The 72089-nt window shown below is 39.3% G+C and overlaps 3 protein-coding genes and 1 long non-coding RNA gene across 5 annotated transcripts; all 4 read right to left on the reverse strand.

The window, feature by feature from the left end:
- Positions 1 to 10806: 10806 nt before the first annotated feature.
- On the reverse strand, positions 10807 to 12968 carry LOC127131257 (uncharacterized). 2 transcript variants are annotated; one of them, XR_007806507.1, is made up of 2 exons: positions 12401 to 12968; positions 10807 to 11914 (listed from the first exon to the last, which is right to left on the reverse strand). It is a non-coding gene; the product is annotated as an uncharacterized LOC127131257 (long non-coding RNA). The 2 variants fall into 2 exon arrangements; XR_007806508.1 differs by having other exon boundaries at positions 10807 to 11975.
- Positions 12969 to 27090: 14122 nt separating this feature from the next.
- LOC127103896 (uncharacterized) lies at positions 27091 to 28953 on the reverse strand. Its single transcript, XM_051041136.1, has 3 exons — positions 28438 to 28953; positions 27686 to 28390; positions 27091 to 27653 (listed from the first exon to the last, which is right to left on the reverse strand). Exons 1-3 carry the CDS (start codon positions 28951 to 28953, stop codon positions 27135 to 27137), a joined length of 1740 nt encoding a protein of 579 aa, XP_050897093.1. The 3' UTR covers positions 27091 to 27134.
- On the reverse strand, positions 28461 to 30041 carry LOC127131271 (uncharacterized). Its single transcript, XM_051060201.1, has one exon. The coding sequence runs from the start codon at positions 29646 to 29648 to the stop codon at positions 29019 to 29021; it is 630 nt and encodes a 209-aa protein (XP_050916158.1). The 5' UTR covers positions 29649 to 30041; the 3' UTR covers positions 28461 to 29018.
- Positions 30042 to 30200: 159 nt separating this feature from the next.
- Positions 30201 to 59929, reverse strand: LOC127131266 (uncharacterized). Its single transcript, XM_051060195.1, has 2 exons — positions 59135 to 59929; positions 30201 to 30464 (listed from the first exon to the last, which is right to left on the reverse strand). Exons 1-2 carry the CDS (start codon positions 59888 to 59890, stop codon positions 30201 to 30203), a joined length of 1020 nt encoding a protein of 339 aa, XP_050916152.1. The 5' UTR covers positions 59891 to 59929.
- Positions 59930 to 72089: the final 12160 nt, after the last annotated feature.

Genomic DNA, 72089 nt, shown 5'->3' on the forward strand with positions numbered 1-72089 from the left:
ATATGACGCCCTTGTACAATAGAGTTATCAACTTGGATTTGTACATGCTGAGGTTAGGTAGGACCATTTACTGGAGCTAGCACAACATTCTCAACCACTGCAGTCTACTGAATGTTGTCCTCCCTCTTTGCAAAATCTATCATAGCCTTCATAAGTTGGTCTATCTGGTTTTTCATCGAGTCAACATCTCCTCTTAATGCAATGTGGCTTTGCTCCAACGGATCCATGATCTTTCAAGAGCTACTTCAAGTCTGATACGAGTGTCGAGAATTCAATTGTGGGTTATGGACAAATGATGGGATGAGTTTTTTGTGTTTATGAAAATGATATGCAATTCATGCTGATGAAATGCGAATGCATGAAATTTTATATTTGGGTATGCAAAGAAAATGTAATGCAGGTACAATTAGGATCCTGGATAACATGAGTATCATATGGTACACCCTATACGGAGGTTCTATTTTCTCTACCCCATACACAAAGGATGACTCCTAAGGTTGTCCCTTTTCAAGACAAGAACTTAGAGTCATGGATTATGTTCAGCATCCCATCGTAATAATGGGCTAGCCACATCATGATGAAAGTTCTGAATCAATCTACTCTAAGTGGGATCTTCGTATTGTTCGAACAGGGTGTAGACCCCTTGGTTCAATACTACACAATCGCCAATCACGAAGATGGACTTCAGTTTAACGTGAGGTTCCTAGAGTCACGGGTCGTGTTCAAAGTTTCCTCGCAATAATGGGCTAGCCATATTGTGATGGAAATTCCGAACAGATCTACTCTAGGTAGAGCCTTTGTATTGTTCCAACTGTTGGTGTAAGCCCTAGAGGCCAATACTTTTGGTACTTATATCGAATTGTTTATTAATGATAAAAGGCTTTTTCTCTATTATGTTTGTTTAATAAAGTCCCTAGAATAGATAGTCCGTTTAATGTATCAAGTTTGACTTAATCATGAGATCACATTAAACATAAGGACATTATTCTTAAAGTATCTGTAGTCGAGCTTTATTGTGAAGTGGGATAACATTAAAGCCGAAGACTATTATGTTTATAGATTGATGATCACATCTCATGGATCATGGATAAGGAGTTATCAAGTCTTAAACATAGGTATGAATATTAAGAGTAATATTTATACTGGATTGACCCGCTATGAGAATACTATATAGAATGTTATGCAAAGTGTCATAAGTTATTCTCATGGTGATAATGGTGTATACCACCCTTCAACCTGAAACCACTATGGACCCTAGATGTAGAGTCGAGTGCCTTATTGCTAATCAAACATTGTCCGTAACTGGATTACCATAAAGACAGTTGATGGGTACTCCACGAAGCATGCTAAGGGCCATGAGTGACCTAGATGGAATTTGCCCATCCTGCGTAACAGGATAAATGTCTATGGGCCCAATATTGAACTGGACAAGGATGACACTGTTTATGCCTTGTGTTCAATATAGACATAAGGGCAAAAGGGTAATTATACACATAAGTATTATCACAGAAGGATTTGTCAGATCACATGACATTTTTGTGTCTTGGATAGCAGTGATGTGTTGTTAGATACCGCTCACTGTTTATTATGTTAAATGCGTGATTTAATATAATTGCCAATGCCGCGAAAACCTACAGGGTCACACACAAAGGACGGATTGATGAAAGATAGAGTAACTAAGGAACATCGTAAGGTACGGTGCACTTAAGTGAATTATAGAACATCGTAAGGTACGGTGTACTTAAGTAGAATACGAAATATGGTAAGGTACCACGCGCTTAAGTGATATTGGCATATTATAAGATATGGGCCACATAAACTTAAGTGGGATTTTTAGCTTATAGCCCACACAAGTGGTTCTATAAATATAACCCTTGTGCAGAAGCATTAGTACACTTGCAATTTTGCTTCTCTCTCTCTCTCACTCAAAGCCTTCATTCGTAGCAGCTAGCACTGAGATTGAAGGAATCAGTTCGTGTGGACTGAGTAGAGGCGTTGTCATCGTTCAACGTTCGTGATCACTCCGTAGATCTACATCAAAGGTTACAATCGCCACAAGAGGTAACGATTCTATCACTGATCATGCCCATTCGTAAGGATCATTAAAGGAGAAATTTTCAATTCCGCTGCGTTTTGGATCGCCCTTCTCCTTCAGTGGTATCAGAGCCACTTACGAAACCATGCATCTGATAGCTGTTTATTTTCTGTATTTTCTGTAGTAATACGATTAAAAGACAGAATGAATCAAAGAATAAACGAGTAATTAAATTGAGATCGATCAAGTTATATATATGATATAAGTAATGCTGATGCAAAATACGGTATATATGATATATTGTTTCTGTTTCATTCATTCAAACACTTAATGGTTGTTTTCCTTTCTGCGATCAATGGTCGTTTGCTTCTTGATTCGACATTAGTATGGTGAAGCAATGACGTATTGATCAATCATACTGAATCAAAATCGAGATGTGTTTGACGGTCTGAAATTGGTGCATTAGGGTTAATGACGGCACAAGGGTTGTGTTGTCAAAGAGTTATGCGATTAGGGTTGTGACTGCGCAAGAGTTGTGTTTTGAAGTATCAAGTGTTGATGCAAAAAACGACATCAATTTCAAATGAACTGTTCATTAAAAATTTCGGCCAGGGGCACTGCCCCCTTGAACCCCGTCCGCTGAACGGTCAGCGGAACCCCGTCCGCTGAAGGGTTTGTGGTGATCGGTTATGGCCTCAGTTTTCCTTTATTTTATTTTGGGTTTTAAAATACGACATGCGTGTCGTGCCTCTCTTTTAATCTCTTAATGTAACTTCTTTTCTCATCTCACTCCCTCGTATGTAAAACGAGTTTCTTTTATGTAATGTAAATTTATGAAGAAAGAGAAGAATTCAATATCAAAGGAGAACAACCTTGAAGATCTTGCTTGGAGAAGCTTAGATCGTTATTAGGTTAGCTTAGGTTCTCTCATTGGCTTGGGAGAACAATTGCGCTAGGGGCCATAACTATTTCATTATGTATGTATGTTGATGCATGTGAATGTATGTTGATGCATGTGAGAGACGATTTATATGATAAATAAGCCGGTGAGATCAGAATAATTGCAAATTCTCTCAAATTAAATATTAAGTTTATGCTTTCCAAGTTTTAACACTCATCAAGACTAGTATCGGATAATGTAGGTTTCGCCTACGCGAGGTGCATGTTCTATATTAGTAAGGTGCGATGGGATAATTGTAATATCCAATTGTTAAAACAATGGGTAAAACTTAACTAAACAAAATATAATAAGATTATATATGTTTAGAAGCAAGAGTTGGAAATGATCCATGTGATGGATTGGAATAAGGAGTTATTCACCCAACTAAAATATTCGAGAGTTGTATTAGATACAATTGGAAGGAGTTCCTACCTAAATAACCTAGTTTTGTGTAATCCGCCTACGCGGACTTAAAACAAAGTGAAATATGGATCTCGACCCACTAGAAAATCTTCCAACGGGATTTTCCGAATCAAATGGTGAGGGTCATTTGTTTTGAATAAAATAGTGGGAGCATATTTAATTAAAGGCCTAATTAAATATGTTATTGATACTTATATTTTCATTATTTTCATGTAGATTACCATGACAACAAACACCTCTAACAAAATTTTACGATCAATCCTTGACAAAGAAAAATTGTCTGGGACAAATTTTCTGGATTGGCACCGAAATCTGAGGATCGTCCTCAAACATGATAGAAAGTTGTATGTCTTGGAGAAACCTGTTCCTAAAGAGGAACCTCCTAGTTCTGCACCTAAGGAAGAAAAAGATGCTTATAAGAAGCATGTCGATGATGCCAATGAAACTGCTTATCTCATGCTAGCTACCATGAACTCAGAGTTGCAAAAGCGACATGAGAACATGGCAGCATTCGATATGATCGAACACCTGAAGATGCTCTATCAAGAGCAAGCAAGGCATGAAAGTTTTGAAGTTTCAAAAGCCCTTTTTCAAGGCAAGTTAGCTGAGGGAGCCCCTGTAGGTCTCCATGTGCTCAAGATGATTGGGTATGTGGAAAACCTTGAGAGGTTGGGTTTTCCCCTCTGAAAGGAACTTGCGACTGATTTGATCTTGCAATCGTTGCTAGATAGATTCAGTCAATTTGTCCTAAATTTCAATATGAATGATATGGACAAATCTCTTCCTGAACTGCTAGCCATGTTAAGAACTGCTGAGCAGAATCTGAAGTCAAAAGGGAAGTCCATTCTGATGATCGGAAATGGAAAGAGACAGAACAAAAGGCCCACCAAGCAGGCTGATAAAGGGAAAGGCAAGGAAGTTGCCAAACCCAAACCCATTGTTGCTGCTTCGAAGCATTAGTACACTTGCAATTTCGCTTCTCTCTCTCTCTCTCTCACTCAAAGCCTTCATTCGTAGCAGCTAACACTGAGATTGAAGGAATCCGTTTGTGTGGACTGAGTAGAGGCGTTGTCATCGTTCAACGTTCATGATCGCTCCGTAGATATGCATCAAAGGTTACAATCGCCACAAGATGTAATGATTCTATCATTGATCATGCCCATTCGTAAGGATCATTAAAGGAGAAATTTTAAATTTCATTGCGTTTTGGATCGCCCTTCTCCTTCACCAACAAGGTGTATACCCCTCGGTTCAATACTACATAACTCCAGGTTCTAAGTTCTTCTAAAAGCTCAGGTACGAAGCTTATCTCACAACATGTATCAAGCATCATAGGCCATCCAATATAATAACAGAAGAAATCGCATAACATAAATAATACAACAAGATATAAAGAAGCAATAAGGAAGAAAAACAATATTTTAACATTCATAGCAATTTGAACTAAATTAGGCTTGACTCTCTCTAGCTTGGAGCTAAATATCCCCATTAGAGTCTCCATCTGTCGCATCTCGAAAAATACGATCCCTGGCGATGGTCGCGGAAAAATTTAGTTCGAATAGAGTCGTCACCGAACTTTATTTATCCCAATGAAGGAATAGGAAAATATCGATAAAACCTTTAAAAAATAGAATAATGGCTGTCACAACCATATTCGGATTCAGGAGTCGATTATGTAAGGGGAAGGTATTAACACATTTCACGTCTGTTGTACTCAACGGGAACCTTTTAGTTTAATTTGCGATTTGAATGTTAGTTAAATATTGTTTGTTTTCTTCGAGTGATAATAATATTGAAAAGAGATGGATGGAAACCTCAGAAGGGGAAAAGGGAGGTTTTTTATTAGTGTGCTCGCCAAGATCTTGCAATCTCGTGCCTACGTATCCTTATGGTGCAATAAGGAAATCAGAGAATTCGTAGTTCGGGGAACTACGGTTTGTTAGTGTCTTTTAATGAATGACTGTTTAGATCGCGCTCTCAAGGCTAAACGTTGGCTTGTCTACTCTCGGAGAAGGCTTAAGCACTAGTTTGTTGTGCGCGTTAGAAAGGATTAAATAGTGTTCTTTTTTAAAAAGGGTTTCGATAGCACGGGGGCGATGAAAGAGGTTTGATAAGTTGGATGTGTTTTAATGAACAGGTGCTTAGATCGCATCCTAGCGGTTAAACGTTGGCTTGCATGCTCGTAGTGGATACTTAAGCGCTAGTTTGTGTACGCACTAGAAAGGATTAAGCAATGTTCTTTCTCAAAATGTTTGAGTTATCGATCGCATGGGGGCGAGGAATTAAGTTTAATATGTTTGGTATTTTTGAATAATGACAAAAGATTGAGTAATGTGGTGCACACCAATCGTTCAATTCTTTCGAGGACTAACAAGGCGAATGCCTTCTACTCCCTTTTTCGTTTAAATTATTATTGAAAGTTTGTTTGTGGAAATCGAATATGCGTGGTAATGAGGCGTGCACCTCCCACTTGCTTATCCAAGGAATAATTAGGTGAACGCCACCTATTCCCTTATCCAAGTTTATTTAACATATTTTGAATCGGAAGTCGATAATTTGAGCAATATGGCGAGCGTCAATCATTCAATTATTCGAGAGATGGTGAGGCGAACACCTCCCATTCTCTTTTTCATCCGAAGTTTTAAGAAAAATTACACACTTCAGATAAGCGGAGAAGAAAAGTCGATGTTGATCGAGGGTTTATCGCGTTAGTGGAAAATGATTTGTGAAACATTGAGAAATTATTTGGGTTGATTTTGAAATAAGGATAGAAATGTTTTGAAAATGGATTGAAATTGAAATTGATTATTGAAATTGAATAAAATGTTAGCGAAGTTGAATATGATTATTTATATGCGAGATAATATGGACAAAAAATAGAGAAATTACCTAATTAATTAACTAAACATGTTGCAATCGACTAAACAATTTATCAAATAATCTATTTAGTAATGAAGAATAAATTAATCAAATAATCTATTTAATATTGAAATATAAATTAATCAAATAATCTATTCAGCAATGAAAAAAAATCAAATAATCTATAATCAACTAAATAACTAAATAAATAAATAATTAATTACTATTTAAAACTAAATAAGTAAGTAATAAAATGAAATTAAAAAAAAAGGAGTGCATAATAGAACGGGGGTTGTGAAAAATAACAAGAGGATTTAAGGCTCAATCCACTAAAAACAAATCCTAATTTCACATTTAATAACTTCTAATAACAAAAGAGAAAAAAAATCATTAAAAAAATAAAATAAAATAAAAAACAAGTGGGGAATATCCCGTTCCCTATTCATTTTTCCTAAAGTTTGTCATTAAACATTTGACCCTTTTTTTAAATTTAAACAAAATCAAAACCCATGATAAATGGGAATGTGTCTCTTTTATTGGAAAAAAAGTTAAATAAAATATATTAAAAATGGGAGAGGATCGACTTTTATTATCTCCTATTATTATCATTTAAATAATAAAAAATAAAATACCAAATAAATGAAACAAAAAAAACGCAATGTTCTCTCAGTTCACCGTTGTAACCTCATTCTTCTCCTACCCTCCATCACTACTTCCTTTCAATAACACAATGGCCGAAAAAACCTCATCACCGTCACAACAGTGAAATCGCAAAAACGAGTTGAATGAATCCAAAAAAAAAAATCAAAATCGCAAGAGCAACAACAGTGAAATCAACTATGTTTACAAGGATTCCGAGAAATTAGGGTGCACGCTTGTGGGGTTATGGTTCTACGTACATGTGGGAGGGGTAATCATGAAGAAAAAAACCAACCTAAAGTGTTGTGCAAAACTCCAGATTCTGGCGGTACCGACGAAGACTCTGGTGACTTTCCGACAGTAGCGATTGGAGGGCTCAACTTGACTAAGAAGCCATTTGATGATTTAACCGTCGGATTTATGACCGAGCTCACGTGTTAACTAGAAGACACGTGCGACGCATATTATTGGCATGCGTATTCTTCTACCGTGTCTGTAAACCTTGTTGTGACGGTCTTTTGACAATGGTTTTTTAATGGTTATGGCTTTGTGAGTTGTTACAGTAGGGAGATAAGATTATGAAGTAAGTTTATATGGTGGATGTAGTTTGGAATGAGGAAGGGATGTTCAGAGGGTTTAGTGAGGAGATGATGTGGGTGGAGTTTTTTGTTGGAAAATGAGGAAGAGGAAAAGGCCCGTTTTGTAGGGAAGATGAGGGTGGCTAGCCCTTTTTCAGATGAACAGTATGATGGATGTATATATCCATTCAAAACGAGAGATATTCGTTATTTGATGGTCCCCCCTTTTCCACTCAAGAGATCTTTTTTATGAGCTGGCCACGCAGGTCCTCCTCCTATTTCAATTATTATTTTTATTCTATTAATTAATGATATGTCATGTTATAATTGGTGGGGAGAGATATGTTTGTTTATTTTTCAGACTTTCTTTATAAATATTATTCAATTAATTTCTAATTTCCAATTGGACAATAAAATGCATATGGATTGCAAATTTAGACCTTTGATTAATTTGATTAAATGATCAAGATTGAATCAAAGAAACACAAATAATTTAAAATACCTATAATGCCCCTTCTAGATGATTTAATTGGTTTAAAACAATTTAAACCAATTAAATCAAATAAAATTCATAACTTTTGAAATAAATGTGATAAAAATAAAATAAGAGCATGGAAATTTCTATTTAAATTTTCCGAATATTTTGACAAAAGAACAAAATTAAAATGACTAAAAATTAATAAAAGTCAGGGGAAATTTTGCTCAAAAAATTAAATCGGATGCACTAAAATGATCAGCATGAAATAAACTTATTGGAAAAATACAACATTTCTTTTAATTTTGAAATAAATTTTGACCGGTTAAAAGGCTCAGACGGATCAAAATGCCACTGAAAAAGTCATCGAAAAGTATAACGAGCATATCAGGTTAAACTACGTGAACCGTAGATTAATAATACTGACGTCTGCAGGTTTGATTTCGAAACTTTTTATCCGCTGATTTTGCATGTTCTTGAGGAATAATTTAGCCAATTTGTCTGTATTTTCGCGAATTTTATATCCGACTGACATTTTAGGTATTATTCATGATGAAATGCATGATATGATATACAACTGATGCAAATTGAAAATCAAAATTGAATTTATGAAAGTTTTTAAAATGTCCGGACAAAATTGGGGTATGACAGTTAGTTGCTTAACTTTATCATATTATAGCTAAAAATGGGGAGTATTGTCTATGTGCTCTAACCACTAGCCACTAACCACTAACCACTAACCACTAATTGTCGGACTGTGTTTGAGGTTGTGTTTAAGGAGGAGTTCCTGTTCTAGAACTTTCTGGGCTACTGAAAAGTGATGTTAGACATGATGTTCTGACATCAACTTGACTGAGGAATTGTTATTGTGTGAAGTTTTTTTTCTACTGCATATGCCTATGATGTGTGTACTTGAACATGTCATGTTTGCTTTGGATGATCCCTTATGGGGGAGTCCTGATTATGTGTGACATGAGGAGTACATAATATGTCTGGTGTGATTGCTTGATTACCTCTGTGATATGTGTGTTTGATTTGTTTTTTTCAAACCTATGCAGTTATGTTGTAACCTGGACTGTGGTGCATGTCTGCAAGGGGTATTTAGTTGTTTTAGCCAAAAAATTCCAAAGGGGGGAGATTGTTAATTCTATGTATTTGTGATTGGCAGTAATGTTGGTAAAACTATCTTAGCTGAAACATGTTGAACAAGATTTCCTAACATGTGGATCCGACATCTTGTCTGAAACAGGTTTTACTCTTGGTAACGGTTGATTGATTAACTGATTACTGAATATTCTAGGAATATTATGTAATTCCATGTGGCGCCCAAGATTGAGGAATCAGAGATTCTATTTGATTTTAAACTTATTCTGTTTTCTAAATTTTGAGACATTTTAGGAAACTTTTGATTATTGACCTAACATTGTTCAGCTATTTTACTGCGTGTATGAGGCCCAAATCCAATCCAATTTGTGGCTATATATATAATGCCTCAAACCTAATTAGGAGACGAATCAAATAAGGTGTCAGTGTGGTGTTAGGGCTTGAGTGTTCTTGTTAATTGTGAGCCTCTCTAATATCATCTTGATATATGAGTAGGATTGTTTCTATTGAGTTGTAAGTTCTGTTAAACACTCATAAGATTTTAAGCATTGAGTGATTGTGTGTCTATGAAGTGTGACTTCAGAATCTTTTATAATTGTTTGGATTTGTCACTGTTGTGATTGAAAGGGAAGCTAGAAGGGTCTCATACCTAGGAGTTTATTAGGTAGAAGTTAAGCACGAGTAGTGATTAGGGAGTAGATTATAAACTGGAGATAGTTTGCTGAAGGTCTACAAACTGATACTATTTAGTGGATCTCTTCTCTGGCTTGGTAGCCCTCAGATGTAGGTGTTGTTGTACACCGGCATGGGTTAACAACTCTGTGTGTTATGCTATTTTCTATTCACATATTTGTAAGTTATCTTGTTATTGTATTTTGATCAGATATCAGTGTCTCGACATCTCTTAGGACATCTGATATCTGCATACCAGAATTTCATTAAGGTTTCCCAACAACTTGTAGTGGCTCAATCAATTAAACCCTAATTAGAGGTAGGTATTGAGGCTTGTGTATGTGCTTATCATTTATGATTCAACTGTGGCTTCTTGGTGGAAAAAAACTCTAATTTGGGGGGGCCACTTGATCATGGCACCTTAAACCCTAATTGTGTCCAACACTCATTATATGGGCTCCTAATCCTAATTTCATTTGACTCTTCATCATTCATGGTGCTTGATTTCATTTGCTTGGTCAAGTTTCATGCAATAGTCTCTTTTTTATGGCTCATTCATGTTGGTTCATTGGTTTTGATTCCATTCACCTCCATGACCTCATACGTACATAATAATCACTTGTTCATGACCATTGATTCTAATCTAAGTACATGGCCTGATAACTTTCATTTGCTTTCATACATGGCATTTCATCTTATCATCTCCTCATGCCTAGTTCAACTTCATTTCTTGCTTAGGCCTATTTCATCTAGTCATTTTAAATGCCTAGTCCATGTCTTGTTTGGTTTCATCTGGTCAATGTTATTCAAGTCCATTTCATGCCATTCACATTGTCATAGGTACTTGGTCCATGAATATTTGGTTATGTCCTAGTTCATTTTACATCTTCGTCCTTGCTAAGGTCTTTGTTTCATGCTTTCCATTGTTCATTCATGCCATAGTCTTGTTCATCATTCATGTTAATCTAAGTCATGTCCATAGTTCAATTCAATCCATTTCAAGCATGTTCATACCATGTTCATGCTTAAGTTCATATCAAACTCATTCATTTAAAATGTCAAGATTCAAAAACCAATCCAATTTCATTCAAAATAGTCAATTCCATTCATTCCATAATCATACAAATGTTCATTACATGAAAAAATTACAAAATTTGGCAACTTTGACCAAGTGTTAACTTTGGTCAACTTTAAACAAAGTCAACTCAATCCATTTTCATCCTAAAACCTTAAATCCCAATCCTATTTCTAATCCTAAGTTTGATCCTTGATCCTTGAGTTTGCCATTTGTACATGATGCTCCCAAATTTCGATCTTAATGTCATCATGTTGCATCGTTCAACCATTATTACCATATGCACATGACTTACAAGAGACCTAACTAAATAAGTGAACACATGACATGAAGCTAGTATGAAATATTGGCAAAGCATGATGCAAAAGCTCAAATCAGAATAAATCCTCTAGTCACAAATATGAAGCAGTGTAGAACATGCCAAGTTGCCATCAAGCCATGCAGTCCATTAACACATGAGACAAGTCAAGATCATGCACTCATACCTACTGCAAAAACATGAAGTCTAAGAGAAAACCTACTACAGAACCATTGTCAGCATGAACTGAACACAAGACCACCCAACAACACAAGTCAGAAACATAGGCCAAGAAATGCACATGATTCATACATGTATGAACCATTGCCAACACATGCTTAAACCAAAGTCAAAATTACAATGAACATACCTACTATAAAATAAGCATGATGCAGAACCATTTCACAATATTACAAGCTGCAACCATGATGCGAACCAAGTCAGGAATGTAGTGCATTGCAGAACCAACAAGACCACAAGCCATACTTGTAGAACTATGTGAAGCTAGGCAGAGTCAAAGGAATGCGCACATGCTGAACCAGTTCATAAAACCATGGTCGTTATACATGGATACAAGTCAAAATTGAAACACAGAACATGTCAAGAGATGTAAGCCATATCACATGAAGCCACAACCCTGTGCATCATACCTGCACATAAACTGAACATAAGACTGCAGTGAAAACCATAAGTAAGTCAGAACCCATCTGCCAATGCATAACCAAGCCAAGCGACTGCAACAAGAGCTATCAAATGATCCTACAGAAACCATGTCAAGAAGTGTCACAAACCAGTAACTCTGCAGCAAGTTATCACCTGCAACAAACATTCCATCGGGCATTTCGAACCAGTTTCTAAACCGTTCACTAATGGGAACCTACAAACAAGCAACCGTGTTAAAGAAAAGCGGTACAGCAACATAAGCAAGGCAATAACCAAATTACATAGAAATTCCAATATCAAGATGTTGTTCACGTGAGTTCTTCAGGTTTGCTGACTCATAAAATCTACATTTTATTCACAGTTAAATGAGAGTCATTTCCAGTTTAGCAAAATCTAACAAACTCGAATCCAATTTCCTAATCTACCCTCTCCTCAATCACTCTGTAAAACCATCATCATTAAATCATTTGAGGCCCCCGGGTATCATTCTCTCTAACACCACATCAGAATCTTCATTACTCTCTCACACACTCTCAATTCTCACTGCCTAAATTCTCATACCAGAACAACAATAATTACACGCACATAAGAATAAGAAAGTGGTGCAGAAGAAGAAGAAGATACAAGATTTAAGCATACATGTGGATTTCGTTGTCGTCGTCGCCGTATCTGTCATCTCCTCTGGTAGTTAGGTGCTCTATTCTGCTTTGTTTGGCTTCGAGGATGATAGTAGGATGTAGTTCATGGTTCCTGGGATCAAATACCTCTCATGAGAGGCTTTGATTCATCGTTATCTTCATTTAATTTCTGGTTTTGTAGATTAGGTTTTGTGCATATTCTGTTTCGATTTGATTGTTAGATTTGGAATTAGGTTCAATGGTTGATAGATTTGGAATTTAGAGTTAGAGGTGGTTCGGATGGTGGATTTAGTTTTATGTTTGGCTCTCCATCGCCGTTGGAGGCGATGCCGGCGCGACGGAGGAGAAGAGGTCCGATTGTGGTTAGTTTGGCCATCTTTTGTGATCTGAACATGGTTATTTGGAAAATGAGCGTGAATCCCCTCATGTGTGTTTGGAGTTGGGCCTTAGGGCCCTAGCCCATTCAATATGCTCTCTGCATTATTGCCTTGTCAGTTACACCCCCAGCCTACAAATCCAAGGCCATTGGGCATTGCGCCCATTTCTCCATTTGCACCATAATTCTACTATTTTGCACCCCCTTGATTGCACTATTTTGTTCTTTATTATTTGTTTTGCTTATTTTTCTTATTATTTTTAATGGCATGTGAATATTGTTGGTTTTAATCATTCAATATTTCATTGCATTGATTTAATGTTTTTGCAATTGGTTTTAGCATTGAGCTTGGCCTTTTTAATTGTGATTAATTGTTTAATCCTTGATTCATGATCTTTAATTGCTAACTAATTACTAATTGCTAACCTAACACCTAATTATTAATTGCTAACATTTTATTTGAGAAATTTACATTCTTGCATTTTTAATTTGAGTAATTTATTTCCTTACTTTATTTGTTTGTTCTTTACTTTGTCATCTAATCTAAAATGAACAAAAACATGATAAAATAGAAAAGACTAAAAAGACCTAATTTGAGGACTATTTGACTATGGACTTGACGTTTGACCTTAGTATTGGACATGAAGTATTATGGATCATATGGACCTTGTTTATGACCTTGTTTTGAGACTTAGAGGACTTGTTAGTACCCTTGCATTTGTACCTTGGACTTTTGTGATTGACCTATGCAACTTAGAATTTCTGAGGACTTGTAATGTTTTATTGCAAGAATGGCTTTCACTCATGGTACTACCATAAGGAGACATGTTAATTCCATTATCCAATTGTTAGCTCAGGAGACAATGCACACACAAGACTTTCTCTTGGGCTACCTTACAACGAGACCATTTATTTATCGCATTAATCCCTTGTATTTTTCATGTATCTCCTTCCCCACTTTGGTGTACTTTTTAGTCGCTTTACTTTGTCTTGTTGTTTCTTGTTAGCCAACCTTAGGAGTTAGGATTGTCGCCATATTTCATAAATAATAAAATAAACCCTTAATCTAACGTCAAGCGACATTTTCTCGAATCAAATTCAAAAACATAATCAAATACACTTAGGATTGTATGTCACGGGCCTTAAGTGGTGGAGAAGGGATGATAATGGAGCTTTCCTACCCTCATTCTGAATATTTTAGATACAAGACGCTTCGCTTAGTAGTTCGATATATTCATATTTACCCATAGTCTTTAGTGCAATCCGAAGTCAAACAAATCTCTTCTCAAAACATAAAAGCAATATCAACTCATCAAACCTTTTGTTTTGAGCTTTAGGGCACCACTTCGAAAATCCTTTTTCAAGGTATAAAATCACCAAAGAAAACAATCATTTTGTACCACGAACTACAAAGCTCTGATTTCTCACTTCAACAAGTGAGCATACGTAGGCACGAAGACCCAAATCCTTGGCGAACACACTAATAAAAAACTCACTTCCACTCAGTAAACCTTTAGTAAGTAAACATTAAGATAATGACACCCATTCAAGCGAGCAACAATCTAGATGGTTCCCATCGAGTACGATGGATGTGAGGGATGCTAATATTTTCCCCTTACAATAACTGACTTCTGAACCTATTCATGGTTTCAATGACCATTCTTTTGGGGTTTTCTGGATATTTTCCCTATCCTTTGGAATAAATTAAATCTGATGGTGACTCTGTATTTTTTGCATAGTGACAGTTGACGACTTTGCTGGGGATTCTTCCCTAAGTAAGCCAAACCTAGTTTAGGTTGCCTTGATCTCACGTTTCGGTGTTTATCTTTCTGCTTTATTGCCATTTATGTTTTGTCTTCCTCATTACTTCTGACTATCTTATCTGTTATGTTACTCCATAATACCATGGTATGGAATAGATGTTGCTTTGATTGCAATAAACCTTGTGTGAAAGACTCTATACCCGAGTCTAGAGTGAAAGCTTGAGATAGGAAAGGTTGAGTAGTATGGGCCACCGAGAAGCATTTCTCATAAGGGTCGTTATGAGGACCTCACTTAGAGAATATTCTTCTGAGAATATTAACGATCACTAAGCTTTTGGCGTAAGCAATCAATGTTTTTTATTATGATTCATGACTCTAAGGACCTTTATAGAACCTTGAACCTTTTGCCAACTAGGATTGATGGTCGAGTAGTACGGGTCCCCGAAAACCTTTTCTTGCGAGGGTCGGTACGAAGATCTCACTCAGAATAGATTTTCTTGATGGAGTTGTCGCCTAGCAAGTAAATTGATATAAGTGGTAAACAGTTAAGGAAATCTGTGACTCTGAGACCCTTTTCTAGAATCCAATGTTGATGGTCGCGTAGAATGGGTCCCCGAGAAGCTTTTCTCGCAAGGGTCGGTACGAAGACCTCACCCAAAATAGATTCATTTGATGGAGTTGTCGACCGACAAGCTTCTGCCGTAAGCGGCAAACATTCATATGAATCCATGACTCTGGGGTTCATGTTTAAAACCCTACATCATACCTCGTGAGATCCATGATATGGAAAGCAATCAATGTTGTCCTTCATTCGTACCTCGAACCTATGAAATAATGCATGCGTAGTTATTCAACTTATGAAGCCATGCTTGAGTATTGTCCATCCATCCATTCATACATTTATTCATCATTCACATATCGTATTGCATTTCATGAAGATAATACCAATGCAATCAATATTACTTGGCCTTCTGTCAGAAGAACTATTATCGTCAAGCTGATTACCCGACATCCGTTTTGAACTAGAAGCATGTCGCAGATTACCATGGAAGAACTTCAGGGAGGACATGAAACATTAAGGGTGGAAGTCAACCAGCTAAAGACCCAGATGAGTCTGATTATGGAAATCCTGCAGGCAATGATAAGCAAGCAAGGCAATCCTATGCCAGCTGATGTACCAAAAGTAGTCATTCCTATGAACATGCCGACTCCACTCCACATCAGGAGCTTCCTCATGGATATCATCCACAACCTAGACCTTTAAGGATCCTTTATCAGCAGCCATTTCTTGTTCCCCAACCAAGGCAGAGGAACCAAATGCAGAACCATTATCTAAACCAGCAGCCAAACTTCGCTCAGTAGGGTAGACAGAGATCAAGAACCTCCGAAGAAGTTTGACCAAGTGCCTATGATGTACGGTCGACTTCTCCCTCTTTTGCTCAATAGCTCGCTGGATCAACTAACGGAAGATAAGGCTCCTCCGACACTCTTCCTCCAGACTATGATCTAAATTCCAGATGTGTGTACCATTCCGAGACACCTGGACACTCAGTTGAGAATTGTAAGAGCTTCAAGTGTAAAGTGCAAGACTTGATCAATTCAAGGGTTATTATGTTCACACTATAAGGCTTGAACATGGTGTACACTCTCATGCCTCCACATGAGTGCACATCTGCAATGCCATGATCAATGCAAGTGGAAGCTAGGGTGGATTTGAGGAATCTACATCTATGAAAAGAGTCTTATAAGGATGTCCTTGAAGATTGTCATGCCAATTTCTGCAAGCATAATAATTCCAGTATATGGATGGGAAATGAGGTCGATTACGCCAGTACTCACTAGTTTGGTCAATCATTTTCATGTGTAATTTTTCTTGTTTGTCATTTTAAATGTTCACTTGTAATAAACTTGTTTGTTTTTGAATAATAATGACATTGAAACAAATATGCTTGTTTTGCATGAATCCATTCGTGTTCATTCATACTTTATCTTGTTAATATCTAACTTTTGTTTGAGCAAAATCAAGAGGAGAATGATGAAATTGAAAAAAACACGAAACCCCGACACATGCGCTTTTAGATGAAACCTTGCTGATGATGTAAGACATTTCTTCAAATCCCAAACACCGGAGGTATAAGAAAGATAATCCCTAGTTAACCCCTTCGAGCCAAGGAGTAAGAGTTTTCTTTCTGAATATAAAACCCTCAATTTTAACCGGGGCAACGTAGTCGTTAGTTGCTTTAACCAGGCGTTCAAACTTCAAAAGGGAGTGTCATATCTAAGGATCAACCATACCATATCCCTCGCGAGAGGTCAAAAATCACAAACCGGTAAAGGTTGTCCCTCACCAACAAAAGAACGAGGCAGTCATAGCCCCTTCAAATTAAACCTACAGGTGTCACACGATTTATTCCAACAAAAGAAAAAGGAATGAGAAATCAAAAAAAAGGAAGAAAGCCCGCTAAGCCGAAAGCTCGAAAACGAGTGACTTATTCAAAATTTAGGGCACCCATGTGGATTGTAAATCTAGATCAATCCAGCAAAAGTATGGACATAAAAAAACCGAGAAATAAAAGAGGAATCAAAAAGAAAATCCTCAGTCAGAACAAAGTCATGTGGCTACAAACCAAACAAGAGAAGGGTGAGTGCCGCTGCGAAAACCTCATTGGTTAATTAACCATCACTTCAAAATCCCTTTTGAAAGATTAGCGCTTGTGTTGAACTAGCTGAATGTAGGATTGTAGAACATCACGGAGTACGGGTGGGTTAGGATAGGTTTGAGCCATGAATCCTTTTTTCTAAAACCGTGAATTAGGCCACGTTACAACCCTCAAAAGACCTAATTGAAGCAAGGTTTATTTCGAAGGCATACAGTCAGTAAGATCGTGTTAAAACTGACTCCTTAATGATTCACTCATCATTTGTGTTGGTATTGATATGACATTCCCAATCAGTGATAAGTTAATTATATGTCATAATTCCATTGAACGGACTTGGATTTCAAAATTAGCATAAACATAACATTCAAATTGTCATTTCTAAAAATGAACATATTTTACTCGTGAGTAAGCATTTGACATCAAGAAAGTTTCCATAATGAACGTGAAATGGAGAGCTTGATTGCACCAGAAGAGCAGAACACCAGTAAACTCTGTTGAGCAGGGGAAAATCATCTTGATTAATCATATCAAAGTGCAGGATGCCTGAGAACTCCGTTGAGTAGGGGAGAGCCACTTTAGTTGATCACATCAAAGAGTATAATGTTTGAACACTTCGTTGAGCATAAAGACAAACCGCTACAAATTTCAATCAATCTGAGGCAATCACGTTGAGCAATCTCTACAAGATTCAGTCAATCTAGGGTAGTTATGTCGAGATTCAACAAATCTCTCCAAGACTTGTAAGTTAGGGTCATTCCCTCAGAGATCAGCTAGCCAGAGGCAAAGTTACTTCAAGGCTCGTATCGGGGCATGCCACCCCAGGAGCACAAGAAGTCAAACTCTCAAAAATGGTTAATCAGAGGTATACAGTTCTGAGACACTAAGATAGGTCAGATTGAGATCGTTCTATAACAAAGTTGCTTCATAACTTGTGACTTAGGGAATCCATACAGATACCCAACATACTGGAGCATGACTGACTATGGAAGTAAAATCCGCTATATACTTTTGAGGCTGTTCATAGCAAGTTCCATTGTGTGTAGGAAACTTTTAGGTTCAAGAGGATGTCAGGGAGTCACACTAAACACATCCCCTAACCTTTCAACAGAGAACCCTAATCTTGATTGATAAACCCAATGGTTATTGGTACCCTAAGTTCTCAACCTTCCAAATACATCTAGACCATTGCATAAACTGCACCAGCATCTTGCATAAGCAATCATTCATTGTATATCATTGCATCTTGAAACGCGTAGCATATTCCATCAAGATAGAACATTATGCCATGCAAATAAACATGCATAGTTGCATAAAAGTCTTTTTCGAAAGCATAAAAGAATCCTCTGTTGAGACAGTTCTTCCTCCCCATCAGAGAACATTATCATGAAACTCTTTAGTATTCCCAACAGGTTTTCCCGAAATGTATCTTCTTCATGTTGCCTTTTGCAAGTACCTTTGGACCTTTCATCAATCACTTACCTTTTGTGAGTCCTTTTGGCTTTTTTCCAATCTCATTGCTTTTTGAATGGAGAAATTTTTATTGAGATAACTTACCTATTGTGAGTTTATTTCATTGCCTTGTGCACGGAATCACGTCTTGGTGCTTACTTTTTGTAAGTCCCCTTGTTGCCTTATGCACGAGAAGGGTACCCTGTCAGATCTTTACATCACGTCTTGTTTTAAAACACTTTATGTAGGTTTAGTGAGTCCTGGGGTTTGGGTAACCATTGTTCGAGAACTTCATCCCTGCCATTTGTGCATGTGGGACATAATGAGGTTGTCGTGCCTACTGCAAGGTCCCCGTTTGACATAGCGTATCAAAGCCCAGGTCCTGTCTATAAAATTCTCTCAAAGCCTAGGTTTCACCTGGTGAAATATCTTCAGAACTTTTACGAGTATCAGTGACCTTTCATCAAGTGCTTACCTTTTGTGAGTATCTTTTTTGTTGTTTGCAAGCCCTCATTGTATTTTGCATGGAGAAGATCTTTGAGACAACTTACCTTTTATGAGTTTATTTAATTGCCTTATGCATAGAATCACATCTCCCCCTCATTGCCTTATGCACGAGAAGGGTACCCCTGTCAGAACTTCACATCATGTTTGGTTTTGAAACACTTGATGTAGGTTTGGTGAGTCCCGAGGTTTGGGTAACCATTGTTCGAGATCATGATGAGAGGTTGTCAGACACATATAATAGTAGCCTCTTATCATTTTGTTGTAGTACTATAGTCTATACTTTATTTTGAAGGTCTTACTACATTTTAGATCTCGATTGTACGACATTTTCGACATGTATCGCTATTTTATTTTTGACACACAAGTAGTAGTCTCTTATTATTATGTACGTCAATTTTTTTATTTTCGATCGTACGTTATACTTCATCTGAACACAGATAAACAACTTATAGCATTAAATATCTGTTCTGATACATTCTGGAGATGTATCTTTGGAATATCCATCGGCATGCATCTCTAGTACAATTCAAATGTAAATGACTTCTGAGTTGGTTGTATTAAATGTTTGAAATTGTTCCAGAGATGCATCTCCAGAATATTTCAAATTTTATTCAGAAATAGGTGCGTCTGAAGATGCATTTCTGAAAACTGAGGGCATTTAAATAATTACGCACGGTGACTAAGAAGTATCTATGGTGCATTAAGAAAATTTTATACTATAAAACGAGGTCTTGTGATCATTTGAAAACATACAAGTATTCTGCAAAACTACTTATATTTTACTCTCACATTGCTCCTTAAATTTATATACACACTTCATATATATTTAAGTACTGAGAGAGTAATTGTTTAAACAATAAACTTGTGTAATGCATTATTATAACTCTTATTTAATTATAAAATCAAGACAGTGTTGATTTCTTGAATTGCTAAAAGCATAAAGGTTGTAAGTTAAACTTTGGATAAAACTTTGATGTAAAGGTTGTGATTTGAATCTATTATAAAAGCTAATTTGATGTCTCAATGTACTTTTCTTGGGGACTGAATATAGGTCTAGTGGTTCTAGCCGAACCATAATAGATTTGATGTGTTCTTTCCTTATCATTTAACCCTTTTATTTTCTTGCATCATTTTATTTGTCTTTTTCTTTTTCTTAATCTAATCTCTTTTTAAAATCAACCCACAAATCCTTTTATTTATGTAAGATTTTAAAAACTTTTTAATATCACAATACACAATTCGTTGTCTTGTGTTTGAAATCATTTGGTCAACAAGTGGTATTAGAGGTTAACTCTTAATAAAATACTAATAACTTTAGAGGTATGCTAACTTCAAATGATTTATTAATCAAAAATCCATCTTTAAATGGTTAATAGTATGCTTATTGGAAAGAGAAAATAATTGTTTTTTATTAAAGGGATTGCCTGGGATATTTGGGACTGTCATACCCCAATTTTGTCCGGGTAAGAAAAATCTTTCACCAGCATTCACCACCAGATGTTATAAGGCATAAACTCTATCTTAGGGTTTTTCAGCCCTAAGCTACTCCAAACTCCCCATCATTTCTAGAAACACATTCAATACTCACATGATTATTCTAAATAAAACCCTCAGTGACATCAAATTTTCAACAAATATTTCAGTAGCATTTCATCTGTTAAGATCCTTGTACATGACTCAAGAAAAACATTTGTTGCGTTTGTCTCTTATTGTTGTTACTAAAGCATGGGATGGTATGTGCATTTTGGGACTTATTGGTTAACAATGCCCAATTTGGTTTATCCATAAGATCTTTTGGTTTTAAAAAAAAAGGGGCCCATTCCCATCAACATGTCCATAATTAATATTGCAAGTCCAAAGTGTGGTTCAAATATCTTTTACGTTACTAATCCAAAGTCCATTTTCTTATTAGTAAGTATTAAGAGCCGTGTTATTTTTTGTTATGATCATAAGTTTGTAAGCCCATTTCTACATCCCAAATATTTGTGCCAAGTCTCAATCCTTCATAAATATCCAAATTCCAGTTGCATTTTTTGGAACATGTATATGTTTGATTTAATCTAAGGTCAATTGGTGGAAGGGACTTTGGTGATGGACAATGTTTTAAGGCTTATTTTGGTTGGAATTAAGTTTTCAATGCTTATAATATGCATTCCATTTTTTGTACCTTTAGTTATCTGATTATTTAGCCAATGACAAGTTTACTAAAAGCAATCACTTATGGAATGATCATTTCAATTTTATTGTGGCCCAAACCATTTTTAAATAAGATATTTACTCTAAGAATTAAGAATTTTAGTTATCACATAAACAAAGTTCAAAGAGTTAAGTCCAAAAGAATTGATTACACAAATAGGTCTTAAGCAAAAGAACCGTACATATATTACAAGCAGTCCAAAAGGCATTATACATAATTATCCAAAAAAGTCCAAAGTTACATATCAATGACTAAATTTAAAAAATTAAAAGCTGTTATAAATCCAGCAGATTGAAGACAAAACTTTCGAAAGCCATTTCCAAAACCGTCTTTTGGAGTGAAGCGCCCCAAAATTCAACCTCCTCCTAGAGCTGGCGCAGCCAATCTTCCCTTCAATTAAGGTCACTTCATTTGTGTGACCTGCAAAAAATCAACTCAAGATTAAAAAGCCTTATCAATAAGCACTTAAAAAACTGGAAAATAATTGATAAGTTGACCAGTTTAAGGCTTTGCACAGAGAACCAACATGAACACCCAAAAAGGTATTTCGCTACCAGCTCAAACAACAACAAATCCACAAAATCAAATCCCACGAAATCTGGGATAAAAAAGTAAACCTGGCAAATAATTTTAAGACTTAACAAACTCATCACGAAGAGGATAAGTAGGGATAACCTCACTATTAGAGAGGAGGACATTAAGAAACAAAAAAAGACGAGGGTGAATCAAAGGAGGAAGAGAAATCAAAAACAAATTTTTTCATTCAACACAAAGCATTCAGAGAGAAGAACAGAAGAAAACGAAAAGTTAAAGGAAAGGAGAGGACTTATCTAAGTCGTGACGGAAAAGCTCACGTCGTCGGCGACGCAACTCGAACCAAGTAGCCCTCTCCTCTCTTTTTTTCGCTTGAAATTCATACGCCATTTCGTTCATTGTTGTAAATAAAACAAAAAACCTTTGTTAATTTCTTAAAATCATAACGATTGGTGGGTTTAACTTTAAAATTAGGGTTTAGGTTTTTTTGGACTTTTCTTACCACTCGCCGTGTTGAATCCATTAACAGTTGAGAGTTGTGGTTGATGTTGAGGGTTGAACGGAGATTTGAGTCTCCGTCTTGGTAGGGACGCCGATCCGGTCGGAGGAAGAATATTTAGGTTAAACCGAGGCCGGATTTAGATTCTCCGGCCAAAAATAGGGTGGGTTAGTGTTTAGGGTTTGGTGTTTGGGTATGGTTTCGCCGGAAAAGAAGGTGGCGCCGCCGCCGTTGGCCGACAATCACCGTCTTCTCCGGTTGGTGATGGCGGAGAGGAAAGATGAGAAATGCAGAGGGTGTTGTCGCTTTGGTTTTGAGAAAGAGAGTAAAATGAGAGACGTTTGGAGAAATGGTCCAAACTTAAGTCTTTTTTTACACGGCCATTAAATGTCCAGAATGGTGGATGACAAGTGTCCTTGGCCTGGGACACTTGTCACTGGTAGATGCTGATTGACATAGCGCTTCTGTACGCGTAGGTTCATCAGGTTACGGTGTACCCTCGATTAGCCATCCACGCGATCTATTGATTGGGTCAGAATTTAGGATGAGACATTCAGATTTTGCTGGCTTGAGGTCAACAAGTTTGACCAGGAACTCTTGGGGTTTTATCTTGAGACTGGGCCTCCGAATTGGGCCCAAATCCCACTGGTTTTTTGCACCCTCTTAGTGTGGATTAACAGCCCACCTGGGCCTAACATTTACTTCAAGGCCTAATTGTTTGTTTTTATTTCCTTTTTTTGTAGCCCATGATTAATTGTTTACTTAACTTAAATAAAGCTCTTATCTACTAATTAAATTCCTATTATTATTAATTCCTAAGTTAATTATATAATTTACCATTATTTAATTAATTAATTTTTATTATTTTCACCATTATTTATTATTTGGATATAATCTAGGCATTTATTCATTGTGTGAAGTTTGTGCACATTATTATTTTGTATTTACTTATTTGTACCAATTCTTGAATACATATGTATGGTGTTCTACAATTGTGACAAGATTATTTCAATTTCACCTTCTTAAAAATCATTTTTATCAAATTTCAAAAATAAATCACATACTTCTCGATTCAATGTCGAGCCCATTTTCGAACACCTTTTGTAAGTCGATCGCTTTTAAAGCATCGCCATCAACCTCACATGGCTTACTCTTGGGCTTTCTTACAATGAGACCTATTCAATTTTAATTAATCGATTAGATGAACTATTCACTAAATAAATTCAACCCATTCATAAAATATAAATTCAAAACCTCGATCCAACATCGAGTATTCTCCATTAAAATTAAATTAAAATGCTTAATCACAATTAAATACTATTTCATTTAGAGATGAAAAAGGAGATGGTTTTGAGTTTTCAACTCCTCTCCTCGATTATTTGAATACGATTTTTTTTACTCGGTTAGTCGAATAATCGTCGTTTCTAATCCACTTAAGCACAAACAGATCAAATCCTTTTATAACAAGAAACCAAAAAGGGAGATAATTTTGAGTCTTCAACTTCTGCTCCACGACTATTTGAATACAAGTTTGTCGCACCTCGAAAAAATGGGGATACGACTTCAAAGCGAAGCGCGATCGCACGCTCGCAATGATGGACTGAACAGAGTCGCCACCGAACTTTATTTATTCCCAAAAATGGGAAAGGGAAAATATCGATAAAACCCCTAAAAGAAAGGATAAGATATGGTCATCGCAACCAATATCAGGGTTCGGGAGTCGATTACGCAAGGGGAAGGTATTAGCACCCCTCACGTCCGTTGTACTCAACGGGAACCATTAGGTCAGTTGTGTGCATTAGTGTTAGTTGAAATATTAGGCTTTTCAAGTTATTAGGTGGGAAAGAAAGAGTAAAAGAGAGGAAAATGTTTTTGGATTTTTGACGAAGGACTAAACCTAAGTTTTTTTATTAGTGGGCCTGACAAGATTTAAAGATCCTGCTCCTACGTATCTCAAAAGAGAAATCAAGGCTTACGTAGTTCTGGGTAGAAAAATGTTTTGTTTGTTGGTCGATTTTAGCGAAAACTACTTTGTATCAAATCGACGAAAACATTGTTGGACTACCCAAAACAGGTGGAAAAACATTGCCTTGCATTATTTTGAAACAAAGTACCTTTCATTTGAGAAAAGGTTTGAAGGGTTAATCGCACGGCGGCGAGAAAAAGAAATTGATTGGTTTGATGTGTTTTGAGTGATGGCGAGAACTTGGATGAGCGAGATATACATCTCGAATCCTAGTCTCAGGAGTGCATGGTATACACCATGTTCCATTTCCATCTTTATTGAAAGAGGTTAAGATAGGAATTAAGTATTTTGGAATTTGATTGAGAAAGGGTTTGAAGAAACCGCATTGACAATTTTAGACGGTGGCGAGAGCTAAGATAGGCGAGGCATACGTCTCGAATCTTAATCTCAGGAGTGCACGGTATACACCATGTTCCATTTCCACCTTTATTGAAAAAGTGTTAAATAAGAATTAGGTATTTTGAGTTTTGTTGTAAAAAATAACTTGACACTAGATCAAGTATTGATGGACGTTTAAGAGAAATTTGAATGAGTGTTTGAGAGAAAACAAAATGGATAAATTTGGATGATGGCGAGAGCTAAGATTGGCGAGATATACATCTCGAATCCTAGTCTCAGGAGTGCGCGGTATACACCACGTTCCACTTCCATCTTATTGAAAAGGTCTTAACTGTGAATTAATATTTTTTTGAGTTTTTATTAGGAAAAATGGCTTGACGTTGAATCAAGCGTTTGCTGAAAGTTTGAAAGAAATGGAATAGAATAGGAGGGAGAAATGAATTGATTTGTTTATTGAGAAAATACTCGACGTTGGATCGAGTCATTATTTTTGATCTTTTGGAAATGGTTGATTTTATTCTTGTGTTAGTATCTAACTAAATAGTCAAACAAACAAAGAAATAAAATAGTACAAAATTATTACACATCGGGGGAGTGGGGTACATTTTGTCAAATGGGGATTCAAAATCATGAAATAGTTAAATCGGGCTCAAACGACAAATAATGCAATGTATGAGTGTAAGTGCAAGAGAAATGTCTCATTGTAAGAAGGCCCAAGAGTAAGCCATGTGAAGAAAATAACACAACAAATTATATCTACAACACACTATAAAAATTAAATCGAAAAAAAGGTAAAATCGGGATTTATACGGATGGAAATTGAGGGACACATAAAACCTAAATATTGTGCTCAAAGCCGGTTTGCGCATGGTGACAATAATTGAAATGTCATATGCGATTAATCGAAACGCGGCAAAATACTATCACTATATCGATAAAAATAATCATGGATAAGCATCCTTGTTGTATGGACTCAAGCACTAATACATAAGATAAAAATGAACCAAACTCTTAAATAAAGCACAAAGTTAAAAACAATAGCAGGTTCTCATAAACATTTTCATCTTCATCCAGCGATATTTTCTTTCCATTTTGAAACATCAATTTTAACAGCAAGATAACATCACAAACAAACATGGCGACGACATTGTTAAATCAAACATGGAGGCTTCGATGAAATCGAATCAGAAAACAACCATGGTTTCCTCGGAAGAATGCAAAGCAGAATCGAAACATAGAAATAAAACTGGGAAAGGAAGCTAACCGGTTGCGGCGAGCTCGACAGGTGAATGTAGACAAGCGTTGCCTTCAATTCTCTCCTTTTCTTTTCTGAATGGTAGCCACCAATCCTCTCCAGAAACTAGGGATTTTTCTCCTCTCCTTTTTTCTCTCTTTGAATGGTAGCCGTTCCTATTCTTTCCAAAATTAGGGTTTTTCAGCTCCCTCCCCTTTGTTAGTGAACAATGGCCTCTCTTTTATAGTCACACTGCTAGGGTCTTTTGAATTGGCCGCTGAGATCAAAGGGGTGTTGGACTTGGAAGTGCTTTTGGTGCTGCCAGTTTGTCTATCATGTTTTGGTGCTTATTCTGAAAAAGGTAACATGTACCTTGTATTTCTTCTGTGGAAACGTTTTCATTTTTGTTGCTTGTGAACTTTTACTGCCTTACCAAGTTATTTTACTGCAGTGAAAATGGAAAGCATCAGCAGGTCCACTGTGTGTCTTTTTCCTCCAAACTATTGCCTCATGAACTGTGATTGGAATGCTGCTACTAGTGTCAATGTCACTACCACCATGGTCCTTAAAAACAGAATTGAGAGGTTTATTTATCAAGTCCGCTGCTATCTTAGTGATCTCCTGCATTGCCGCTTCACTGAACTTTGAATTCACAGCTAAAATATAATCAACAAGTTCAAGCAAAGTTTGCCTCTCTCCAGTGATCCAATTCCTGTTCCTTCTGCTACCGGCAAGAATTTTCGATATTTTCCTTTATGTTGTGAAGGCTTTTCTCCTAGCAATTTCTTGTCAAATTTCCCACCGCTAGCTGTGGCAGTTGCTGTTCAAGTTTAGTTCACGTTTGGGTCTTTTCTCGGGATAGAAACCAAGTGGTGGTCGGGTTATATGTGGATTTGAGAAACCACCACTACTGTTGTGAGGCGAATTCTGCATAGAGCCGGGGATTATAGCAGCAGCACCAGCACCTTGCGAAGAAGCTGATGAAGGACTTTGGTAGCAATGATCAGAGCAGGAATGCCATAAAGCATTTCACCAACAAAGCTCCAATTAGGACCATATTCCCGAACAACTGCACATAATATTGAATCCTCCTCCGTATCAAAGTCTTCATGGATCCGTCATGCGTTGGTTGGAAATTGAAGCATTGAAAATCAGGTCGTACTATCCAACAGAGCAACAACAATATATTTGGCATCAGGACTAATTGCAACCACAAGAACATCATCATTCATTCTCATAGTCTTGACATTTGACACGGTGAGTTGCTTAGTAGGTTGACCAGGTTTTTGCTTAATTCGGTAGTCCCAAAATTTTACTTCGTGATCTGCACTTCCTGTGACAAAGCCAAATCTATCTGGCAGGACAACAATTGTCCGCACAGGGCCGCCATGAGCTTCAATAACTTCAACACGAGTACCACTTCCAATGTCAATAATTTCTAATCTTCCGTCTTTAGTTCTAACAAGTCCATACTTGTTAGAGGGAAGAATTAAACTGCAAAGTCCATATCCAGAATCAATGGTCCTTAAGCAGGAACCAGTACTTGGATTCCCGATCTTTACTGCATTATGACTGGTTGATAACAGAAAAGTGATGTCCGAACTAAGTGTGACACTTCGAACATCAGAGCGGTGCCCCTGAAGATCAATACCAAGTGTTCTTTTGGTTTCACTCTATGTTCAGCTCCCTCTGTAGCCTCTTTACCATGCTTCTTCTCCTTTTTGCGGTTAACCATTCGTTTGGCTTTACGCTTTGCTTCGGCATCATACAATACACGGAATATTTCTACCGTCTTTCCCGCAACATGACATGCCAGCAGATTCCCAGACTTGTTGAATTGGACAGTGGCAACTCTATCTTTATTCTGTCGCTGAATCTCACCAAAATGCATCAAAACTTCCCATTTGTTTGAAACAGAAGAATCTCCACCGTCATTTATAGACTCCCTATCCACATAATCTTGCTTTCCAATACCCTGTTTCTTCTGAGTTTGAACTCCGTCCAGGTAAGGATCAATAATGGCATCTAACTTCACCAACCACAGGGCAAGAGCAGATGAAGTATGGGGAATTGATGCGAAAGACGTAACAGTTTCTTCAATTACACCGTCTGGAAATTTGCACTGAAATAACCAGCCCTTATTGATGGCACCAACAAAATCAGCAAGAACTTGCAAAAGCTCCACTAAAGTCGAGGTGCGTCTAAGCCTCTTGATCCATATATTATGAGCAGACTTCCTCCAAGCACCAACAAGTGCGTCTTCAGGCATAACAGGCTCAATTGCATAAATTGCAGCTTTCAACGATTGAATCTGTGATAACAAGACTTTATGATTTGGAAATGTACTGCTGTCTTCTTTCTCCCCGGGTTTAGAGTTAAAGTTGCGATATCCTGCCCTTCCTCCGATCTTAATACATGAGATACCTCCAGAGCATGCATATCCAGGAAGCACACTAACGGTGATGGAAGATCATTTTCTAGAGAATTAACTCCGATCAAAGCACTTGTCCCATCAACAGAAATTTGCATGCAGCTGATACTGCAAAAGAAGGAGAATTGTGCTCTTGTAATTGGAGTACCGTTGAGAGTAAAGGTACTGAGAGTATGCTGTGATTCATTCCAAGTCATTACAACCCCTTCAGATGAAAGACAGACAATATGGGCCTCCACACCATCCAATCTTCTAATTAAACGTCCTCTTCTAATGGAGTGCAAGAGAACATCTGATGAATGAGAGCAAGAAACAACTATTCCGGGATTTGAGTTAACACAACAACTGATTATTTCACTGCGGTGCCCCCGAAGTACCAGTATAGGGCCCTCAATTTGACGTTTCTGATTCTTTTCAATCAAGTGTGATGAACTATTGTTGGTTGGAGATTTAGTCAAATCTCCCAGTGAATCACTAATCTTCAAACTGATGTTATTGACTTCTATATCATCAAATGTATCTTTTAGCAGTAGATGCATTTCATGGAGTTGCATCAATCTCATTTGAGCTGGATTCTGAGTTCGCAGCTTTACTTTTTCTTTTCTTAGCTTGAAGAGTCGTGCCACATCCACCGCACTTGTACACATCCAAATCCGGAGCCTCTTGAAGTAGGAAGTTTCTCTTCGGGCCAAGTTGCGGAACCTTTCGGGATAGAATCCAAGAAAAAATCTTGGCTTAGAGAAAATGAAGACGGTGGATCGAGGCATAGAGCTTGGGGTGAAATTTTATTTAGGACAAACAATAGTTTAGAATTTTCAATGTTGTCGGATTTCAAACCACACCATGGTACTACGACAGATGCGTTTGAATAAAACCGCTCGCAGGACTTAATCTTCTTAGCCTTCATGGTGTGAGACTCGTCGTCACTAACATTCCACAGATATACATTGGAGTCTTCAGACGCTGATAAAATGTGTTTTCCATCCGAAGTAAGAGACGCCGACATTAGGCTCCCTGCACTAAGGCCTTTGAATTTGCAAACAACATTAAGCCCTTCAATGATTCTGACTTGTGAATCAGCACAGGTAACCATAACTTTGTTACTATCTTGTGGAAGAAACTGAAAGCCAGTTATTCCTCTCCCGGGAGATTTCTTTTTACCAAGTAAGCATATTTGTGATTGCATCTGAAAGTGATTATCTGATACACTATAAAACCGACAATTTCCTGTCATGGACCCGATAATTCCTCCTTGTCCATCAGGTTGATAGCATACTGCGGTGACAATTTCCTTGACATCGGTCCAATCAACAACATGACAATCAGGAATTCCTCAAATGCGCACTCTTCCATCTATTGATCCGCTAATGAAATAATTATCATCCACGGGATTGAATTGTATGCATGTCACGTAATTACTGTGTGAGAAAACTTTCAAGCAGCAGTCATGTCCAACTTGCCATAGCCGGACAGTTTTATCAACTGAAGATGACAACAGATAATTATGCTTTGACCAAGAGACATCCAAAACTTCACCTTCATGACCGTGGAACTCGTGCAGTGGTTTCTCCAACAACCGGAAGACCTTAGGAGGGAAAATGATGCAAGCCAAATCTGATTTTCGTGAGTTTGATTTGAACTGCTCCTTCCTAGGAGTATAAGCAACAGACTCGACAGCGCAAATACCCGCATCTTCAAGCTTCTTAACATCAATTGTAACTATACCAGATGTCTGAAGTTGTTCGACGGGTAAAGGACCATGTTGAATCTCTTCGGTTTCTTGGTCCTATTGTTGCTGTGTTGCAGGTTTGATAGTTCCACCAAATTTCCACACACCATTAGCCTCTCCTTCTATGTAGCAAATATAAGACAAGATTGGATGTGTGGCATCACACAGAAGGACAGATCCATTAGAATATCCCACGAAGTAAACTCTGTCAACTCCGGCACCTTTAACAGTGGACAAGTGGCTAGGAACACCCCCGGTTAAGGGCCAATTTGCAAAGCTAGATGAGCCAGGTTTTGTGCTAGTTTTCAGAATTGAGGCTACCTCAGCTAGAGTTTTTGATGAGTTTAACTGACTCGGCAACTTGATGAGTTTTGCAACGGTCAAAGATGGATCGGCCATAGGTATTAGCACCGGAAACTCCTGTGCCGATACAGATGATGTCCTACTCTGCTGAGACAATAATGTAGACAAGCTATCATTATCGTAATAGTGTATTTGTCCAGGGTTTGTTAGCACAAAAAGATCGTCTTTGTTATTCAAATCCCTTTCTCCTAGACTTGGCAGTAAAATCAAGTCTCCGAAAGTGTCGTTAAGTGTAAGGTCTGCACAATCAGTGCATCTTAATGACTCCATCCCAGATGACCATTCGAGATTTAAAACAGTCAAAGCTTCTTCCGAACCAAATTCTTCACCACCATAGACAAACAACTGACCAGTACAATCGTTGTGAGATTTGCGATTATTGGACCATTGTAAGACAATGACCGGGATTCTTCTTTCTGCGTTTGAAAATTGTAGCCTAATAACGTTTTTAGAGGAAGTGGTTTGTTGACCTTTTGAAGGTGCTGCAGATGACAAGTTCCAGAACAGGATATCTCCGTCTAAGTATCCAACAGCGAGAATGGAGTCATCAGAAGATGCCCAGCAAAGAGCACTTATCTCTTTGTCTCTGAGATTTTGCTCTAAAATATCGGCTGGAAGATTGGTGTTGTCATACGGTGAACTGACTTTGTATGTTTTTGCTTTAGAAAGCAAATGTCGCGGTTAGCAAGAGTCGCCACCGACTTTTCTTTTATCCCATAAGGAAAGGTGGAAAAGAACAGGAAAGACCTTCATCAGATTTTGGGTTCGGGAGGTACATTATACAAAGGGAAGGTGTTAGCACCCTTTGTATCCATGGTTATCCATGGGCTCTTAATTGCTTAATCACTTATGTTTTTCTTGTTTGAAAAAGTGTTTGAGAAGTGTTTAGGAAATGTTTTAAAAAGGAGAATTTAACTTTGTAATGATTCTTGTATGAATGTATACAAAGTGGTTATCTCGTTTAGTTTTGAAAGGTGTGAGGTGTGAGAAGTATTTTAAGTTGTGAGTAAGCAATTAAGAGTTATACCTACCCAAGGTCTTTAGGGGCGTTTCCTATCCTTATGAGGGTAAAACTGTCCTTACTATTGAGAAGTAAGTAGTTTTGTCCTCTGGATGTAAGAGGGTCATCGTAGGGTCATTGATTGGTCATTGAAGGCAACCTTTGTAAGGATACCTTAGCATTCGAAGGGACAATCATCATTTAACCGTAGGCTACAACGAAGGGTCATCGAGGGGCAAAATCGTATATTCGCAGGCAACATCCGAGGGACTATGATTTATTTTATAGGGACATGATGATTTAACCGAAGGGTCTTTGCTAGGTGTATCCCCACATTCGCGGGACATGACCATAATACCGTAATATCGTAAGGCAACAAAGAGAGGTCCAAGATCACCAAAATCCACGACACTATTTTACAATCAATTAGGTAGTTGTAATCAATTAAGTAATTAGGTTCACATTAAAATCGATTAAATAATTGGGATGAATCTCCACATTAAAATCAATTAGGTAATTAGGATGAATCTCCATATTAAAATCAATTAGGTAATTAGGATGAATCTCCACCAGGGTATCCCACAAATAAAGTGGAATACCTAGTCAGCTACTTTTTCCTGGGAATATGTGAACCCTTACAACATTCAGCACACAAGTCAGGATACCAAATCAGGGTGCAATCGAGGATTACACCGCAAAAGAAACACAGTAGTAGGAATGTCAGGAAAAATAACGCATGATTAAAATGGAACAAATCAGATAAGCATAGAACAGAACAATCCAAATATTAGCGACTGTCACGTTCGCTTCTGCCTCGCCTAGCGAAGGCCTAGCGAATACTCGCTACATGCTCACTTAGCGATGTGCTAGCGAGCGGCTGCGGGTTTTGAATTTCAGAACAGTACAATCTCAGCGTGCTTCGTGCCCTATGGCATCCAATACAGAAATCACATGGTTCAGCATTACGATATTCAGGCACACTTAAATTCACATGTAAAACCTCAAATATGTTTATGAATTCAATTATAATATCACATGCAAGTTAAGCACCTAAAGCAGTAATAGTAATGCAAACCTGTTTGCAATCGAATTGCAACCTTGAATTGGTAAGTCGGATTGAGTTGGGCGGAGGTGACCTTGATGCAGAGGAGTTTCCTTCAGGGTTTCCTTTAGGGTTGCTCTGAATTCTCTGGGTTAGCCTCCAGGGTTTGTTGTGCCTTCGCTCTTGCTCCCGTCTTCCTTCCGTTTTCGTTTTTTTTCCCCCTTTCTGACTGAAATGTTGGTATTTATAATGCTTTTTTGTGACCTAATGGGCTCAGAATGAAGCCCAGAATTTTCTGGTATTCGCAAGCTTCGCTAGGCGAGTGGCATAGCGAAGGGTTCGCTAGGCGAAGGAGTTGCTCGCCTAGCGAGCATGCCAGTTTGAGTCTTTTCTGGATTGGGCCATTTGTGAGCTAGGTCCTTGCTCCTTTAAGGTCAATGTCTTGAACAATAAGTTGGAGTGCCTTGAAAAATGTCTTGTAATATTAGCGGGTAAATTTTGGGGTATGACAGCTGCCCCTGTTCAATATTCTTGAACCGAGAGAGTTAGAACGGTGTGTACGCCATTCGTGATCTGGAGGTGGAAGAATATTGAACACTAGAATGCCCCAAAAATTTGCACTTGTTAATTAAAAGTTAGTCTTGATGGAGATGGGCTTAAAGATGCCCTCCAGGAAGTTTGATGACGAGAACTTCGGAGTGCGTCGTACATTAGACGATATCTGAAGACATGGGTGTCATACCGGGTCATTCCCTAGACCGTATCGTGAGTCCTCCATTATGCTGTCGACTTCGCTGGGGAGTCAGAGTGTGTTATACGATGCTGGAGATAAGGGATCAGAATGGATCATACGCTAGACCGTATCTGAATAGCAGAGTGAGTTGTTCATTAGGCGGATGACTTTGCTGGGGAGGAAAGATCAGAATGGATCGTACGCTAGATCGTATCCGAGTTGCAGAATGAGTTGTCCATCAGGATGTATCTGAGGATGAAAGGGTAGTCGTACGCTAGACCACGTTTCAGAATGTACCGTACGCTATGTAGTATCTGAGTTGCAGAATGAGCCGTCCATTAGGCTGTATCTGGGAAATAAAGGTCAGAATGGATCGTACGCTAGATCGTATCTGAGTTGCAGAATGAGCCGTCCATTAGGCTGTATCTGACGAAAAGTAGTCGTACGCTAGACTACACCTCGGAATATACCGCACGCTAGGTAGTATCTGAGGAATGAAGATCCAAATGGGTCGTATGCTAGACTGTATTGGAGTAATTGAAGGAATCATATGTTGGGCTGAATCAGAATGAACCGTACGCTAGGCTGTATCTGATAACATTTGCATATGTTGTATTTGCAATAAATGTCTGGGATGGACTTAAAGATGCCATCACTAGGAGGATATCAGAATGCTTGTCCGAACGGATGTTCATGTGGATTATATCTGAAAGATGTAAATGTGATCGATAAAGATGTCCGTCTGAATGGATCTTTATTTTGACTGTATCCGGAGGATAATTAACCTGAAAAATAAAGTTAGCTTCATGCCATGTCATGATGCATGAGATGTTTTATGCTTATGAAAGTAAATGCGAACAATGTATGCATGCGTATGCTGTGAAATGATGTAATGAGTGAATTATGCGTCTGAAAAGTTTTTTCTGGCGACTCCCTGGGGAAAATAAATCCCCATCTTCTGGTTGGAGATATTTGTATTGATGACCCTTTCTTAGCCGGGGATACTTGATTTCTGTCTGATGGTGGAAACACTCAACATAGCCTGGCTGGGGACGGAATAGATGACCAGTCTGTCTGGTGGTGCCAACCTCTTCTGGGAAATAACTGGTTTATGCTGGGGAATAGAATTAGCAACCGGATTCATTGGAACGCATGGTTAGACCTTCTCCTCGATCCTGAAGTCTTTTGTAATTGCTATTTCCGTTTTATACATGTATTTTTGATAAACATTGATCATATTCAAATGCATATATCAATTCAATCTAAATCAATGGACGTTTACGCAAACAAACAGAAAAAGTAAAACAAAGCATCTTTTTGGAAATGAAATTGTATTGATTTTGAAAGAGGGCCTATAAACAAGCAATTTGTGTACAAAGAGACAGAAATCCTAGTAAGAGGAAATTGTCGAGAACATAAAGAAAAAGCTATGAAGGAAAAGTCCTATTGATTTTAATTCTGCTACTGTCATTATGTCTTCAAGCGTCTCATCTCCTGCTGTCGGATAGAAGTGATTGGCTTGTTCAGTCCCTTTGACTTGGGTGAAGCTGACCGAGAACGGGACATAGTCATACGCTTTAATCCCTAATTTTTGCCTGGACCGCCTTTTCAGGTTTTCAGTCCACCAGGATACCCTTTTTTGCCCAAGTCGCCTTTTTAGGTTTTCGACTTGCCGGGTGTACATTTTTATATGTTTATCCCTAATTTTTACCCGAACCCTTTTGGTTCGCCGGGATGCCCTTACTTTTGCCTAGGTACGTCGACCTAGCGGGTCTCTTTTATGCGTAGTATTTTTTGACTATGTCTGCGTTCACGAGATGTGGGAAGTCTTCGCCATCCATTGTAGCAAGTATCCTGGCTCCACCAGAGAATACCTTCTTAACTACAAATGGCCCTTCGTATGTGGGGGTCCATTTGCCTCTGGGATCACCTTGTGGTAGAATGATACGCTTGATTACCAAGTCGCCAATTTGATACACCCGTCTCTTGACCTTTTTGTTAAATGCCTGAGTCATGCGCTTCTGATATATCTGCCCATGACAAACAGCCGCAAGTCTCTTCTCATCAATCAAATTTATCTGATCGAGTCGAGTCTGAATCCATTCATCTTCATCTAAGCCCGCCTCTTTCATGATTCTTAGAGAGGGAATCTGAACTTCCACTGGGAAGACGGCTTCCATTCCGTAGACTAAAGAGAAAGGAGTTGCCCCTGTCGAAGTGCGTACTGAAGTGCGATACCCATGAAGAGCAAATGGTAACATCTCATGCCAGTCTTTGTATGTTACTGTTATCTTTTGTATAATCTTCTTAATATTCTTATTAGCAGCCTCCACGGCGCCGTTCATCTTTGGCCGGTACGGAGAAGAGTTATGGTGTTTTATTTTGAACTGCGTGCAGAGCTCAGTAATCATCTTGTTGTTCAAATTGGAGAGAGCAGGTTTTCCAAATGTATATTTGATAAGATCCATCTTAGAAATCAATAAAGTGGTATGATTCAACATATACTGTCTTAGTCGGCGAGCAGCCCAAGCCAAAGCACAGCAAGCTTTCTCGAGCTGTGAGTATCTTGTTTCACAGTCGGTACCTTTTGCTAAGGTAGTATATTTCATGCTCTTTTCGACCAGACTCGTCATGTTGCCCCAACACACACCCTATTGAATTTTCTAACACGGTCAAATACATGATTAGAGGCCTTCCTTCAACTGGTGGCATCGGATTTATGGGTTCTTGGAGATGCTTCTTGATTTTGACATTCATCATTCCATATCATCTCTTGATTTTTCCAGCGAAAACCTCTACATAGTCACGTAACATCCGACTCAATCTTTCTTTGACACTGTTTTCCAAGCCTGCTCCTATTTTGACTTCTTTCTTGTCTACTTCAGTACCCAGGTTCACAGTTTCAATTGATTATTCCTGCGGCTGTATGGTCTTTTCTTCTTGCAGTAATAGTCTGGAAAGTTCTCAGGTACTTCACAATCTTCCTCACTTCCATCCTCGGCTTGGTAGATCGGATTTTCAAAGTCATAATGAACAGTAGCAGAGTTATTACCAACAAGATCCAGAGTGGATATGGATCGACAAATTGTTACGTGAGTGTGTGCAAGAAAACATAGCTTATTTGAAAGATGACAGGAAAGATAAAGAGCGCAATATTTGAATGCAAAAAGGTCCATTGATTTATTGAATGTGAATATGCTTATAAAAATGACAAAACCTTTAACAAAATTTAATACATTAAAATAAGCAATAACAATTACTCCTGACTAAAGGAAATCAGGATAGTGTCTTCAGCCTTCCCATTATTGAGTTCGTCACCAATTGTTAGGAAAATCCAACTATCCAAGTCACAATCGTTATCAGCATCTTCCACAGCATTGACAGTCTCGTCATGATTAGGCAGAGGGGCAGTGATGTCATTAGGAGTCTCCGGAGGATCAGAGGTAGCCGTCTGTATCTTTCCACTTCGAATGCCGTTTTCAACATGTTCACCTGTTAATATAAGTTTGGTGAAACCCGACGAGGAACTCCTCAATAGATGGCTGTAGAATGGGTCAGTCAGTGTGCTCATGAACATGTCCACTAATTCTCGATCAGTCATAGGGGGTTTGACTCTGCCAGCCAAATCTCTCCATTTCTGAGCATATTCTTTGAAGCTTTCTTTAGATCCCATAGTCATATTCTGCAACTGTAGCCGAGTAGGTGCCAACTCAGAATTATACTGGTAGTGCTTGTAGAAAGCTGTCGCTAAATCAGTCCAGGTGCGGATGTCAGAGCTCTCAAGCTGATAGTACCATTCTAACTGTGTGCCAGACAAACTCTCTTGGAAGAAATGGATCCATAGTTTCCTATCAGTGGTATACGGCTGAATCTTTCTCACATAAGCTCTCAGATGCATCTGAGGACAAGATGCCCCATCATACTTAGTGAAAGCGGGGACCTTGAATTTGCGGGGAATGATCACATCAGAGACCAGACCTAAGCTTTCGAAATCCAGACTGGGCGCCTTCTGACCCTCCATAACTAGCATACGTTCTTCCAGCAACTTATATTTAGCATCTTTTGGAGAGTACAGTTCATTTTCATAATCTTCATCATCGTCCTCATGGTTGAAAGGGTCAGCATTCTCATCTTCCGAATCATTTTCTGTCCCCTCTTCTTGATCCTTCGGAATCCTAATCTTGACTCCTGCAGCCTGTCCTTTAAGCCTTCTTCCCGGGTTAATGTAACTCACAGGTTTCTTGTCTTTTTTCTTCTCGAGCAAGAGAGCCTTCAGTTCCTCCTGCCCCTTGGATAAGTTCAAGATCATCTCCTGGAATTGAGCATTCTGAACCTGGAGATCTTTGACAGTTTGTTCGAGGTCCATTTTTCTGTTTGCAATAGGAAGATCGTGAGAACATTGATCCCCTTAGAGTACCTGTTATGCAATGTTATGTTATGCTATGCAATGTATGAAATGTTTTTAATGTTTGAAGTCCTTGAAATGGTTAGTACAATGCCATAATGTTATGATGTTATGTAAATAACAAGTAACAAGCATAGACAAGTCACACAACAATCATTCCTAGGTTTTAAGGCTTGCATGAGTTCCTTAGGTAAGTACCCTCCCCACTGAAGTTTGGTTGGTTCAACCTGTCCTAGAATAGTAACCGGGTTCTAGAAGGATCTCAAATCATTGACCTTCCTTTAAGTCCACTTCAGTGCAACACCAAGTGGTTGACCGAAGCTTCCCTAAAGTCCAATCTCAAAGAGTGTAGTATCGAGTCTCAACTAACCCCAGTCGGAACCGAAGTCAGTTATCTCACTACTTTCTAATGGCTAGGATGAGTCAATTAGGGTTCTACAAGGTCTGGTTAATGCTTTGATGACACCACGCGGAAGCCAAATTTTTCCTCAAGTAAACATGAGGAACATCAGGACATCCAAAGTGTCACATTAACCGTAGCCATCATTTTAACCATTCCAGTATACGCCGGATAGTCGCGATGATCTTTTGCTACTTACCTAAGGTACACTAGATCCGGGTGTAGGATCTTTCACTCAAGCATGACATACCCAAGCAATCCCTTAAAAGTAAATCAGACAATTCAAATAAGTGATCTTGTTTTTAAGGTAACCTCTCTTTAAGTATCCCCAGCAGAGTCGCCAGTTCTGTCATACGGTGAACTGACTTTGTGTGTTTTTGCTTTAGAAAGCAAATGTCGCGGTTAGCAAGAGTCGCCACCGACTTTTCTTTTATCCCATAAGGAAAGGTGGAAAAGAACAGGAAAGACCTTCATCAGATTTTGGGTTCGGGAGGTACATTATACAAAGGGAAGGTGTTAGCACCCTTTGTATCCATGGTTATCCATGGGCTCTTAATTGCTTAATCACTTATGTTTTTCTTGTTTGAAAAAGTGTTTGAGAAGTGTTTAGGAAATGTTTTGAAAAGGAGAATTTAACTTTGTAATGATTCTTGTATGAATGTATACAAAGTGGTTATCTCGTTTAGTTTTGAAAGGTGTGAGGTGTGAGAAGTATTTTAAGTTGTGAGTAAGAAATTAAGAGTTATACCTACCCAAGGTCTTTAGGGGCGTTTCCTATCCTTATGAGGGTAAAACTGTCCTTACTATTGAGAAGTAAGTAGTTTTGTCCTCTGGATGTAAGAGGGTCATCGTAGGGTCATTGATTGGTCATTGAAGGCAACCTTTGTAAGGATACCTTAGCATTCGAAAGGACAATCATCATTTAACCGTAGGCTACAACGAAGGGTCATCGAGGGGCAAAATCGTATATTCGCAGGCAACATCCGAGGGACTATGATTTATTTTATTGGGACATGATGATTTAACCGAAGGGTCTTTGCTAGGTGTATCCCCACATTCGCGGGACATGACCATAATACCGTAATATCGTAAGGCAACAAAGAGAGGTCCAAGATCACCAAAATCCACGGCACTATTTTACAATCAATTAGGTAGTTGTAATCAATTAAGTAATTAGGTTCACATTAAAATCGATTAAATAATTGGGATGAATCTCTACATTAAAATCAATTAGGTAATTAGGATGAATCTCCATATTAAAATCAATTAGGTAATTAGGATGAATCTCCACCAGGGTATCCCACAAATAAAGTGGAATACCTAGTCAGCTACTTTTTCCTGGGAATATGTGAACCCTTACAACATTCAGCACACAAGTCAGGATACCAAATCAGGGTGCAATCGAGGATTACACCGCAAAAGAAACACAGCAGTAGGAATGTCAGGCAAAATAACGCATGATTAAAATGGAACAGATCAGATAAGCATAGAACAGAACAATCCAAATATTAGCGACTGTCACGTTCGCTTCTGCCTCGCCTAGCGAATACTCGCTACATGCTCGCTTAGCGATGTGCTAGCGGGCGACTGCGGGTTTTGAATTTCAGAACAGTACAATCTCAGCGTGCTTCGCGCCCTATGGCATCCAATACAGAAATCACATGGTTCAGCATTACGATATTCAGGCACACTTAAATTCACATGCAAAACCTCAAATATGTTTATGAATTCAATTATAATATCACATGCAAGTTAAGCACCTAAAGCAGTAATAGTAATGCAAACCTGTTTGCAATCGAATTGGAACCTTGAATTGGTAAGTCGGATTGAGTTGGGCGGAGGTGACCTTGATGCAGAGGAGTTTCCTTCAGGGTTTCCTTTAGGGTTGCTCTGAATTCTCTGGGTTAGCCTCCAGGGTTTGCTGTGCCTTCGCTCTTGCTCCCGTCTTCCTTCCGTTTTCGTTTTTTCCCCCTTTCTGACTGAAATGTTGGTATTTATAATGCTTTTTCGTGACCTAATGGGCTCAGAATGAAGCCCAGAATTTTCTGGTATTCGCAAGCTTCGCTAGGCGAGTGGCATAGCGAAGGGTTCGCTAGGCGAAGGAGTTGCTCGCCTAGCGAGCATGCCAGTTTGATTCTTTTTCTGGATTGGGCCATTTGTGAGCTGGGTCCTTGCTCCTTTAAGGTCAATGTCTTGAACAATAAGTTGGAGTGCCTTGAAAAATGTCTTGTAATATTAGCGGGTAAATTTTGGGGTATGACAGGTGTCCTTTTCAGAAGTGTTACCGCCGTCATCTTTCAATTCTAGATCCTTTCCTCCACCAAGGAACACAATTTTAGCTTCGGAAACATCCATCTTGAAATGTAACCAACAATCTGTTCCCAGAAGAAATAGGCTACGATAGTAATCCGACAATTGGTTGATCGCTGGACTCTGGAAACCCGACAGCTTCCCTTAGAAACTTAACTGATAAATGATTAGATGACTTCAAAAGTTGTCCTTCCTCGGCGTCAAACTTTATCACAGAAAACAAGTCGTGCTCATCTTAAGTCTTCCATCCAAAGTCCCAATAGCCAAGAGTCATTGAATGGAATCAAAAGCAAGAAGTGAAGCAGAAGACGGAATGCCATAGTGAATTACAATTCTCGGATCCAATTCAGTTGATTGCAAACTACTATGCTGCTGAAACTTGTGGTTGAAATGGTGGTGGACAGCTTTGTGCAACAACTTCTTGGCAAACATGGTTTTGATGATGATGATGTTTTTTTTATTATAAGTTATTCATATGCCATGTGCATGGATGATAATGATTGAATGAACGAACGAAGTAATCGAACTATGAATGAGTATGTGGAAATTCTTGAATATGAATGGAATTTTTTTCAATGTGAATGAAGAAAATATGAATGTAAATTTGGAATGTGAAAAACGTAAAAAATATGAAATAGTAAACATGAACATGTATGAAGGTGAATGAAGAAAGAATGCAAACGAATGATTGATGGGAAATTTTTTTCAGGGCCAAAATCGGGGTATGACAGTTGCCCCTATTTAAACATCCTCCACCAGAGGAAAATGAAGCAGCAATTTTCATCGGATCGCAGTGGGGGATGGTTAAATACTATGGAGACCCAGATTTTGATCCTGAAAAATGCAAATGTTATGATATGATATGCATGGATGCATGACTCTTTACTTTTTTGAATTTATCTATTAGGGACACAGTGAATCCTTAACAGGAGATGCTACTGGACAGACCGATCTGTGGGGAATGTTGATGGTCCACAGGGAGACAGACAAATGGTAAAAACCAACTCGCTGGGGAAAACAATCTTGTTGGAGAATCAGACACACACTAGAGAGTACTTAAAGTGAAATTCGATGAACGACACTTAGAATACAAGAGATTTTGGCAGTAAGTTCACACATGACTTACTAAACCCGAATAAGAAAAATTTCTACAACAGGTTCATACATGACCTGATAACATTGAAACAAAAGGTTCAGCAACAGGTTCATACATGACCTGACAATATTGGAAAAAATTCTTCAAAATAGGTTCAGACATGACCTGGTAATACAAGAATAAAAGCTCAACAGCAGGTTCATACATGACCTGAAAATGTTGGGGAATACCAAGAACGGTTCTGACAGCAAGTTCAAACATGACTCGACAACAAACAGAAAAATCAAAAAGAGTGTATCAACAAGTTCATAAATGACCTGACAACACTGAAATAAACATAGAGAAAGATTCTTCAAAACAGGTTCATACATGACCTGGTAATACTGGAATGAAAGCTCAACAACAGGTTCATACATGACCTGACAATGTTGGGGAATATCAAGAATTTCTGACAGTAGGTTCAGACATGACCTAACAAACTCAGAAAAATTAAAAAGAGTAAATCAACAGGTTCATACATGACCTGATGACAAACTTGAATACTTTGAGAAAATTTCCACAACAAGTTCATACATGACTTGCCGACACTGGAATAAAAGGTTCAGCCACAAGTTCATACATGACCTGGTAATACTGGAATAAAGGCTCAACAACAACGGGTTCATACATGACCTGACAATGCTAAAGAATATCAAGAAGTTCTGACAGCAGGTTCAGACATGACCTAACAAACTCAGAAAAATTCCAAAAGAGTATATCAACAGGTTCATACATGACCTGATGACAAACTTGAATATTTTGAGAAAATTTCCACAACAAGTTCATACATGACTTGACAACATTGGAACAAAAGGTTCAGCAACAGGTTCATACATGACCTGACAAAACAGGAATATTCAAAGAATTTTCTGACAGCAGGTTCAGACATGACCTAACAAACTCAGATAAATTCCAAAAGAGTGTATCAACAGGTTCATACATGACCTGATGACCAACTTGAACCTTTTGAGAAAACTTCCACAACAAGTTCATACATGACTTGTCAACATTGGAACAAAAGGTTCAGCAACAGGTTCATACATGACCTGGTAATACTGAAATAAAAGCTGAACAACAGGTTCATACATGACCTGACAAAACAGGAACGTTCAAAGAATTTTCAACAACAGGTTCATACATGACCTGACAACACTTGGAAAAAATCAAAGGGAGTTTTACCAATAGGTTCATACATGACCTGAGAATATTGGAAAACATACGAAGGAACATCATTGGAGTTTTCTAACACAAAGAACCTCCAAGCTTCTGGAAATTCCTCAGGATGATAAGTCATACATGACTTTCACGGAACCATCAGGAAAGACAGGGTAATTAAACTCTCTATTCGTGCCAACAATAATTGGACTTTTAACCGTAAGTAATGGACTACAACCAACTTCTAACGGATTTTGCCAACAACAATTGGACTTGATGAAAGCCAATAGTAAACAATTACCGGCTACAACGGAGTTTGCCAGCAACAACTGGACTTAAAATGATGTCGGCGACAACCAAACTTCAGATATCAAATCACAAATGTATTTACAAACAGATTGACAGTGATACCAACGACAATTGGGTTTAAAAATAAATGTTGGTTACAACCAGACCTTAAAGGATACCAGTTACAACTGGATTGGGTCAAAGACACTGGTGACAACCAGAATTAACAGACGATGCCAGTAACAACGGGTCTCAGAGGTCAAGGGATACAATCAACAACGAGACCTGAGATTATGCAAATGAGCGCGAAGCACTTCGGGCTATGCATGATTTGGATTTTGCTTATATGCATGATGTATAAATGATCATGAAATGCAAATGCTGACAATATACAGACTGGAAATTAGGGAAAGCTTTATGGAGGTACTGAATACTCAACACCAATAACTCAACCAAAGGAGTGAGTAAATGCATCAAAGGAGTATCTATCAAGCTGAATAGTTACAACTGACCCAATAATCCTTCCAAAGAATGGTAAAATTATGCTCTCTGGAGATAAATGTTGATCATCCAGGGGGAGCCTTGCAACTTGAGACTTGCGGGGAAAGACGAAAGATTTCCTTTTAATATTTCCACATGTCAAAGCAAAATTGTGTTTCTCAATATGTTGAAAAAAATCTTTTTGAGTTCAAAATTTCATTATTAACAAATAAATGACACTCTGCATAACAAAGAAAATCAGAGAAAAACAGCAAATGATAGAATTTGATGGGCAAACTTGTATTTATTCAAGAATGGTAGCACACAAATAGCGTAGCTCCATGGAATATTACAAATTTGAAAATGGCAATAGGGAAAGGTTTACATTGAATCGCCATGACTACTACTATCCCTAATAACAATGACTCCACGAGACCTCGCTTTTGAAGGGAGTAACTAGATTGATCTTGCATTTTTAGCTCTTCTATATTGATCAGTGACGAACCGATGCAGTCTATGCCTTTTGTCCCTAATTTTTGCCTGGATCGCCCTTTCGGGTTTTCAATCCACCGGGACGCTCCTTTTTGCCTAAGTCGCCCTTTCAGGTTTTCAACTTAGCGAGCTACCATTTTTTTTTATCCCTAACTTTTGTCTGGATCGCCCTTTCGGGTTTTCAGTCCACCGGGATTTGTCAGGCATAGTATCTTTTGACTGCATCAGAGTTCACAGGGTGAATGAGCTCTTCGCCATCCATAGTTGTGAGAAATAGAGCACCTCCATAGTATGCTCTCTTTACAACGTATGGGCCTTCATAGTTGGGAGTCCACTTCCCACGTGAATCTTTGTGTACTGGCAAGATCTTCTTGAGCACGAGATCTCCTTCTTTGAACTCTCGAGGACGGACCTTTTTGTCAAACGCTTTCTTGATTCGTTGTTGGTACAATTGTCCATGGCACAAAGCGGTCATTCGCTTCTCATCAATGAGATTAAGTTGATCATAGTTATTCTGGACCCATTCAGCTTCATCCAGCTTGGCTTCCATCAATATTCTCGTGGAAGGTATCTCTACTTCGATTGGGAGGACTGCGTCCATCCCATATACTAAGGAGAATGGGGTTGCCCCTGTTGAAGTGCGGACCGAGGTCCGGTATCCATGCAAAGCAAAGGGTAACATCTCGTGCCAATCCTTATAAGTTTTCACCATCTTTTGCAGGATCTTCTTGATATTTTTGTTGGCAGCTTCAACAGCACCATTCATTTTTGGACGGTATGGAGAAGAATTATGGTGGTCAATCTTGAAACTCTCACATAATTTTGTCATTGTCTTGTTGTTCAAGTTTGAACCGTTGTCGGTGATGATCTTGCTTGGGTTTCCATAACGGCAGATAATCTCCTTCTTGATAAAGCGAGCAACCACATGTCTCGTCACATTGGTGTAGGAAGCAGCCTCTACCCATTTAGTAAAGTAATCGATGGCGACCAGGATGAAGCGGTGACCATTGGAAGCTTTAGGCTCTATAGCACCAATCATGTCGATGCCCCACATTGAGAAAGGCCAAGGTGATGTTAAAACATTCAGTAGTGTTGGCGGTACATGCACTTTATCAGCATAAATTTGGCATTTATGACATTTTCTAGCATAGCTGAAACAATCGGATTCCATGGTCAACCAGTAATAGCCAGCTCTCAAAATCTTCTTTGCCATGGCATGTCCATTGACATGGGTCCCAAAGGATCCTTCATGAATTTCCTTGATTAACATGTCTGCTTCGTGTCTATCCACGCATCTGAGCAGAACCATGTCGTGGTTTCTCTTGTAAAGCACATCATTGCTCAAAAAGAATTTGGACGATAACCTCCTCAGAGTTTTCTTATCCAACAATGTAGCGTCTTCTGGATACTCTTGATTTAGAAGATATCGCTTGATATCATGAAACCAAGGTTTACCATCAATTTCTTCTTCAATCAGCTGACAGTAAGCAGGCTCATCTCTTCGCTCGATTCGAATAAGTGGAGCTTCATTATGGAATCTGACTTGGTACATTGATGCTAATGTTGCCAAAGCGTCAGCCACTTAATTTTCTACTCTTGGGATGTGATGGAAAGTGATATCATCAAAGTATTCTATCATTTTCACAACATGAGCACGATACGGGATCAACTTCGCATCACGGGTCTCCCATTCACCTTTGACTTGATAGATCACTAAGGCTGAATCTCCATACACCTCAAGGATCTTGATTCGGAGATCAATTGCAGCTTCAAGACCAAGGATACAAGCTTCACATTCAGCGATATTATTCGTACAATCAAAACATAACCTTGCTGTAAAAAGGGTAAAGCCGCCATTTGGGTTCATCAAAACAGCTCCCACACCATGACCACTGTAATTGGAAGAACCATCGAACGCGAGCTTCCATCGAGATCCTGGTTCTGGTCCTTCATCTGGGTCGGGGATCTCACAATCCTTTATCACCATTATATCCTCATCGGGGAAATCAAACTTCAATGGCTGATAGTCTTCAACTGGCTGGTGAGCAAAATAATCTGCTAACACACTTCTTTTGATTGCCTTCTGGGTTACGTACTGGATGTCGTACTCTGACAAAAGCATCTGCCAACGGGCAAGTCTTCCAGTCAAGGCAGGTTTCTCAAAGATATACTTTATTGGATCCATCTTCGAGATTAACAAAGTAGTATGGCAAACCATGTACTGCCTTAAACGACGAGCGGCCCATGCTAGCGCGCAACAAGTTTTCTCCAAAAGCGAATATCGACTTTCACAATCGGTAAACTTTTTACTCAGATAGTAAATAGCATGTTCTTTCCGACCAGTTTCGTCATGTTGCCCCAGCACGCATCCCATTGATCCTTCAAGCACAGTCATATACATGATTAATGGCTTTCCTGGGATAGGTGGAATCAAAATAGGAGGCTCTTGCAAGTATTGACAGATCTTCTCAAAAGCACTTTGACAATCAGAATTCCATTCAACAACTTTATCTTTTCGAAGCAATTTGAAGATAGGCTCACACGTGGCCGTCATGTGTGAGATAAACCTTGAGATGTAATTCAAACGTCCAAGGAAACCTCTGACTTCTCGCTCGGTGCGTGGAGCAGGCATTTCTTGTATAGCTCGGACCTTGTCAGGGTCCACCTCAATTCCTCGTTGACTAACGATAAAACCAAGCAACTTCCCTGAACGGACACCAAATGTGCATTTTGCAGGGTTTAATCGTAATCTAAACTTCCTGAGGCGTTCAAACAGCTTCTTTAGATGGCTCATATGATCTTCTTCATTCTGAGATTTGGCGATCATGTTGTCAACATAGACCTCTATCTCCTTGTGCATAATATCATGGAAAAGAGTGACCATAGCTCTTTGGTAAGTTGCCCCAGCATTTTTGAGACCTAAAGGCATTACCTTGTAGCAAAAAGTACCCCAAGGGGTGATAAAAGTGGTCTTCTCCATGTCATCTGGAGCCATCTTGATTTGATTGTATCCAGAAAAACCATCCATAAAGGAGAAGACAGCAAATCTTGCAGTGTTGTCTACCAAAGTATCAATGTGTGGTAGAGGGAAATCGTCTTTTGGACTAGCTCTGTTTAGATCCCTATAGTCAACACACATCCTCACCTTACCATCCTTTTTGGGAACAGGTACAATATTAGCTACCCATTGTGGGTACTTCGCCACTGCGAGAAAACCAGCGTCAAATTGTCGTTTGACTTCTTCACGAATCTTCAGAGCCATATCTAGTCTCGTTCTTCGGAGTTTCTGTTTTACTGGCGGGCAATCTGGCTGAAGTGGCAGCTTGTGCTCAACGATGTCGGTGTCTAGACCTGGCATATCCTGGTATGACCATGCGAATACATCCACATATTCTTGTAGCAGCTTAACCAATCTCTCTTTGATGCTTGCTTCAAGCGTGGTGCCGATTTTGACTTCTTTCTTCTCTTCCTCTGTGCCAAGGTTGATTGTTTCCACTGGTTCTTCATGTGGCTGAAGGGCTTTGGGCTCGTGCTCGAGCAACCTTGCCAATTCGTCGGGGATGTAACAATCTTCTTCACCCTCCTCTTCCGCTTGGTAGATAGGGGAGTCAAAGTTATGAGAGGTAGTAAAGTCATTGGATTCAACGGGGTTATCATTTATTCTGCATGTTTGAATGATTGATTTCTTTTAGAAAAAGTAAAAATAAAAGATGCATAAATGAAAAGTTTTTTTTTGTTTTTGAAAAGATTGCCATTTTCTTAAGAGAAAGCCAATTAAATGAATAAAAAGAATTTAACAAAATGCCTTTCATTCATTGATAATGATTATTTGAAAATGAAAAGGGGCCCTACAACATGACCCATTAGCCTTGGGCAAAGCTAAGGATTTGAAAGGAAAAATACAACAATTATTACTTTGACAAAGGAAAAATTTCGGGGATCTCAACCGCCTTCCAGTTGTTCAAAGTTGTCTCACACCGGTAAACCAAACATGGCTCATCTTCATTTTCGGTGTTGTCTTCAATTGCATTGACCTGATCTCCATGGATGAATCCTGTGCTAAGGAATACTTCCTGGATGCTTCGGGTGTTGTCCTTTGTAGGGACTCGGGCTCCTTTCGCAGCGGAAGGCACATATCCCAGACCAAAGCGATCATGCTTCTCACGAATATCAATAAGTTGACCCCAACCTTCAGGGTTTCCTCCTTCGATGCTAGACCTTGCGCTCTTTAGAGAAGCGAAAGATGAACAAGCTTTCCCAACAGGGTCCTTCATTTCCACAAAAGTGGCATTGGCTATTTCAAGAGCTTGGAAAGAAGTTTCCAAAGCGTCCTCATCAGCCTCAATGTATCTGAAGGATGAAAGGTGACTGACCATAAAGTCCTCCTCTCTAGAAATGATGATTAATTGATTGTCCACTACAAACTTCATTTTCTGATGTAAGGTGGAGGTAACTGCCCCTGCAACATGAATCCAGGGACGCCCCAATAAGCAGCTATACGCTGGATTAATATCCATGACTTGGAAATTAATCGGGAATACGTGAGGGCCAATCAATATGGGCAATTCAACCTCTCCAATCACGGTTCTCCTGGAACCATCAAAAGCTTTCACTACCAAGGCACTAGGCTTCATAGCTGGTCCTTGATAAGATAACTTGGCGAGTGTTCTCTTTGGCATAACATTCAGAGAAGATCCGGTATCAACCAACACTCTTGCCAAAGCATCATCTTTGCATTTTACCGAGATATGGAGAGCACGATTGTGATTTTGTCCATCCTCAGGTAATTCCTCTCCACTAAAGCTCAAAGTATTACAAGCTGTGATGTTTGCCACTACCCCATCAAATTGGTCTACTGTTATGCTTTGTGTTACATGAGCTTGAGCAAGCACCTTCAATAAAGCCTCCCTATGGGCTTGGGAGTTCAGTAGCAGAGAAAGAATAGAGATCTTAGATGGTGTTTGATGCAGCTGATCCACCACTTTGTAATCACTTCTCTTGATTAACTTCAAGAATTCAACAGCATCTTCGGATTGGACCACTTCAGGTTCTTTAGTGGGAGTTGCAACCGTTGATTCCTTGTTTGGCCCTTGAGGAGTCACATTGAATTCGGGCGTATAGATTCGACCACTACGGGTCATTCTGCTCATTCCTGCAATATTGGTGACATCTTCACTTACAACTTCTATCACTTCAGCGTCTGCACTTCCTTCAATAACCTTATCCACAGCAGTAATCTCATATTTCCAAGGCACGGCCTTGGTGCTCTCATATGGAAAAGGCGTGGGCATACATATTTCCACAGGCGACGGTTGACTATTCTCAGGCGCCACCCTTCTGCTATAGTAAGGGATTTCAACTGGTTCAGGTAAATTGAAACAAGGTTCAATTACCAACACATCCTCGTTCTTCACAACACTGGATATTTGAAGCACTCCTTCATCCATCAAGTTTTGGATATTGTCTCGTACCATCTGACATCCTCTTGGGTGTGTGGCACACTCTTCACAGTTGTCATGATCCACATTAACTAGGCCAACTTCCACCAATCGTGCATGGAATGCTGCTAAAGGAATCTTAACATCCTCCACCTTCTCAACCATAACAACATTAGATGCATCTTAAATGGCGTTCACCGCAGGATCTCCATGGGGAGGAAGAGGATTGTTCTTCACATTCAGTCCCGTGTCCTTAAAAGACAAGATCTTGCTCTCAATCAATTCCCGAACCCTATGCTTCAGAGCGTAGCAACCCTCTAGGTCATGCCCGGGGGCACCTTCATGGAAAGGACAGTGTGCATTAGGGTTGTACCATGGAGGAAGACGGTCAGGTGGAGGTCCCATAGGTCTAGGAACCACCAAACCTTTTTGCAACAAGGAGGGATAAAGCTCAGTGTACGACATTGGGATTGGATTGAAGGTCGCCCTCTCCCCTTGCCTTCTGTTTTGGTTTTGAGCATTTTGCCTTGGCGCTTGAGCTCTCGGATGTTGATAAACAGGAGCTGCAGGTGCTTGTTGATAAGCTGGAGGAGCCGTAGCACGTTGCTGAACTAGAGCTGGTCGGTAAGCTGGAGGCGCTTGATAAGCCTGAGCAGGATGTTGATTGAATGCAGGCGTCACAGCAGCCACGTATGGTTGCGGAGCATACTGGACGGGATACATGGGTGGTTGATAGGGAATTGGTTGTTGAACATACTGCTGAGGTGGATATTATTGTGGTCTCCTTCTTGGAGGAGCTCTTCCTTGACCATCATTCACATCATTCGTTTCCTCTTCCTTCTTTCTAGGAAACCCTCCAAAGAACTTCTTTGGATTAACACTTGAAGTTCCAGCTACAACCGCCAGTTTGCCATTCCTTACACCATATTCAACACGAGCTCCTATAACAACAAGCTCGGAGAATCCCAAAGAAGCACTTCCAACCATCTTCTCGTAGAATTGGGGTTGGACAGTGTCGATGAACAGTTCAGCCAATTCCTTCTCAGCTAGAGGTGGTTTGACTTGAGAAGCCAGCTCCCTCCATCTCTGAGCGTACTCTTTGAAGGACTCCTTGTCCTGCTGGAGCATGCTCTGCAACTGTCTTCTGTCAGGCGCCATGTCCATGTTGTATTTATAGTGCTTTATGAACGCGTTTGACAGGTCTTGGAAACACCTGATCCTATTCTGATCCAGACTTAGGTACCATTTGGAAGGAGCCCCACTCAAGCTATCCTGAAAATAGTGGATCATCAGCTTGTCGTCCTCCACGTGTGCAGCCATTTTGCGGTAATACATGATGAGATGGCTCTTTGGACAAGTATGCCCCTTGTATTTGTCGAAATCTGGAGTTTTGAATTTGGCTGGAATCACCAACCCGAACACCAGACACATTTCTTTGGCAGCAGATCCAAAGACGTGGTCTCCTTCTAGATCTCGGAACTTCTTCTCAAGGAGCTGCATGTTCTCCTTTACCTCTCTGAAGTCCTCAAACCTTACTTCGTCACCGGCAATAGTTGAGTCAACAGTCTGATACATGTGGTTTTGATCTTCATAATGAGGAACATGCCTAACATAGGTGGCTGGTGGAACCACAGTATCGATGACTGGACGTGCATCGGTGTAAACTGGTAATGGCACAGCTTGTTGGACAGATTGCCCCATGTCGTGCACCACCTCCGCTCGGGGGACGAAGTCATAGGGTAGCCCATATGGAGGAAGGGTTGAGCGTAACGTCCTCTGGGGTGGGACTTCCACTGCTAGGCCCGTGGTCTCTGAAATAATGGTCGCTTGTGGAATCTCAAACCTGAAGGTCAAAGCTTGCAACATCTCTCGCATCTGGGACATGCCTCCATTGATCTCGTCCAGCTCAGCTCTAACTTGGGCGCTCTCTTGTTCTTGTTCAGCCATTCTCTGTCTTGCTCTTGCGCGAGTATTATACTGGTGTTGAAAATTCAGCGTGAAACTGGAGGAAGAAAGGGCGGAGTGAGACACTTTTTGGAAAATGCATGTATGGATGCATCTTGTTTGCAAAACTCTTGGTTCAAGCTAAGAGTTTTGCTTTTTATGCGTATGCAATGAATGGATGGATGCAATGTTTTTTTTATAGGTTCAAAGGTCCGAGGTATGGATAAACTTGATTGCTTTTCCAAAACGGAGTTCTCACCGGGTATGATCTAGGGCTTTGTTACAAAGGATCCCCAGAGTCATTGATTCACAAGAATGTTTGACGCTTACGGGAAATACTTTTCGGTCGTCAACTCCATCAAGGGAATCTATTCTGGGTGAGGTTCTCGTACCGACTCTTACGAAGTATTCACCTCGGGAGTCCTTACTACGCAACCATCGACTGGGTTCTAGACAGGGTACTCAGAGTCATGGATTCAAAAGATTGTTTGACGCTTACGGAAAATACTTTCCGGTCGTCAACTCCATCTAGAGAATCTATTCTGAGCGAGGTTCTCGTATCGATTCTTACGAAGTATCCACCTCGGGAATCCATACTACGCAACCATCATTCCTAGTTGGCCAAAGGTTCAATGTTCTAAAAGGTTCTTAGAGTCATGGACCCCTTTGAAACATTGAAGCTTACGAGGTATACACCTCGGGCGACAATATTTGCAAAAGGATCTACTCTAAGTGAGGTTCTCGTACCGACTCTTACGAAGTATTCACCTCAGGAGTCCGTACTACTCAACCATCGTCCTATCTTATGTTTTTTCACTCTAGACTCGGGTGTAGAGTCTTTCCCACATGGTTCGCAATCAAATACCCAAATACCAACAATCACAATAGAACCAATATACAACAGATATATCAATATAATAATAAAGATAGTAAAAAGCAACAAATAAGGAAAAGCCACATAATTAAACAAACAAAGGCACACAAACGTCCTAACTAGGTTTGACTCACTTAGGGGACAACACCCAATCCCCAGCAGAGTCGCCATCTGTCGCACCTCGAAAAAATGGGGATACGACTTCAAAGCGAAGCACGATCGCACGCTCGCAATGATGGATTGAACAGAGTCGCCACCGAACTTTATTTATTCCCAAAAATGGGAAAGGGAAAATATCGATAAAACCCCTAAAAGAAAGGATAAGATATGGTCATCGTAACCAATATCAGGGTTCGGGAGTCGATTACGCAAGGGGAAGGTATTAGCACCCCTCACGTCCGTTGTACTCAACGGGAACCATTAGGTCAGTTTGTGTGCATTAGTGTTAGTTGAAATATTAGGCTTTTCAAGTTATTAGGTGGGAAAGAAAGAGTAAAAGAGAGGAAAATGTTTTTGGATTTTTGACGAAGGACTAAACCTAAGATTTTTTATTAGTGGGCCTGACAAGATTTAAAGATCCTGCTCCTACGTATCTCAAAAGAGAAATCAAGGCTTACGTAGTTCTGGGTAGAAAAATGTTTTATTTGTTGGTCGATTTTAGCGAAAGCTACTTTGTGTCAAATCGACGAAAACATTGTTGGACTACCCAAAACAGGTGGAAAAACATTGCCTTGCATTGTTTTGAAACAAAGTACCTTTCATTTGAGAAAAGGTTTGAAGGGTTAATCGCACGGCGGCGAGAAAAAGAAATTGATTGGTTTGATGTGTTTTGAGTGATGGCGAGAACTTGGATGAGCGAGATATACATCTCGAATCCTAGTCTCAAGAGTGCATGGTATACACCATGTTCCATTTCCATCTTTATTGAAAGAGGTTAAGATAGGAATTAAGTATTTTGGAATTTGATTGAGAAAGGGTTTGAAGAAACCGCATTGACAATTTTAGACGGTGGCGAGAGCTAAGATAGGCGAGGCATACGTCTCGAATCTTAATCTCAGGAGTGCACGGTATACACCATGTTCCATTTCCACCTTTATTGAAAAAGTGTTAAATAAGAATTAGGTATTTTGAGTTTTGTAATAAAAAATGACTTGACACTAGATCAAGTATTGATGGACGTTTAAGAGAAATTTGAATGAGTGTTTGAGAGAAAACAAAATGGATAAATTTGGATGATGGCGAGAGCTAGGATTGGCGAGATATACATCTCGAATCCTAGTCTTAGGAGTGCACGGTATACACCACGTTCCACTTCCATCTTATTGAAAAGGTCTTAACTGTGAATTAATATTTTTTTGAGTTTTTATTAGGAAAAATGGCTTGACGTTGAATCAAGCGTTTGATGAAAGTTTGAAAGAAATGGAATAGAATAGGAGGGAGAAATGAATTGATTTGTTTATTGAGAAAATACTCGACGTTGGATCGAGTAATTATTTTTGATCTTTTGGAAATGGTTGATTTTATTCTTGTGTTAGTATCTAACTAAACAGTCAAACAAACAAAGAAATAAAACAGTATAAAATTATTACACATCGGGGGAGTGGGGTACATTTTGTCAAATGGGGATTCAAAATCATGAAATAGTTAAATCGGGCCCAAACGACAAATAATGCAATGTATGAGTGTAAGTGCAAGAGAACTGTCTCATTGTAAGAAGGCCCAAGAGTACGTCATGTGAAGAAAATAACACAACAAATTATATCTACAACACACTTAAAAATTAAATCGAAAAAAAGGTAAAATCGGGATTTATACGGATGGAAATTGAGGGACACATAAAACCTAAATAATGTGCTCAAAGCCGGTTTGCGCATGTTGACAATAATTGAAATGTCATATGCGATTAATCGAAACGCGGCGAAATACTATCACTATATCGATAAAAATAATCATGGATAAACAACATGGGAATTGTTGAATCCATAAATTAAAATCGATGTTTAACAATTAAAATAAAATAAAAGGGTAAACATTATGAGATGATTAAACAAAAATGTGAAATAGAAATAAAAAAATGGTGTAAAATTAAATTTAAAAAAATGGTGCACACGGGTATTGAACCCAGGACTAAGGGTTTGCCAAAGCATTCCTTTACCAACTCAGCCATGCAAGCATCCTTGTTGTATGGACTCAAGCACTAATACATAAGATAAAAATGAACCAAACTCTTAAGTAAAGCACAAAGTTAAAAACAATAGCAGGTTCTCATAAACATTTTCATCTTCATCCAGCGATATTTTCTTTCCATTTTGAAACATCAATTTTAACAGCAAGATAACATCACAAACAAACATGGCGACGTCATTGTTAAATCAAACATGGAGGCTTCGATGAAACCGAATCAGAAAACAACCATGGTTTCCTCGGAAGAATGCAAAGCAGAATCGAAACATAGAAATAAAACTGGGAAAGGAAGCTAACCGGTTGCGGCGAGCTCGACAGGTGAATGTAGACAAGCGTTGCCTTCAATTCTCTCCTTTTCTTTTCTGAATGGTAGCCACCAATCCTCTCCAGAAACTAGGGTTTTTTCTCCTCTCCTTTTTTCTCTCTTTGAATGGTAGTCGTTCCTATTCTCTCCAAAATTAGGGTTTTTCAGCTCCCTCCCCTTTGTTAGTGAACAGTGGCCTCTCTTTTATAGTCACACTGCTAGGGTCTTTTGAATTGGCCGCTGAGATCAAAGGGGTGTTGGACTTGGAAGTACTTTTGGTGCTGCCAGTTTGTCTATCCTGTTTTGGTGCTTATTCTGAAAAAGGTAACATGTACCTTGTATTTCTTTTGTGGAAACGTTTTCATTTTTGTTGCTTGTGAACTTTTACTGCCTTACCAAGTTATTTTACTGCAGTGAAAATGGAAAGCATCAGCAGGTCCACTGTGTGTCTTTTTCCTCCAAACTATTGCCTCATGAACTGTGATTGGAATGTTGCTACTAGTGTCAATGTCACTACCACCATGGTCCTTAAAAACAGAATTGAGAGGTTTATTTATCAAGTCCGCTGCTATCTTAGTGATCTCCTGCATTGCCGCTTCACTGAACTTTGAATTCACAGCTGAAATATAATCAACAAGTTCAAGCAAAGTTTGCCTCTCTCCAGTGATCTGATTCCTGTTCCTTCTGCTACCGGCAAGAATTTTTGATATTTTCCTTTATGTTGTGAAGGCTTTTCTCCTGGCAATTTCTTGTCAAATTTCCCACCGCTAGCCGTGGCAGTTGCTGTTCAAGTTTAGTTCACGTTTGGGTCTTTTCTCGGGATAGAAACCAAGTGGTGGTCGGGTTATATGTGGATTTGAGAAACCGCCACTACTGTTGTGAGGCGAATTCTGCATAGAGCCGGGGATTATAGCAGCAGCACCAGCACCTTGCGAAGAAGCTGATGAAGGACTTTGGTAGCAATGATCAGAGCAGGAATGCCATAAAGCATTTCACCAACAAAGCTCCAGTTAGGACCATATTCCCGAACAACTGCACATAATATTGAATCCTCCTCCGTATCAAAGTCTTCATGGATCCGTCATGCGTTGGTTGGAAATTGAAGCATTGAAAATCAGGCTGTACTATCCAACAGAGCAACAGTAATATATTTGGCATCAGGACTAATTGCAACCACAAGAACATCATCATTCATTCTCATAGTCTTGACATTTGACACGGTGAGTTGCTTAGTAGGTTGACCAGGTTTTTGCTTAATTAGGTAGTCCCAAAATTTTACTTCGTGATCTGCACTTCCTGTGACAAAGCCAAATCTATCTGGCAGGACAACAATTGTCCGCACAGGGCCGCCATGAGCTTCAATAACTTCAACACGAGTACCACTTCCAATGTCAATAATTTCTAATCTTCCGTCTTTAGTTCTAACAAGTCCATACTTGTTAGAGGGAAGACTTAAACTGCAAAGTCCATATCCAGAATCAATGGTCCTTAAGCAGGAACCAGTACTTGGATTCCCGATCTTTACTGCATTATGACTGGTTGATAACAGAAAAGTGATGTCCGAACTAAATGTGACACTTCGAACATCATAGCGGTGCCCCTGAAGATCAATACCAAGTGTTCTTTTGGTTTCACTCTATGTTCAGCTCCCTCTGTAGCCTCTTTACCATGCTTCTTCTCCTTTTTGCGGTTAACCATTCGTTTGGCTTTACGCTTTGCTTCGGCATCATACAATACACGGAATATTTCTACCGTCTTTCCCGCAACATGACATGCCAGCAGATTCCCAGACTTGTTGAATTGGACAGTGGTAACTCTATCTTTATTCTGCCGCTGAATCTCACCAAAATGCATCAAAACTTCCCATTTGTTTGAAACAGAAGAATCTCCACCGTCATTTATAGACTCCCTATCCACAGAATCTCGTTTTCCAATTCCCTGTTTCTTCTGAGTTTGAACTCCGTCCAGGTAAGGATCAATAATGGCATCTAACTTCACCAACCACAGGGCAAGAGCAGATGAAGTATGGGGAATTGATGCGAAAGACGTAACAGTTTCTTCAATTACACCGTCTGGAAATTTGCACTGAAATAACCAGCCCTTATTGATGGCACCAACAAAATCAGCAAGAACTTGCAAAAGCTCCACTAAAGTCGAGGTGCGTCTAAGCCTCTTGATCCATATATTATGAGCAGACTTCCTCCAAGCACCAACAAGTGCGTCTTCAGGCATAACAGGCTCAATTGCATAAATTGCAGCTTTCAACGATTGAATCTGTGATGACAAGACTTTATGATTTGGAAATGTACTGTCGTCTTCTTTCTCCCCGGGTTTAGAGTTAAAGCTGTGATATCCTGCCCTTCCTCCAGTCTTAATACATGAGATACCTCCAGAGTGTGCATATCCAGGAAGCACACTGACGGTGATGGAAGATCATTTTCTAGAGAATTAACTCCGATCAAAGCACTTGTCCCATCAACAGAAATTTGCATGCAGCTGATACTGCAAAAGAAGGAGAATTGTGCTCTTGCAATTGGAGTATCGTTGAGAGTAAAGGTACTGAGAGTATGCTGTGATTCATTCCAAGTCATTACAACCCCTTCAGATGAAAGACAGACAATATGGGCCTCCACACCATCCAATCTTCTAATTAAACGTCCTCTTCTAATGGAATGCAAGAGAACATCTGATGAATGAGAGCAAGAAACAACTATTCCGGGATTTGAGTTAACACAACAACTGATTATTTCACTGCGGTGCCCCTGAAGTACCAGTATAGGGCCTTCAATTCGATGTTTCCGATTCTTTTCAATCAAGTGTGATGAACTATTGCTGGTTAGAGATTTAGTCAAATCTCCCAGTGAATCACTAATCTTCAAACTGATGTTATTGACTTCTATATCATCAAATGTATCTTTTAGCAGTAGATGCATTTCGTGGAGCTGCATCAATCTCATTTGAGCTGGATTCTGAGTCTGCAGCTTTACTTTTTCTTTTCTTAGCTTGAAGAGTCGTGCCACATCCACCGCACTTGTACACATCCAAATCCGGAGCCTCTTGAAGTAGGAAGTTTCTCTTCGGGCCAAGTTGCGGAACCTTTCGGGATAGAATCCAAGAAAAAATCTTGGCTTAGAGAAAATGAAGACGGTGGATCGAGGCATAGAGCTTGGGGTGAACTTTTATTTAGGACAGACAATAGTTTAGAATTTTCAATGTTGTCGGATTTCAAACCACACCATGGTACTACGATAGATGCGTTTGAATAAAACCGCTCGCAGGACTTAATCTTCTTAGCCTTCATGGTGTGAGACTCGTCGTCACTAACATTCCACAGATATACATTGGAGTCTTCAGACGCTGATAAAATGTGTTTTCCATCCGAAGTAAGAGATGCCGACATTAGGCTCCCTGCACTAAGGCCTTTGAATTTGCAAACAACATTAAGCCCTTCAATGATTCTGACTTGTGAATCAGCACAGGTAACCATAACTTTGTTACTATCTTGTGGAAGAAACTGAAAGCCAGTTATTCCTCTCCCGGGAGATTTCTTTTTACCAAGTAAGCATATTTGTGATTGCATCTGAAAGTGATTATCTGATACACTATAAAACCGACAATTTCCTGTCATGGACCCGATAATTCCTCCCTGTCCATCAGGTTGATAGCATAATGCGGTGACAATTTCCTTGACATCGGTCCAATCAACAACATGACAATCAGGAATTCCTCAAATGCGCACTCTTCCATCTATTGATCCGCTAATGAAATAATTATCATCCACGGGATTGAATTGTATGCATGTCACGTAATTACTGTGTGAGAAAACTTTCAAGCAGCAGTCATGCCCAACTTGCCATAGCCAGACAGTTTTATCAACTGAAGATGACAACAAATAATTATGTTTTGACCAAGAGACATCCAAAACTTCACCTTCATGACCGTGGAACTCGTGCAGTGGTTTCTCCAACAATCGGAAGACCTTAGAAGGGAAAATGATGCAAGCCGAATCTGATTTTCGTGAGTTTGATTTGAACTGCTCCTTCCTAGGAGTATAAGCAACAGACTCGACAGCGCAAATACCCGCATCTTCAAGCTTCTTAACATCAATTGTAACTATACCAGATGTCTGAAGTTGTTCGACGGGTAAAGGACCATGTTGAATCTCTTCGGTTTCTTGGTCCTATTGTTGTTGTGCTGCAGGTTTGATAGTTCCACCAAATTTCCACACACCATTAGCCTCTCCTTCTATGTAGCAAATATAAGACAAGATTGGATGTGTGGCATCACACAGAAGGACAAATCCATTAGAATATCCCACGAAGTAAACTCTGTCAACTCCGGCACCTTTAACAGTGGACAAGTGGCTAGGAACACCCCCGGTTAAGGGCCAATTTGCAAAGCTATCTGAGCCAGGTTTTGTGTTAGTTTTTAGAATTGAGGCTACCTCAGCTAGAGTTTTTGATGAGTTTAACTGACTCGGCAACTTGATGAGTTTTGCAACGGTCAAAGATGGATCGGCCATAGGTATTAGCACCGGAAACTCCTGTGCAGATACAGATGATGTCCTACTCTGCTGAGACAATAATGTAGACAAGCTATCATTATCGTAATAGTGTATCTGTCCAGGGTTTGTTAGCACAAAAAGATCATCTTTGCTATTCAAATCCCTTTCTCCTAGACTTGGCAGTAAAATCAAGTCTTCGAAAGTGCCGTTAAGTGTAAGGTCTGCACGACCGGTGCATCTTAATGACTCCATCCCAGATGACCATTCGAGAGTTAAAACAGTCAAAACTTCTTTCAAACCAATTTCATCACCGCCATAGACAAACAACTGACCAATACAATCGTTGTGAGATTTGCGATTATTGGACCATTGTAAGACAATGACTGGGATTCTTCTTTCTGCGTTTGAAAATTGTAGCCTAACAACGTTTTTAGAGGAAGTGGTTTGTTGACCTTTTGAAGGTGCTGCAGATGACAAGTTCCAGAACAGGATATCTCCGTCTAAGTATCCAACAGCGAGAATGGAGTCATCAGAAGATGCCCAGCAAAGAGCACTTATCTCTTTGTCTCTGAGATTTTGCTCTAAAATATCGGCTGGAAGATTGGTGTCCATTTCAGAAGTGTTACCGCCGTCATCTTTCAATTCTAGATCCTTTCCGCCACCAAGGAACACAATTTTAGCTTCGGAAACATCCATCTTGAAATGTAACCAACAATCTGTTCCCAGAAGAAATAGGCTGCGATAGAATTCCGACAATTGGTTGATCGCTGGACTCTGGAAACCCGACAGCTTCCCTTAGAAACTTAACTGATAAATGATTAGATGACTTCAAAAGTTGTCCTTCCTCGGCGTCAAACTTTATCACAGAAAACAAGCCGTGCTCATCTTAAGTCTTCCATCCAAAGTCCCAATAGCCAAGAGTCATTGAATGGAATCAAAAGCAAGAAGTGAAGCAGAAGACGGAATGCCATAGTGAATCACAATTCTCGGATCCAATTCAGTTGATTGCAAACTACTATGCTGCTGAAACTTGTGGTTGAAATGGTGGTGGACAGCTTTGTGCAACAACTTCTTGGCAAACATGGTTTTGATGATGATGATGTTTTTTTTTATTATAAGTTATTCATATGCCATGTGCATGGATGATAATGATTGAATGAATGAACGAAGTAATCGAACTATGAATGAGTATGTGGAAATTCTTGAATATGAATGGAATTTTTTTTCAATGTGAATGAAGAAAATATGAATGTAAATTTGGAATGTGAAAAACGTAAAAAATATGAAATAGTAAACATGAACATGTATGAAGGTGAATGAAGAAAGAATACAAACGAATGATTGATGGGAAATTTTTTTCAGGGCCAAAATCGGGGTATGACAAAGTTCTCTTACTTGGTTAGTCAAATAATTGTCGTTCCTCTACAAACTTCCAAACCCCGATTAAATCAAATTATTTTCATATTAAGCTAAATGAAAAGGCAGTTGACTTTGAGTTTTCAACTTCTCTCCCCAATTGGTTGAATACAAGTTCTCTTACTCGATCAGTCGAACAATTGTCATTTTTCCACAAACATACAACTTAATCAAATCATTTTCTCTATACGAAAAAGGAGATGGTTTTGAGCTTTTAACTCCTCTTCTCAAATGCTTGGATATGAGTTATTTTACTCAGTCATTCGATATCTTGTCATTCATTCTAAAATACGTCAACCATATACAACCTTATTTTCATAAATATTCAGATGAAACAGAAAGCGGTCTAGAATCTTTTATTCCTTTTCCCGATTATTAGGATACGAGTTGTCTTACTCGATTATCTAAGTATTCGTCATCCATTCAAAACACTTTAATTATTATCAAATCCTTTCTATAATTAAGGATGAAAAAGAAAGTGGTCTAGAGTCTTCTATTCCCTTTCCCGACTGTTAGGATGCAAGTTGTCTTACTCAACTATCCGAGTAATCGTCATCCAACCAAAAACATCTCGACCAATAAAAAACATCCAACATATTAATCTAACTTGTCACCCCCGTATGACCAAAACTAGTTTCAGAAAGAACACTGTTAATCCTTTCTAATGCGCACAACAAGCCAATGCTTAAACCTCTGCCGAGAGTAGACAAGTCAATGTTTAGCCATTAGAACGCGATCTAAACAATTCTTCACTAAAAGACACCAACCAACCATAGTTCCCCGAACTACGAATGCTTTGATTTCCTTATTGCACCATAAGGATACGTAGGCAGGAGATTGTTGTATCTTCGCGAGCACACTAATAAACCCCCCCCCTTTCCCTTTCTGAGGTTCCCATCCATTTCTATTTTCAATATATTTATGACCCAAAGAAAACAAACAAACGTAAGTTAACACTCAAATCGCAAAATTGAACTAAAAGGTTCCCGTTGAGTACAACGGACGTGAGGGGTGCTAATCCCTTCCCCTTGCATAATCAACTCCCGAACCCGAATATGGTTGTGACGACCATTATTCTATTTTTCAAAGGTTTTATCGATATTTTCCTATTCCTTCATTGGGATAAATAAAGTTCGGTGGCGACTCTGTTCGAACATAATTTTTTTCCGCGACCATCGCGAGGAATCGCATTTTTCGAGATGCGGCAGGGACGCTATGAGAAATGGTTATTTTGTTCTCGCACATCAAATTAATAATGTGGAGGAAAACAAACCTAGAAATTTATGGACCATAAAGAATAAAGAAAAAGTGCAATATAGTTTCAAAGTTTAAACCATCACCATTATTGCTCTAGGTATAGATGCGTTTTTTCACGTATCACGTTGTAACATTACTAAAGAAATATATGACACCCTTCAAGCTACCCATGAAGGTACAACCAAGGTAAAAAAGGATAAGATTAACACATTGACTCGTGTGTTTGAATTGTTTATAATGAAATCTGTATTGGTATATTTGTGAAGGATCCATAGGAGGGAACACAAGATTCACCCAAAGTAGGGTACATAGCCGCCCAGTCCTCACATCGTGCACTCATTTATCATGATATGCTCCCTTTTATCACAATGTTTGCCCATTGTATAGTACATCAGTCATTTGATCAAGTCACTTGCCTTATTGACTTGGCAAAAACTATATGTTGCCTAGACACATAACATGAGAATTGACGTGCTATATAGCACTAACATCAGAAAGCTCAGAAAAATAAAGAAAGTTACATCCTCCTGAAGAATAAGGAAAATAACACATTAGCGCTTATAGGAGGAGTAGGATAAACCTCAATGGGTCCTAGGATCCAGGCCCAATCAGTCTCTATAAATATATCAACCACTGGGTTGAGAAGCAAATTCAATTTTCTCATAAATCACCCATATACAGAGCTTCTCACCATACCTGTGTCACCAATTACACATATTAAGTCGACTTTAAGCAGGAAAAAAGTGTGATCAATGATTTCCTCCATTTTCTTGTGCTTCCCCTGAAACATTGCACAAAGGCATGAACAAGATAAAATGCATAAATCAAATACAGACTCACATTACAAATTCTCCCATTTTGACAAGATCAAAAAGAGATAAATGCTAATGAGTATAAATGCAGAATAACCAACAACATAAATGATATTCTAGAGAAACAAATGAGAAATACATATCTAAGAAGAATATACAACATCAAAGTTTACAAAATACGAAGATAGACATGATAAATACAACAATATGCACAAATAGACACGCAACTACACAATAAAAAAAACTACGTAATCAAAACTTCTATGAATGGAAGATTAAATAATGCATGAGCAAACAAAATAATGCTCCAATGCACATAATTAACATGATGCACTTATAAATATTTTAAATGCAAAAACTAACAGACTTACATAGGCTTAGAAACTAATGAATGAAATGAAGAATGTAAGAAGTAAACAAATAAACATATAGAATAAAATACAAAGAATGATATTCCATAATATAATAGTTGTAGAATCATACCAATAGTGTTGGTTAAAATATAACTTGTTACAAGAAAATGTTATTTCACAACTTAATACAGATAACAAATGAAATGAAATGAAATAGAAATAAAAATCTATTTAAAACATGAAGATTCCAAGATTCTCAATTCCTTACGTATCTTGTGAAAAGGTTACGTGGATAACGGTTTTGTAAAAATATCAGTCAACTGATATTTCATATCCACATATCCAAATGTAATATCACCTTTTTCAACATGAGGAATTGGTGTTGGATCTCTATATGTTTAGTACGCGAATAAATTATAGGATTCTTAACAAGGCCTATTGTAGTAGTGTTATCGTATTGGATTGGAGCGCAACTAAGTTTTAAATTGTAATCTAATAATTGTTTTGTTTAGCCATATGACTTGTGCACAACAATTACCAACGGCTGCATATTCAGCCTCAGTGGTAGAAAGAGAAACATTATATTGCTTCTTACTATGCTAGGTGTCATACGGTGAACTGACTTGGGGTATTTTGCTTTTTATCGCAATGTCGCGGATAGCAAGAGTCGCCACCGACTTTTCTTTTATCCAATAAGGAAAGGTGGAAAAGAACAGGAAAGACCTCAATAGATTTTGGGTTCGGGAGGTACATTATACAAAGGGAAGGTATTAGCACCCTTTGTATCCATGGTTATCCATGGGCTCTTAATTGCTGGATCACTTATATTTTTGTCTGAAAAGTGTTGGTGAATTGTTCAAAAATGTTTCGAAAAGAGAGTTTAACTTTGTAATGATTCTCGTATGAATGTATACAAAGTATTTATCTCGTTTGATTTTGAAAACGGTTTAGAAAAATGTAACTTGGTAATGATTCTAGTATGAATGTATACCAAGTGGTGATTTTCTAGGATTTGCAAAGTGTGAGGGGTGGGAAATATTTTAGGTTATGATCCAGCAATTGAGAGTTATACCTTCCTAAGGCCGTTATGAACGTTTCCTATCCTTATGAGGGTAAAACTGTCCTTACTATTGAGAAGTAAGTAATTTTACCCTTTGGATGTTTAAGGGTCATCGTAGGGTCATCGATAGGTCATTGAAGGCAACAGTTGTAAGGATACCTTAGCATTCGAAGGGACGATCATCATTTAACCGTAGGCTACACCGAAGGGTCATCGAGGGACGAAATCATATATTCGAAGGCAACATCCGAGGGACTATGATTTATTTTATGATGATTTAATCGAAGGGCCATTGCTAAGTGTATCCCCACGTTCGCGGGACATGACCGTAATACCGTAATATCGTAAGGCGCAAGAGAGGTCCAAGATCACATATTTAAAGGCCATATTTTAAAGTCAATTAGGTGATTAGGATGAATCTCCGCATTAAAATCAATACATTAAAATTAATACATTAAAATTAATACATTAAAATTAATTAAGCAATTTAGGGTGGATCTTCATAAGGGTATCCCACAAATAAGGTGGAAGGCCTAAACAGCACTCTTTTCCTGGGATATGTGAACCTTTACAAAATTCAGCAAACGGGTTAGAATACCAATCAGGGTGCAATCGAGGATTACACCGCAAAAGAAAACACAGCAGCATGAATGTCAGGCAAAATAGTGCATAATTAACATAGAATAGATCAGGTTACGCATAGGACATAACAAATATCAACGGCTGTCCCGTTCGCCTCTGCCTCGCCTAGCGAGGGCCTAGCGAATGCTCGCTACATGCTCGCCTAGCGATGTGCTAGCGAGCGGCTGCGGGTTTTGAATTTCAGAACAGTATGATCTCAGCATGCTGCATGCCTTATTGCATTCAATTACAGAAATAATATGGTCAAACACTCAGGATATTCAGGCGTACTGGAATTCACATGCAAAGTCTAATTACATATCCAAAAATTCAATCATGATGCATTATGTATTTAGAGATTTACAAATTGGAAGCATAAAACAATAATGATACACAAACCTGTTTGCAATGGGGTGGTAATGCTGAATTGGCAAGTCACTTTTGGTATCGGGTTGAGTTGGGCGGCGGTAACTTCGGTGCGGATGAGCGGCCGTCAGGGTTTCTTCACTCCGACTTCTCTGGGCTACTCTCCGGGGTTGCTATGCCAGGGTTTCCGGCCGTCTCCGTCTCGGTTTTTCGTTCTCCTTTTCATTACTGAAGTGCTGGTATTTATAATGCTCTTTTTTGTGACCTAACGGGCTCAGAGTGAAGCCCAGAATTTTCTGTTATCTGTCAGCTTCGCTAGGCGAGCGTGTAGCGAACGTGTAGCGAACGTTCGCTAGGCCAGCGTGTAGCGAACGTGTAGCGAACAGGCCAGTTTGGGCCATTTTCTGGATTGGGCCATTCGTGAGCTGGGCCTTTGTTCCTTTAAGATCAGTGTCATAAAAATGAGTCGGAATGCCCTGAAAAATGTCTTAAAATATTAATGGGCAAATTTTGGGGTATGACAGCTGCCCCTGTTCAATATTCTTGAACCGAGAGAGTCAGAATGGTATGTACGTCATTCGTGGTCTGGAGGTGGAAGACTATTGAACACTTAGAATGCCCCAAAAATTTGCACTTGTCAATTAGTTAGTCTTGAGGGAGATGGGCTTAGAGATGCCATCTAGGAAGTTTGATGATGAGAGCTTCAGAGTACGTCGTACGTTAGAAGATATCTGAAGTCATGGGTGTCACTGGGTCATACGCTAGACCGTATAGTGGGTCATTCATTAGGCCGTCGACTTCCCTGGGGATTTAGAATGGGTCATACGCCGCTGGGGATAACAGATCAGAATGGATCATACGCTAGATCGTATCTGAGTTGCAGAATGGGCCGTCTGTTAGGCTGCATCTGACGAAAAGTAGTCGTACGCTAGACTACACCTCGGAATGTACCGTATGCTAGGTAGTATCTGAGGAAAGAACACCCAAATGGGTCGTATGCTAGACCGTATCGGACTTGTTGGAGGAGTCGTATGCTGTGCCGAATCAGGATGAGATAAGAATCCGAATGAGTCATACACTGCTGGGGATAAAGGATCAGAATGGATCGTACGCTAGATCGTATCTGAGTTGCGGAATGAGCCGTCCGTTAGGCTGTATCGTTACTGGGGGCGAAGGATCAGCATGGATCGTATGCTAGATCGTATCTGAGTTGTAGACTGAGCCGTCCGTTAGGCTGTACCTGATGATGAAGGGGGTAGTCATACGCCAGACTACACTTCAGAATGTACCGTATGCTAGGTAGCATTTGAGGCCTTGAAGGTCCAAATGGGTCGTATGCTAGACCGTATTGGAGTTGTTGAAGGTCGGAATGGATCGTACGTTAGATCGCATCTGAGTTGAAAGAGTCATATGTTGAGCTGAATCAGAATGAACCGTACGCTAGGCTATATCTGATAGTATTTGTATATGTTGTATTTGCAATAAATGTCTGGGATGGGCTTATAGATGCCATCGTTAGGAGGATGTCAGAATGAATGTTGACATGGAGTGTATCTGAAAGATGTATTTGAATCTAAACGTAATCGATGAAGATGTCCGTCTGAATGGCTCTCTATTTTGACTGTATCAGGAAGATGATTAACCTGAAAAATAAAGTTAGCTTCATGCCATGTCATGATGCATGAGATGTTTTATGCTTTCGAACATAACTACGAACGATGTATGCATGCGTATGCTGTGAAATGATGTAATGAATGAATTATGCATCTGAAAAGTTCTTCCAGAGGACTCTACTGGGGAAAACAAATCTCAATCTTCTGGTTGGAGATACTGGTATCGGTGATCCTTTCTTATCTGGGGATACTTGATTCTGTCTGAGGGTAGAAATGTTCAACAGAAGCCTGGCTGGGGGTGGAAGAGATGACCCATTTGTCTAGTAATGCCACTCTCTTCTGGGAATGACTGGCTTTGCTGGGGAATAGGATTAGCAACGGATTCATTGGAAAGCATGATTAGACCTTCTCCTCGATCCTGAAGCCTAGTAGTAATCGCTATTTCTATTTTATGCACGCATTTTTGGTAAACATCGATCATATCCAAATGCATATATTAATTCGAATTAAATCAATGGACGTTTATGCAAACAAAACAGAGAAAGTAAAGCAAGAGCATTTTTTTTTAAACTAAAATTATATTGATTTCAAAAGAGGGCCTATAAACAGGCAATTTGTGTACAAGGAGACAAAAATCCTAGTAAGAGGAAATTGTCAAGAAAACAAAGAGAAAGCTATGCCGAAAACGTCCTATTGACTTTAATTCCACTACTGCCATTATGTCTTCAAGCCTCTCATCTCCTGCTGTCGGATAGAAGTGATTAGCTTGTTCAGTCCTTTGAACTTGGATGAAGCTGTCTGAGAACGGGACATAGTCATACGCTTTAATCCCTAATTTTTGCCTGGACCGCCTTTTCAGGTTTTCAATCCACCAGGATACCCCTTTTTGCCCAAGCCGCCTTTTCAGGTTTTCGACTTGCCGGGTGCATATTTTTTTATGTTTATCCCTAATTTTTGCCCGAACCTTTTTGGTTCGCTGGGATGCCCTTACTTTTGCCTAGGTACGTCGACCTAGCAGGTCTCTTTTATGCGTAGTATTTTTTGACTATGTCTGCGTTCACGGGATGCGGGAAGTCTTCGCCGTCCATTGTAGCTAGTATCATGGCTCCACCAGAGAATACCTTCTTAACTACAAACGGCCCTTCGTACGTGGGAATCCATTTGCCTCTGGGATCACCTTGTGGTAGAGTGATGCGCTTTACCACCAAGTCGCCAATTTGATACACCTGTCTCTTGACTCTTTTGTTAAACGCCTGGGTCATGCGTTTCTGATATATCTGTCCATGACAAACAACCGCAAGTCTCTTCTCATCAATCAAGTTTATCTGATCGAGTCGAGTCTGAATCCATTCCTCTTCATCTAAGCCCGCCTCTTTCATGATTCTTAGAGAGGGAATATGAACTTCCACTGGTAAAACGGCTTCCATTCCGTAGACTAAAGAGAAAGGAGTTGCTCCTGTCGAAGTGCGTACTGAAGTGCGATAACCGTGAAGAGCAAACGGTAACATCTCATGTCAGTCTTTGTACGTCACCGTCATCTTTTGTATGATCTTCTTGATATTCTTATTAGCAGCTTCTACAGCGCCATTCATCTTTGGTCGGTACGGAGAAGAGTTATGGTGCTTTACGTTGAACTGCGTGCAGAGTTCAGTAATCATCTTGTTGTTCAAATTAGTACCATTGTCAGTAATAATTCTTTCAGGAACGCCGTATCGGCAAATGAGATTATTCTTGACGAATCGTGCCACCACATTCTTGGTGACAGAAGCAAATGAGGCTGCCTCTACCCACTTTGTAAAGTAATCAATAGCAACAAGGATGAAGCGATGTCCATTAGAAGCAGTAGGTTTAATCTCTCAAATCATGTCAATGCCCCACATTGCAAAGGGCCAAGGTGCGGTCAACACGTTCAATGGAGCAGGAGGTGCATGTACTTTATCCGCATATATCTGGCACTTGTGACAGGTTCTGGAGTGATGGTGGCAATCAGCTTCCATGGTAGACCAATAATACCCTGATCTCAGAATCTTCTTGGCCATTGTATGTCCACTAGAATGAGTCCCAAAAATACCGTTGTGCATATCTCCCATAATCTTTTCTGCTTCCTTTTTATCCACACAGCGAAGCAAAGTCGAATCGTGGTTACGTTTGTATAATACTCCATTACTCAAAAAGAATTTAGCAGAGAACTTCCTCAGGAATTTTCTATCATTGATAGATGCCCCCTCAGGGTACTCCTGAGTTTCTAAATATCTTTTTACTTCGTGGAACCAAGGTTTCTCTTCCACTTCATCAGTATTAAGCTCATAACAATGTGCTGGTTCATCCAATCGCTCAATGGTGATCATGGGAGCTTCATTGTCCCATCTGACTCTGAACATAGATGACATGGTAGCCAATGCGTCTGCCAACTGATTCTCTTCTCGTGGGATATGTTCGAATGTAATCTCTCCAAAGTATGGGATTAGTGACAACACCTTCTCTCGATAAGGGATGAGATTCGGATGTTTAGTGTCCCATTCTCCTTTGATCTGACTGATTACTAATGCTGAGTCTCCGTACACACTCAAAAACTTGATCCTTAGGTCTATGGCAGCTCTGAGTCCCAAAATACATGCTTCATACTCAGCCATATTATTGGTACAATCAAAACATAGTCTAGCAGTGAAAGGCGTATGGCAACCCCTGGGAGAAATAATTACGACACCAACATCGTTGCCCAACGCATTAGAAGATCCATCAAAAACCATAGTCCATCGGGATCCCGGTGCGGGTCCTTCATCCGGTCCATGTTCTTCATGATTGGTAACAAACATGACATCTTCATCTGGAAACTCAAAATTCATAGATTGGTAATCATCCACCGCTTGATGAGCCAAATGATCAGCTAGCACGCTTCCTTTGATTGCTTTCTGAATAGTATACTGGATGTCATACTCTGTTAAGATCATCTGCCATCTTGCTATTCTTCCGGAGAGAGCGGGTTTCTCAAATATGTATTTGATAGGATCCATCTTAGAAATCAATAAAGTGGTGTGATTCAACATATACTGTCTCAGTCGGCGAGCAGCCCAGGCCAAAGCACAACAAGTTTTCTCGAGCAGTGAGTATCTTGTTTCACAGTCGGTAAACTTTTTGCTAAGGTAGTATATGACATGCTCTTTTCGACCAGACTCGTCATGTTGCCCCAATACACACCCCATTGAATTTTCTAACACGGTCAAATACATGATTAGAGGTCTTCCTTCAACGGGCGGTACCAGAATCGGAGGTTCCTGGAGATACTTCTTGATTTTGTCAAAAGCTTCTTGACATTCGTCATTCCATATCATCTCTTGATTCTTCCTCAGTAGTTTGAAGAGGGGTTTGCAGGTGGCGGTCAAATGGGAGATAAATCGGGCAATGTAATTCAAGCGTCCCAAGAAACCTCTGACTTCTTTATCTGTACGGGGAATTGGCATTTCTTGAATAGCTCTCACCTTAGCCGGGTCAACCTCAATCCCTTTTACCACTGACAATAAATCCCAGGAGTTTACCGGATCTTACTCCAAAGGTGCATTTGTTCGGGTTCAACCTCAACTTGTATTTCTTCAACCTCTCGAACAGTTTGTATAAATGATCGAGATGCTCTCCCTCAGTATGAGATCTGGCTATCATGTCATCCACATACACTTCTATTTCATGATGGATCATATCATGGAACAAAACCACCATAGCACGCTGGTACGTTGCCCCTGCATTCTTTAAACCAAATGGCATTACTTTATAACAGAACGTGCCCCATTGCGTCACAAACGTAGTTTTCTCCATGTCTTCAGGTGCCATCTTAATCTGGTTATAACCTGAGAATCCATCCATGAATGAGAATACCTTGTGTTGAGCGGTGTTATCTACCAGAACATCAATGTGCGGAAGTGGAAAGTCGTCTTTGGGACTCGCTTTATTCAAATCTCTGTAGTCTACACACATTCGCACCTTGCCATCCTTCTTCGGCACTAGTACCACATTAGCAACCCATTGAGGATAAGAAGTAACAGCCAGAAAACCTGCATCAAATTGTTTCATAACCTCGGCTTTGATTTTCTCAGACATTTCAGGACGCATGCGACGAACCTTTTGCTTAACAGGACGACAATCTTCCCTCGTTGGCAGCCGATGTACTACTATATCAGTATCCAGTCCTGGCATGTCGTCATAAGACCAAGCAAAAATCTCTACATAGTCATGTAACATCTGAATCAACCTTCTCTTGACACTGTTTTCCAAGCCTGCTCCTATTTTGACTACTTTCTTGTTTACTTCAGTACCCAGATTTACAGTCTCAACTGACTCCTCGTGTGGCTGTATAGTCCTTTCTTCCTGCAGTAACAGTCTGGCAAGTTCTCCAGATACTTCACAATCTTCCTCACTTCCATCCTCGGCTTGGTAGATCGGATTTTCAAAGTCATAATGAACAGTAGTAGAACTATTGTCAACAGGATCCAGAGTGGGTATGGATCTGCAATTCGTTACGTGAGTGTGTGTAAGAAAACATAGCTCGTTTGGAAGATGACAGAAAAGATAAAGAGCGCGATATTTGAATGCAAAAAGTCCATTGATTTATTGAATATGAATATGCTTATGAAGATGACAAAACCCTTAACAAATTAGCTATTGTGCCCCGGGCATAGACACAACGCTTGGAGAAGTTCAATTGTAAAAAAAACAAAAATTTGCAACGCTAAAATAGACAATAACAATTACTCCTGACTAAAGGAAATCGGAATAGTGTCTTCAGCCTTCCAATTATTGAGTCCGTCACCAATTGTTGGGAAAGTCCAGCTATCCAGGTCGCAATCGCTGTCAGCGTCTTCTACAGCATTAATTTGACTCTTGGCTACCTTCTCAGAGCTAAACCCCAGGCCAAATTTGTCAGACTTGTACGGTACGTCGATCAGTTGACCCCAGCCAGTACAGCCACCATCTTCAACCACAGCTTGAGCGTCCTTCAGGGAAATCATAGCAGGAGGAGTCCGAATAACCTTGGGCACACCGGAAGTTGGCTTAAGGACAGGATTGGTCGGAGGAACTACTTCAAATGACTGACAAGGAGTCTCAATGAATTCACCATCCATCTCGACGTATCTGAAGGCATGCACACTACTGACAATGTACTCTTCTTCTCCACACACGGTGACAATTTTGCCCTTTGCGGGATACCTCAACTTTTGATGGAGAGACGAGGCTACAGCGCCTGCCCCATGAATCCAAGGGCGTCCCAGTAAGCAGGAATAGGCAGGACGAATGTTCATTACATGGAAGGTAGTGTTGAAGACTTGAGGTCCTATCTTGATAGGAAGGACTACTTCGCCATGGACGACACTCTTCGCACCATTGTAAGCACGTACCACAATGTCA

This window comes from Lathyrus oleraceus, chromosome 1 (genome assembly GCF_024323335.1).
Source record: "Lathyrus oleraceus cultivar Zhongwan6 chromosome 1, CAAS_Psat_ZW6_1.0, whole genome shotgun sequence".
NCBI lineage: Eukaryota > Viridiplantae > Streptophyta > Magnoliopsida > Fabales > Fabaceae > Lathyrus > Lathyrus oleraceus.

Excerpts from the sequence above, each read along its gene's own strand:
- LOC127131266 (XM_051060195.1), bottom strand. The coding sequence starts at position 59,890 with ATGGATGTTTCCGAAGCTAAAATTGTGTTCCTTGGTGGCGGAAAGGAT. Across the intron at positions 30,465-59,134 it reads CATCAAAAACTCTAGCTGAG|GTAGCCTCAATTCTGAAAAC; the intron begins GTAGCCTCAATT and ends ACTCTAGCTGAG.
- LOC127103896 (XM_051041136.1), bottom strand. The coding sequence starts at position 28,953 with ATGCATCTACTGCTAAAAGATACATTTGATGATATAGAAGTCAATAAC. Across the intron at positions 28,391-28,437 it reads ATGATCTTCCATCACCGTTA|ATCGGAGGAAGGGCAGGATA; the intron begins GTGTGCTTCCTG and ends TCATGTATTAAG. Across the intron at positions 27,654-27,685 it reads AAAAGGAGAAGAAGCATGGT|GAAACCAAAAGAACACTTGG; the intron begins AAAGAGGCTACA and ends TGAACATAGAGT.
- LOC127131271 (XM_051060201.1), bottom strand. The coding sequence starts at position 29,648 with ATGACAGGAAATTGTCGGTTTTATAGTGTATCAGATAATCACTTTCAG.